General features: G+C 55.4%; 2 protein-coding genes across 3 annotated transcripts; one reads left to right on the top strand and one right to left on the bottom strand.

Annotated features, from left to right (window-relative positions):
- Positions 1-10,566: 10,566 nt before the first annotated feature.
- MAFF (MAF bZIP transcription factor F) lies at positions 10,567-19,643 on the top strand (the record flags this gene model as incomplete). Its single annotated transcript, XM_080705770.1, has 3 exons — positions 10,567-10,584; positions 18,784-18,849; positions 19,197-19,643. 3 exons carry the CDS (start codon positions 10,567-10,569, stop codon positions 19,641-19,643), a joined length of 531 nt encoding a protein of 176 aa, XP_080561896.1.
- Positions 19,644-24,150: 4,507 nt separating this feature from the next.
- Positions 24,151-46,120, bottom strand: TMEM184B (transmembrane protein 184B; the record flags this gene model as incomplete). Of its 2 annotated transcripts, XM_080705293.1 has the most annotated exons (9): positions 24,151-24,392; positions 24,862-24,882; positions 27,099-27,293; positions 27,707-27,876; positions 27,980-28,071; positions 30,404-30,479; positions 30,951-31,041; positions 44,502-44,667; positions 45,906-46,120. In XM_080705293.1, the coding sequence occupies 9 exons, from the start codon at positions 46,095-46,097 to the stop codon at positions 24,151-24,153; spliced, it is 1,245 nt and encodes a 414-aa protein (XP_080561419.1). The 2 variants fall into 2 exon arrangements, with proteins under 2 accessions (XP_080561419.1, XP_080561418.1); XM_080705292.1 differs by lacking the exon at positions 24,862-24,882 and having other exon boundaries at positions 45,906-46,097.
- Positions 46,121-70,082: the final 23,962 nt, after the last annotated feature.

Raw genomic sequence — 70,082 nt, 5'->3', positions numbered from 1 at the left:
TCTTTTCATGACTTAATACAAACTCACCTCGAGCACACAGATACGTGTTACTGGGAAGCGCAGCCGAATGCGAGGCACGGTGGCTTTCCGTAGCGTGGCGCGTGCGGAATCTCCACCCTGGTGCTCATCACACCCCTGCCAAGGAACAGCCAAGCGCAGCCAAGTGCCAGCAGTGATGCTGGGACAAAGATCACAGTCGTGCCCGCGGTGAGATGTTAGCCAGCCCTGAGAGGGACGGCCTCTGTCATCTGGGCCACGAATGGAACTGGAGGACGTGGCGTTCAGGGAAATCAGCCAGTCGCAGAAAGACAGACACTGCGGGACCGCACGCGTGTGGAATCACGCGTGCTAGGATCCGGACGTCTGCGGCCCCCTCAAGTCCACAGCTGAAATCTAATCGGCCGGGTGACTGTCAGGCGGTGGGGCATTTGGGGCTGAATAGGTCATGAGTTTTGCCCTTGTGAATGGGGTTGGTACCCTAGTAAAAGAGGCTTGAGGCCGGGCGTGCTGGTGCACACTTGTAATCCCAGGAGTTGGGAGGCTAAGACAGGAGGATCGTGGGTGTAAGGACAGCCTCAGCAACTTAGGCCCTCTGCAACCTAGTGAGACTCTGTTTCAAGATAAAATAAAATAGGGCTGGCAGTGTAGCTCAGAGGTTTAATACCCCTGGGCTCAATCCCAGTGGTGGAACACACCTGTAATCCTAGGACTCGGGAGGCTGAGATAGGAGGATTGCACGTTTGAGACTGGCCTCAGCAATCCAGTGAGACCCTCCACAACTAGCAAGACTCTTTCAAAATCTATTAAAGGTGTAGCTTGGAGGTAGAATGCCCCTGGATTCAATCCCTCCACACACACATACTCACGCGCACAAAATAAGAAGACAGTCACAAAAACACGGGAGGGATATCCAGCAGGTTTTCTACCGTGGGCACAGACATTTGGGTCAGCAGGGACACCCCGCTGGGGCCTGAAGGACAAACCAGACTGGGGGTGCTCCGGAGGGAGGACCTGCAGGTGGGGAGCACAGACGTGGGAGAGAGCAAGGCAGGCAGGAGGACAGAGGACGGGAGGCGAGAGTGGGAACGGGAGCGGCCCAGGCCGGCTCCAGGCCCGTGGGAAGGACCTGTGCTTCATCCTGAAGGCAACAGGAGCCATGGACGGTCCTGGTAAGAGGGGCCAAGGCGCGTCTCGGGGTTAGAAAGCTCTCTCCTCTGCTTGGAGGCTGGGAGACGCCAGGACTTGAAGGAGGCCATGGCCAAGGGAAGACGAGAGGAGGAGAGACGAGATGGCTGAAACTGGTGACTAAGCCGTGGGAGGCAGGAGGCGGGCGGGGGAGCGCGGCCGGGATCGCGCAGGGCGGCTGGGGAAGCTGGCGTCACCGACCTGCCAGCAACGTGAGAAGACTGCAGGCAGGGTGGGTGACAGGAGTGCCACGCCACGGTGACAACGGTGAGTGGTGCCGGGAAGGGCAGAGGAAAAGGATCTGGCCCAGAGACACACCTGTGAGCAGGAGGTAGGCACTGGGAGTCATCAGCCCCACCTGGCACCCGACAGCACCAGGGGGCATCGGATGCCCCAGGGGCAGAGAAGAGGGCAAAGGCCACGGCTCTGGGCCTCCCTGCTAATTAGGAGGTCAAGAGGAAAGAGAGCTAGGAAAGTGGGAGGGAATCCGAGCGCGTTAGAAGCCAAGGAAAAGAGCATTTCGGAAAAAGAGAATGAAGCCAGGCGTGGTGGTGCGGTGCACACTTGTAACCCCAGGACTTGGGAGGCTGAGACAGGGGGATCGCGGGTTTGAGGCTAGCCTCGGCAACTGGGGAGATCCTGTTTCAAAATAAAAAGCAAGCCGGGTATAGTGGCAGTGCACGCTTGTAATCCCAGTACTTGGGAGGCTGAGACGGGGATCGCAGGTTTGCGACCAGCCTCAGCCACTTGGTGAGGCTCTCCACAACTTTGTGAGACCCTGTTTCAAAATAAAGAATAAAAAACAGGGCTGGTGGTGTAGCACAGAGGTAAAATGTCCCTGGGTTTTATCCCCAGTACCACACACACACACACACACACACACACACACACACAAAGGGAAGTCAGGCATGGTGGCACACACTTGTAATCCCAGTACTTGGGAGGCTGAGACAGGAGATTCACAGGTTCACAACCAGACTCAGCAACTTAGTGAGGGCCTTTCAAACTCAGATCCTACTTAAAAAATAAAAAAAAAAAACAAGTGCAGGGGGTGGGGGTAGGCCGGAGGTGGAATGCCCTTGGGTTCCGTCCCGGTACCCCTCCACACGCACACAAGAAGAGCTGGGAATGGGGCAGGGAGGGTGAGAGGCGGGGCTCGGTGGTGGTTACAGATGGCAGCCACAGGGAAGACTCCAGAGCCGAGGGACCCGGAAGGAGCAGCCCGGGCAGCCTCTGAAGGGCGGAGGAGGCAGCGGGCGCTGGGGCCATGGGCACGTCTTCTCTTCGTTTTCGAGAGCTGCTTCGCTGCTTTCTCAGGTCAGAGGCCCCAGCAGAGGCCGCCCGGGCCGGGAAGGTCTGAGGACTTGGCGGCAGCTGGTGGCACCTGTCCTGCGGGGACCAGACTCAGACCAGGCGAGGCAGCTTCCCAAGGACAGAGTGAGCGCCTCTAATCTGCAAATCTGAAACGCTCCGCTGGGATCTGAAACTTTGAGCACTGACATAATGAAGCGGACAGTGGAAAATTCCACACCTGACCTCACGTGCCGGTCACGGTTACAAAGCAGGCACACTAGAAAGACCGCCCCAAACTGCCTCGGGCTGTGTGTATAAAGGGCATAGGAAATACATTTATTTTATTTTGCTTTTGTATTTATTTTTTATTTTTCATATTTTGCGGGTCTGGGGATGGAACCCAGACTTCGAGCTACACTCCCTGCCCTATTTTTTATTCTTTTTTTTTTTTTTTTTTTTTTTTGGTGGTACTGGGGTTCCTGGAAGCCCTTCTATCTCCAGGCTACACTCCCAGACCTATTTTATACTTTTTTATTTTTAGAAACAGGGTCTCTTAAGCCAGCGTGGCTGGCTTCGAACCTGCGCGATCCTCCTGTCTCCGCCTCCCAAGCGCGGGGCTTACAAGCGTGCGCCACCACGCCCGGCCTATTTTTTATTCTTTATTTTGAGACAGGGTCTCACTAAGTTGTAAAGGGCCTCACTAAGTAGCTGAGGCTGTCCATGAACCACGATCCTCTGGTCTCAGCCTCCCGAATGCTGGGTTTACAAGCGTGTGCCACTATGCCCGGCTTATTTTTTTATTTTAATTAAAAAAGGTTTTTTGTTTTGTGGTACTGGAGGTTGAACCCAGGGGCTATATATATATATATATATATATATATATATATATATAATCTGAACTATACCTTCAGCCCTACTTTTTATTCTTTCATTTGAAATAGGGTCTCTCTAAGTTGCAAAAGAGCGTTACTAAGTAGCTAAGGCTGCCCACAAACCTGCCATCTTCCTGTCTCAGCCTCCCAAGTACTGAGATTACAAGCATGCGCCACCATGCCGAGCTCTCATTTTATTTTTTTGTACCACAGATTGAACCCAGGGGCATTCTTCCTCTAAGCTACCCCCCCACACACACACACACACAGCCCTTTTTATTTTTATGTTTGGAAACAGGGTCTGTAGTTGCTGAGGCTGGCCTTGAACCTGTGATCCTCTTGTCTCAGCCTCCTATATACTGAGATTACCAGCGTGGGCCACCAGAAGTAAATTTTAAGTTTAGACTTGGGTCCTATCCTGAAGAGATCTCATTACGTACATACGAATATTCCAAAATCAGAAATCGGAAACACTCTGGTTCCAGGAGTTTCAGAGAAGGGACGATCACTCGTAAATTGAAGCTCCAGAGGGAAGGGGGTCTTTTTTTTTTTTTTTTTTTTTTTTTGGTGGTACTGGGGATGGAACCCTTCTACCTCCGGCCTACAATCCCAGACCTATTTATATATATATTATTTGGAAACGGGGTCTCTTAACGCCAGCGCGGCTGGCTTCGAACCTGCTCGATCCTCCTGTCTCCGCCTCCCAAGCGCGGGGATTACAAGTGTGCGCCACCACGCTGGGTGGAAGGGGGTCTTATGTATGTATGTACGTATGTATGTATGTATTGTGGTACTCTGGGGATTGAACCCAGGGGTGTTTTACCTCCAAGCTAACCCTCCCCCTGGCCCTATTTTGATTTTGGTCCTCACTAAGTAGCTAGGCTGGCCTCAAACCTGTGATCTTTGCGTTTCAGCTTCTCAAGACTGGGATTACAAGTATGCGCCACCATGCCTGGCTTGGGGAAAAGATTTTAGAGCGAAAAAGTGATGGAGAAGTAGGAGAAAACAGGAAAATGTGCAGTGCGTCAGGGCCCCTTAACCACGGTGTGACTCTCCAGGGCTCCAGTTACCCGTGGTCAACCGTACTCCAAAAACACTAATGCTTAGACCACCTTCACACTGTGTGTGTGTGTGTGTGTGTGTGTGTGTGTGTGTGTGTGTGTGTGTGTTACTCGACTCGAACCCTGTACCCTGAACTGTACCCCGGCCCTACTTTTTATTGAAACAGGGTCTCACTAAGTTGCTGAGGCTGGCCTTGAACCTGCGGTCCTCCTGTGTCAGCCTCCCAAGTACTGGGATTGCGGGCGCGCAGCACCGCACCCGCCACACAGCTCGTGTTATTCCACATGGTGATCATGGCTGTGTTTTATTATTAGCTATTATTATTCATCTCTTGCTGTGCCTAATTTACAAATTAGACTTTATCATAGGTGTGTTTGTATGGGAAGAAACACAGATTCTGCAGAGATGGGTGGGGAGCTTCTCCCAGGAGAGCCTGGCCAGCAATTGCTCGCAGGGGCCACAGGAGACAGGAATCGGCCCTGTGGTCCGGGAGGGCTTTGTGAGAGCGGAAAGCCCAGCATATATATTAATACCTTTTTCTTTGTGCTACTGAGGAGTGAACCTAGGGTGTTCTACCTCTGAGCTACATGCCCTGCCCTCTTTAGTTTTTATTTGGAAACAGAGTTTCACTAAGTTGCTGGGGGTTAGGGTTAGGGTTTGGGTTAGACTCAAACCTACCTTCTATCTGGGCCTCCTGAATTCTGGGATTACAGTTATAGGCCGCCATGCCTAGCTCTGATCTGAGTTTTGAGGTAACAATGTCCTTATTCAGAATTCTGGTTGCTGTTGTTGTTGTTGTTGTTGTTGTTGTTGTTGTTGTTAAGACAGGGTCTCACTAGATTGCTTAGACTCTCATGTTTCTGAGGCTGTCCTTGAACCTGCAGTCCTCCTGTCTCAGCCTCCCAAGTACTGGGATCATAGACGTGTGCCACCACACCCAGATGAACTTATAGATATTGAAATGTGGTAGGTGCACAGATTTTTTTTATGATAAGTTTTCTTGGGCAGTGAAAGAATGGGAATATATATATATATATATATATATATATATATATATATATATATATATATATATTGCAAACAGGTTGGTAGGTACCTTGCACGGTACCTGACACAAAGGAAGTGTCTCATTAACAGACTAATCATCAGTATTGTATTAATTATTATTAATTATCAGCGATTATGTGAAGCCTGGGTGGAAGTATTCTAGACAAGACAGGGTGCCCCAAAGGGATGCTGAGAAGGGTGTTTTGGGGGTTACCCCCGCCCAGCAGAGGGACCACGGAAACGTGGGACCTGGTGGGGTTCAGAGCACTCTGCCACTGAGCTATGCCTCCAGCTCCCCACCAGGGGCCTTAAAGCCGGCCCTGAGTCTCCTCCCCTGCTCCTCCCCCACTGGGGGAGGGGTATGAGGACCTTGATCTAAAGGGGTCTTGTGCCCGGGCGTGGTGGCGCACGCTTGTAATCCCCGCGCTTGGGAGGCAGAGACAGGAGGATCGCACAGGTTTGAAGCCAGCCGCGCGCGCTGGCTTAGGAGACCCTGTTTCCAAATAAAGATGTAAAAATAGGTCTGGGAGTGTAACCGGAAGGTAGAAGGGCTTCCAGGAACCCCAGTACCACCAAAAAAATAAATAAAATAAATAAATAAAATAAAGGGGTCTTGTGTCTCTTCAGATTGCTTGAAGGCCACTGACCTAGTCTCCTACCCTCAGTCCTCAGGGGCCAAGAGACCGAGGCCTGGGGCGAGGCACGGGACCAGTCAGGGCCGGGAAGCTGAGCTGTAGAGCCAGGGCGAGGGATAAGCCCATCACCCCGTCACTGAGTATCTCCCAAGGGCAAGGACCCCTGGGACGGGGCTGGGTGCTGTTTGGGGGTTTGTACCCCACCCCAGCAGGTGAACAGGGACCAGCCGGGTCTGTGGGGCTGCGGCAGAGGGCGGGTCCCTCTCTAGAAACTGGCAGCAAGGCCCTCCCTGCTGCTGCAAGGTGAGGTCACCGCCACTGAAGTCACTCAGATAAGCAGGTTTCTCCGAGGGAGTGTCCTAGGGGACTCTAGAGGACTCACCCCTGTCTAACCCGGTCTAATTGATCTTTTATTACACACCAAGCGTGGTGCCAATGACTTATAAGTGTGAATGCATTAAACTGTTTCACAGCCTGAGAAGCAGGCACCATTGGTAAGTAAGCTCCCCCCCACACTTATTATGATTCTAGATCTAAATAAATATTGCAGAGCCGGGCGTGGTGGGCACGCTTGTCGTCCCAGCATTCAGGAGTCTGAGACCGGAGGTTCACAGTCTGCGGACAGCCTCAGCTACTTAGTGAGGCCCTCTGCAACTCAGTGAGACTCGGTTTCAAAATGAAGAATAAAAAATAGGGCCGGGGGTGTAGCTTGGAGGTCGAATGCCCCTGGGTTCCACCCCAGACCCGCAAAAAAAAAAAAAAAAAAAAAATGCAAGCATAATAGAGGACGTCGGTGTGTTTGTCACCGAGATCCCCCAGTGTTAGTACTCACCGCAAGTCCTTTAACACCTGCTTCTGTGTGTCCTTGCTGGGGCCTCCACACCGACGCACACTCCACACCGACGCACACTCCACACACGACGCGCACTTCCACACACGGCGCACACTCCACACACGACGCACACCTCCACACAGCTCTGGGCCTGGCAGTCTGAGGTCAGGGTGTCAGCGGGCTGGCTCCCCCGGGGCCGCCTGCCGTCTGTCCTCTTGTGGGCACCTGGCATCGCTGTGGGTCCAAATTCCCTTCTTATAAGGACACCGGTCAGCCTGGGTTAGGGCCCACCCTGAAGACCTCACTTGAACCGATGCTTCTTTAAAATCTTACCTCCAGCCAGGCGCGGTGGCGCACGCTTGTAACCCCAGCATTCACAGTTCTCGGCCAGCCTCGGCTACTTAGAGAGGCCCTTTGCAACTCAGGGAGACCCTGTTTCAAAATGAAGAATAAAAAATAGGGCTGGGCGTATGGCTCAGAGGTAGAATGCCCCTGGGTTCCATCCCCAGTACCACACACACACACACACACACACACACACACACACACACTAAAAAATAAAAAATAAAAAATAAAATAAAAATAAAAAATACAATCTCACCTCCAAGCGTAGTCATATTCTAAGGTACTTGGGGTAGGACTTCCACCCGTAAATTTGGGGGGACACCATTTAGTCTATACACTAGCTATATATTTTTTTCTGAACCATTTCAGAATAAACTACAAACATGAGGTTCCTCTGCTCCTAAGTACTCTGGTGCGTCTTTCTTAAAGTGCAGGCCATTCTCCTACACTGCAGAGAACAACCGCTAAAACAAGAAAGTCAGCACAGTAGTCAACAAGCCACAGGTCCACTTGTCCCATCCTGCTGATACAAACTTTGATCACACGGAGACCATGACAGTCGGGTCTGCCAAATTTTTCCCCTGTAGAGTTCTTATTTTCCTTTCATAACTAATCATTGCCTCATGGGAAAATATCTTTAAGCTTTGTCAGTATCTCGCTTTGCGTTAAATATTCATCTCTGCAGATGATTCTTGTTGCAAGCCCCGGATGCCCACTTTCTACCTCCACCGCTCCTACCCGGGGAAGCTGCATTTCCCCCTTGCTTGTCTGTTTATATGAGTATGAATTCCTAGATTTTTTTCTTATCCAATAGGCTATAATCCATTTTGTGTGCGGAAGGGATATATGCTGGGCATTGAACCCAGAGGCATTCTATCTCCAACCCTTTTTTATCTTTTTGCTTGGAAACAGGGTCTTACTAAGTTGCTGAGAGCCTTGTTAAGTGGCAGAGGCTGGCCTTGAACCTGTGATCCTCTTGTCTCAGCCTGGGATTACAGGCATGTGCAACCAAGCCTGGCCTATAATTTATTATCACCTCTGCTAATTTGATGCTCAAATTCTCTCAGATTCGGCCAGTGGGAGCTCCTTCAAGCCAGAGACCCCACCCCCGCGCTTAAATACGGCCTTGCACCATATCCCTTGATCTTGACCAGAAAAGGGGCAGTCCCTTCCCACACCTGAGGGAAGCAGACCTTGCAGGGTGGATGGTGGAGCACTGACCTCTTGTCCCACCAGGCTGAGCACAGACGCGAGGGATCTAGGGCACATGCTGTCCCGGATATCGAGCTGGTACTCTGGACTAACTCATTCACTAGGCAAGTGCCTACCATGTGCCGGGCACGGCCTCAGCTCTTAGGAAGCTCATAAAAATGGGGCTGGAGATGGACTACTCACAGATGTGTATTTTTTAAAATTCATTATATAATTAATTAATTTTGTGGCACTGGGGGTTGAACTCAGGGGAATTCTACCTCTCAGCTACATCCCTAGCCCTGTTTTTTTATTCTTTCTTTTCTTTCTTTCTCTCTCTCTCTCTCTCTCTCTCTCTCTCTCTCTCTCTCTTTTAGATACTGGGGTTGGAACCCATGGGCCTTCTATCTCCAAACAACATCCCCAGTCATTCATTTATTTATTTAGAAACAGGATCTCATTGAGTTGCAAAGGGCCTCACTAAGTAGCTGAGGCCGTCTGTAAACTGCATCTCAGACTCCCAAATGCTGGGATTACGAGTGTACGCCATCATGCTGGCTTTTACTATTTTCTTTTCTTTTTGTGGTACTGGGGATGGATTTACCTCTGAGCTACGCCTCTAGCCCTATTTTTTATTCTTAATTTTTTGGTGCGCCACCATGCCCAGCTTTTATTCTTTCTTTTGAAACAGGGTTTCACTAAGTTGCGGAGGGCCTCACGAAGCTGCCGAGGGTGCCGAAACCTGCTATCCTCCAGTCTCAACCTCCCAACTACTGGGATTGCAAGCGTGCGCCACCACCCCCGGCCGGTTGTGTAGTGTTTAAAGTGGGAAATTAAGTACTCTCTTGGCCATGCAAGCAGAGGGCCGTGAGCTGCTGGTTTGGGAAAGCTGGTTCAACATCTGCTCACTCGGGAAGCCAGTGCACCAGCGCTCTGGGAGGTAAAGGACAGAGATCACAGTGCCAGGTGGGCCAAGGCCCCGAGGCAGCAAAGCCCAACCAGGACTCCAAAGTCAACCTGAGCTGCTCGGAGGGAAGGAGCCTCAAGGTTCTCTGGACACTACACCGCGCTGTGGGGTCGGCTTCACGGCAAGGCTGTGAGAAGGGTGTGGGCCCAGAGGGAGCTGCAAGCCTCTCCCCTCCATTTTGCCTCCAAAGCCATCTCTGTGGGGCAGGGCAGCCACTGCGCATCCCGGAAACCGACACTGCCCTCCTCCGCTGATTCGGTACACCCCCAAACATCTGGACCAGAAATCAGTCAGACCTGGATTCAGATTCCAGTTCTTGTTCTCCCCTGCCGAGCAACTTCGGACGCCACCAAGCGGACCTACTGTCCAAAGCCTCAGCTTCCACGCATTAATCCTTTCAGCATGCTTTTATGGCGGCCCTACGAAGTGCCGGCACTATCCCAGGCACTGCGCGCGCTGTGCTGACAAGATAGTCGAGGTCTACTTTGGTAAAAATTTCTAATCGCCAAGGTGCGGTGGGGCACGTCTGTAATCCCAGGACTTGGGAGGCTGTGACGGCCGAATCGCACGTTTAAGGCTGGCCCCAGCAACCGAGGGAGACCCTGTTTCCAAATAAAAAATAAAATAAGGCTGGCGCCATGGGAGCCACTGGGGAGCGGAGGAAGTTTGAGGGTCAGGAGCTGGGTTTTGGCCACGCCGGGTTTGCAGTCCCCATCTGACACCACGCGGGGGCGCGGGGCGGGCAGCTGGCTCCAAGTCTGGAGCGCCAAGGTGTCCCTCTGGAAGACGAACCGAGTTCTCCAGCACAGCGATGGCACTGACAGTCACGGGGCCGATGAGATCCTCCAGGCGGAGGGAGTGAGTGGAAAGAGGCGGCCCAGGAGCGTGGACCGTAAAACCGAGCCAGTGACACCTTCGCCCGCCCGCACCCACGTGGCTCCAGGCGGCGTCACGTGAACGCCTGCAGCCCGGGTGGGAGGCGGCCTGGGAACCCGCGGGGGGGCGGGGCCTGAGTGGGAGGGCGGGGCCTTAGTTTGCGGGGCGGGGCCTTGGCGGGGGCGGGGCCGAGGCTCGCGGCGTCCGCTCAGGGGCCCAGGGGGCGGCCAGGCGGTGACGTCACCGCATGACTGGGTTTTTATGAATGAAAGGAATCCTGTGAGTGAGTAATTCCGGGAAGCTCGCCTTACAACTCGGCGCGGCCGCGGCCCCCTGCGCCGTCCGCTCCACAACAAAACGGGGGCCCGGCTCCCGTGACGGCGGCTGGCGCGGGGGAGACGGGCCGGGACGCGGCCGGGACCGCGGCGAGCCGCGCGCGAGGGGCGCCAGTCCTAGGGGTAAGGGGCGCGGGCCGGGCGGGGGCGGCGCGCGGGACCCCGGGGGCGGCGTTTCGGCGCCCGGGTCGCGCCCGGGGGGAGCGCCGGCCCGCCCCGTCGGTGGCCCGGGGATCGGGCGGCGGGACGGCTGGCGTGGGGGCCGGGGGCGCGGAGGCCGGGGGTCCCAGCCGGGCCGCGGGTGGCCTCGGACCCCGGCCGGGGGCGCGGAGCGGGGAGGGGCGGCGCGGCTGGCGGCGGCGGCGGCGTCCGCCCTGCGGGGCGGGGGCGGCGGCTCGGACGTGACTCGGCGAGGACAGCGCTGGACGGCCGCCCGCCGCCGTGTGCGCGGTTTGTTTACGTGCGAGGGCGGCGGGCGTGCGTGTGTTCCTTGGCGGGCGTCCTGGCCCTCCTGCCCCGTGCGCGCGCGCGCGTGTGTGCGCGTGTGTGTGTGTGTGCGCGTGTGTGTGTGCGCGCGTGTGTGTGCGCGTGTGTGTGTGCGCGTGTGTGTGTGCGCGCTCCCAAGGAGCCGGGGACTAGTGCGCACCTCGCAGAGGGTGTGCCCCGGGGCGACCCCAGGGGTGGCCGCGAAAGGGGGAAGGAAGCGGCCCCGTGGGTGGTCACAGGCTCTGGGATTGCTCCCCAGGCCGCCCCTTCCTACCAGCCCGGACCGCCCGGTCCCTGCTCTCCCCGGAGTTTCCCAGGCTGTCGCCATGTGACTCCAGTGTTTTGTCCCCCGCCGGAGCTGGCGCCTGCAGCCACAGGGTGGGGCGGAGGTATCAAACACCCCACCCAGCCGAGCTGCGACTGACCTTTCCTCTGGCCCTCTGCAGGCTCTGGAAGCAAAACGGGCTGGTGCCCCAGGTCCTTGTCCCCAGGTTTTCAGACTCCCTGGGGAGGACAGACAGACCCCTGAAACTTGTTCCGCCTAGGGCTGTCCATCCCCTCAGTCTCTGGAGAAACAGGAAGCGCTGGCAAACCCAAGGGTAAAGGTGGAGGCAGGCAAAGATTTTCCTCCCTGGTGGCTGCCCTGGCTAGCGTGGGATTCTGGAAGCTGTACCTACTGGGGGTCAGGGAGGATGTGGTGCAGTTTGCCCGCCCTCCTGGGCGTGGCAGTTCACAGGTGGGACTATTAGACTGCACCCCTACAAGGACTGACAGTAAGGACCTGAGCCAGGCCTGGTGAAGGGCCCTGGGGAGAGGGTTTCTTCCGGCAGGAAGGGTTAACTGTGAGGGGTGGGGCTCGGCTAGCCCCGCCCCATCAGCCCTGCAGAAAGCTCCTTTAGTCCAGCAGCCTGCAGACTTGGGTGAGGGAACCCCTGGTACAAATCCCCCTTCCTGGCCGCCTCCCCACAGGGCTGTGGGCTCACAGGAGAGGGTGGTTGAGCTTGCTGGGGCGAGGAACCAATGTTCTTCTAACTTGGAGTCAGCTTTGCTACCATAGCTGGGAGTGCGCGTGCTCCAGGCCCCTATCTATGGCAGGAACCAGGCAACCTCCCAGGTGCAGGATGGCAGGTGGAACTGGGTGGGGGATCTCTGGCAGCTGCTACACACAGCTTATTCTGCAAGGCACACGTGCAGGAGAAAGCGCAGCCACACCCCGGCCGAGCTGGGGTGCCTGGGAGCATGTGGACGCTGGGCAGGAAACACCCCGGAGCGGGTCAGGGGTGAGGGCAGGAGGGAAGCAGCTGGTCGACCCAAGTCACGGGTGGAGAGTTGGTGTTAAAAAGTTTACCTTTGCTGGGCATGGTGGACGCTGCGTGCCTGCAATTCCAATACTTGGGAGGGTAAGGTAGGAAGATGGCAGGTTTGAGGGCAGGGTCAGCCACTTAGCAAAGACTCTCAACAGCCTAGTGAGGTCCTGTTTCCAAACAAAAAATAAAAGAGGCTGAGGTACAGCTTAGAGGTAGAATGCCCCGGGTTCAATCCACAATAACACACACACACACACACACACACACACACACACACACACAGATTTACCTTCCCCTTGAATCACCCCATGGGGTCCACCATGGCCCAGGAGCTGGTGGGATTCCTCCCCTCCAAGTAGAGGAGGCGTCATGGGTCATGGAAGACGGAGCCACAGAGCTGCACACACAGGCACAGCTGAGATGTTGATGCTGAGAAGTCACTCTGGTTTGAAAGCGCCCAACTGACCTCTGAGGCCCTGAGTTCAGCCAGGCAGGCTTCCCTGTGAGCGGAGCCCAGGGGGTGGTGAGCCACTGTGAGGCCCTGGAGAGCAGGGGCTGCGATTCCTCTGTGGGCCTTCGGGGCCAGCATGGAGTCTGGCACACAGTAGGTGCTTCTTGGATGTTTGCTGATTGAATACATGAGCTCTAGGTTCATGTCCTCGAAGAGCTTCATGACATATGGAGAAAAATGCCCGAGCACCCCAGGGAAGCAGGAAAGCAGGGCACAGCCTGTGGGAGTCTTGACGCTGGGGTGGTTTCCTCTTACACATTCACACACGCACCCACACACACGCACAGCCCCTAGTCCCTTTTGGAAAACAGACTGGGAAGTCTGCTGTCTGTCCATTCATCTGCTTGAGCCTGAGCTCCTAGGAGAGCGCAGAGCACGGCGGAGGCCCGCGGAGAGGCTGGCATGCAGAGTTCTGGAATGTGCCGAGCAGGGTCGGGTTTGCAGGTGTGTGTCAGAAACGCTCCTCTGACAGCTCCTGGGCTGCAGGCAAAGACAGGCCAGAGCAGAGGCCAGGAGGAGGCAGGCAGCTGGGGCCCTCCCTGGTCAGGCTGAAGGAGGAAGTGACCGGGCCGCGCAGGTGGAGGAGGGGCCGGAAGCCCAGGCCAGGTGCTTATGTCCTGCCCCTGCCTCCAAGGAGCCTTCCCTGACTTCCTCCCCCTTCCCCCAGAGCCTCCACTCTGTGGTCTTCGACCGACCTCCATCCTAGCCAGACCCTGACACTCTGAACTCAGAGCTGGACACTGCTCGGAGGTCCCTGAGCTGGGGAGGTTTGGCATGTTGGGGAACCGAGGCCCAGAGACAGAGCGGTGTACCTGGAGGCACGCGGCGACTGGGTGGGTGGCAGAGGAGGGGTGAGGCCGGCTGGCCGAGGCTCCCCGTCCTGCACCACTCCTCCAGCAGTGAGGAGGCTGCCAGTGCTAGTTGCCAAGACCCGGGAAAACACATTTTTTCCCTCTGTCCTCACAAAGCAAGGAACAAGGCCCCGCGGCCAGGGAGGAACGGGCGCCAGTGGGTGGGCCTGTCTACAGGGTGTCTCTGGAGTGGGCTGAGGGGCCAGGACGGGGACGCGGGAGGCCTTGTGGCCACTGACCGGTCAGGCGTCAGCCCCCCAGGCGTCAGCACACTCTCTGGGCCTGTAAAGAGATTAGGAAGCTCAGTCCTGGAGGTCCGCCCCGCCGGCTTGCAGGGAGGAGGCAGGAGGCTCCTCCAGCCCGTGGGGCTCCGCACCAGGCTCGCAGCAGGACCAGGCGCGGGGCTGGCGGGATCGCAGAGTTCCCCCTTCTCTTGACTTTCCCTCTGCAACTGCCTAACTTTGCTGAACTAAGACATTCCTGGGCAAGCGTGGGCGCCTCCGCTGACAGCCTGGATGCGGTTGGTGGGTCAAGGGGCTGGAGGGAAAGGAGGGAGGGGCTGGCTCGCAGCCTGCTCAGAGGCACAGCCCCACCTCTCAGGCCTCCTCTGGGGGCCTGTGTTGAGAAGGATCCTGAGGTGGGGTTCAAGCTCAGTGGAAAGCAGTACTGTGCTGCGCCTCACCTCCCGGGGAGGACTGATGTGATCGGCTGGTGGTGGGTTGGTGGTGTCTGTGCCAAGAGTGGAGAGAGGGTGATGTGGGAGGGGCCGCCTGCCGGCAAGTCCTGATCCCCGCTCAGCCCATTGTATGGCAGATCACACCAATGCCATCGTGATCTTCCTCTTTCCAAGGAGGAGACCAGGGCGCAGACCTGTCTCCTCACTAACCTGTGGGAGCAGCCAGGCTCTGCTGCCCAGGTTCTGTATTGAGCACAGCACCCAGTACTCGGCATTCAGCACCCAACAGGCTCTCAGTTAACCTGTGCAGGAAGAGGCCTTCCCTCTCCCCTTAGGTCTCTCAGTGTACCCAGATTGCCTTGGCATCTCTTAGCACCCCAGCTCCCCACGCAGCTGGCGAGAGGGAGCTGGATACCTGGGTCTCGCTTGTGGATCTTATCCAGAGCGGGTCTCACACATCAGCGCTGAGCTGGCCTTGAAGACTAGCCAGTCCAGCTTCCTCTGCACAGGGGAGAAGAAACAGGGCCACACTGCGAGCAGGCCCGCGGCTTAGTGGGGCTCTGTCCGGTCCTGGCTGTGTGAACTGGGCTACTTCATTAACCCCTGGGGCATTGCTGCAGCGGTATTGGGAAGATGGGGATGAGGTGTGAGAGGGATCTAGATTCACTTTAGAATTCCTCTCTCTCTGCCAAGGGCCTGCCACTCCCCTGCGGTGTGACTCCGGGCCAGTGTGCCCCTCCTCTTGCGTAAAATAAGGAGGTGGGGCCATATGTCTGTGAGGGCCGTCCCTGCAGTTCCCCAGCGCTCACTGCAGCCCGACCCCTCCTGGGCCCACTCAGCAACTGTAGTAACTTCCCAGGTGCTCACCCACATCTACAGTCCACACCACCTGCTTCCACAGAAACCCCACGACACAGGTATTTCCCAGATCCCACGGACGGAGAAGTGGGGATCCAGAGAGGTACAGAGGCTCTCTGTAGGTCACGCGGCCTGGGGAAAACAGGGGCGGTCCTCACCCCAGCCTGGCCACCCAAGCAGTGCCCGTCTCCCATGCCCTCCTCGGGCCTGGAGTCTCACGGATGGGATCCCTTCTCCCTTCCTGGCCTCCTGGCACCTGCCACCTCTCTGGAAGGAGGACTGGGGTGTGTGTGGTCAGGTGTTTCTCTCAGACTGCATTGCACCAGGCTTGGGCTTAGGGCTGGGGACCAGACACTGACCAGCTGTACTCTGTGCTGAGCCCTGGGGCTGGCTCAGGTCCTCTGGTGGAGGGACAAGAAATAGACCATTCGGACTGGGGGACAGGGCTGAGGGAGGGGCTGCCTACCAGGACCTGGGGTCTGGAGGACTTCCTGGAGATGTCTTTAGCCAGGGCAGAAGGCTGAGCAGGAGTCCACCCGACTGAGTGGGGAGGAGGGAAAGGAGAAGTGTCACGGGGCAGGGGTGGGAGGAAGTGGGAGAGATTCCTGTGGTTGGAATGCAGAACAGAGCGGCGGGCGGTGGGCTGGGCTGGACGCACAGGCCCGAGTGCTGCGGGGGTGGCGGTGGCGTGGGACTCCGGCCTTGGGACAGCAGGGAGTGGGGGCAGGCTTCAGCTGGGTGGTGGTATCACCTAGTGGGAGGCTCCTACAGGGGCAGTGGGGAGGGTGAGGGGGCCAGCAGGGAGGCGTGTGGGCCTCCCCAGGCATGAGGTAGGGGCAGGTGACCTTTCACGAGGCCATGTTGGGGTGGGATTGGTGAAGGTAGCCTCTGGACATCTATAGGTCATATATGTATAAAGTCAGACAGAGCCAGGCTGTGGTGAGCACTCTGTCATCCCAGTACTTGGGAGGCTGAGACAGAAGGATCGCAGGTTTGAGGCCAGCCTCAGCAACAGGGAGAAACCCAGCAACTTAGTGAGACACTGCTTTAAAATTTTTAAAAATAAAAAGGGCCGAGGGTGTAGCTCAGGGATACAATGCCCCCGAATTCAATCCCTAGCAGCACACAAAACAGAGCCCTGGCAGACAGCAGGTTCCGTAAGATTTGCCCAGCGGATGGTGGGGCGGGGCACAGAGGCCCCAGGAAGAGCTGGATGGGCAGCGAGGCCCTGAGCCCCATGCAGCTGGAGGGCTAGGCGGCGAAACTGAGGCCAGAGCCCAGGCCGTGCTGCATGTGCGGTGCGGGGCCTGCCGCGCGGGGGCCGCCCTATGAAGCGGGCACAGGAAGCCCACGGCGGCCTGAATCACAAGGGGCTGCGGCCTCACCTGGTCTCCGCTACACCACAAGAAGCCAGCCCCGGGGCCACAGTGGCTGCCACTGCTGGGAGAGTGTGTTTTACGTGCCATCTTCTTTCCTGCCCTACCCCTTCCTTCCCGCTGCCCCCACTGTGGGCCAGAAGGGGGTGGGGTTCCCAAGAAGCTCGGACAGCCCCCACCTCGGCCTGAGTCACATGGAGAAGTCAACGACTAGCTCTCGGGCATAGGCCTGGGGAAGCGGAGGATGAGACGAGACCACTGCCCTCTGGGAGCCGGCATCCTCCCGGGGGAGGACACTGAACAAATGTGTAAAATGTACACGAGTAGTGTTATATACAGTGAAGGTTGCTATAGAAACAGCATCCCCAGGAAACACACGGGCCTTGCCAGGAGGAATGGCTTCCCACAGGATGGTGCCTCTGGGGCCACGAAACACCTTTCCTTCTTCGTTCTCCTGTGCTCCTTACCACTGTCCCCTTACCAGAGGGACTCTCCAGTGGGGAAACTCAGGCCCACACCAGAGCAGGGGGATCAGCTGTGAGGACACAGAAGGTCGCTGCTTCCAAGGGCCACAGTCTCCTTTAGGAGATGGTCCCCTTCTCCAGCCCAGAGCAAGGACCACTGGCCCCTACCTAGAATGTCCCCTTTCTCCTCCATGAGGTTTTTTTTTTTCTTTTTCTTTTTCAATGGGTCGGGGGATGGAATCCAGGGTCATTCTACCTCCGAGCTACACCCCCAGCCCTATTTTCTATTCTTTATTTTGAAACAGGGTCTCACTAAGTTGCGAGGGCCTCATGAAGTAGCTGAGGCTGTCCGCGAACTGCGATCCTCCCGTCTCAGCCTCCGGAATGCTGGGGTTACAAGCGTGCGCCACCACGCCCGGCGCCTCCATGAGTTTTGATTCACCTGTCTCCCCAGCGCCAAGCACAGGGCTGGCAAACAGCAGCTGTTCAATACATGGTGGTTGTGGGGACGGACAGCAGGCATTCGGGCCCATGGGGAGAGCCTGGGGGACCGTTGGCCCTCACTAGTCTAGGGTGGGTATCCCATCGGCCTGGGGCCCTGTGGAATTTGCTGGGCGGCCCCCAGCAGTATGGGAAATTCCCAAGACATGGGCCTAGTGAGGGTGGTGTGGGGAAGGGGCTGGGATGTGTGTCTCATAGGGTGATGGCTGTACTTTGGGGAAGATCACTGACCTGGACACATATTTTTAAGCACTTTTTTTTTTTTGGTAGTGCGGGGGATGGAACCCAGGGCCCTGAGCAGGCAAAGCAAGCGCTCCACCACCGAGCTACACTCCCAGCTCCAACTTTTGTGCACTTGTCCTTATGTGGGTTATATTTAGTGAAAAGTTAAAAAAAAAACATCAAATTGAATATGCACACCTTGGCCCCAAGTGGAAGAATGGCCAGGCAAAGCAAGCGCTCCACCACCGAGCTACACTCCCAGCTCCAACTTTTGTGCACTTGTCCTTATGTGGGTTATATTTAGTGAAAAGTTAAAAAAAAAACATCAAATTGAATATGCACACCTTGGCCCCAAGTGGAAGAATGGCCAGTGGGAGGGACAGCCACTCGCTGGGTGTGTATTTCTGGGGCACACAGGATGTGCCAGGCACTGGCTTAGGCACAGGGGAGCAGTGGTAAGACAGGCAGTGCTGCCGCCCTCGAAGGCTCACGTTTTGGTGGAGGAGGGGTGGGAGAGACGACCCATAAACAAGGATTGCAAGCTGCTAATTGCTGATCGTTGACAGCTGGGGTCAGTGATGTGACTCAAGGTGGCGGTTTAGCCAGGATGGTCAGGAAAGACCTTTCTGAAAGCCACTGGGCACAGATCTAGATGTAGCAGTCAGTCATGGGGCCCTGTGGAATTTGCCGGTCAGTCTTTAGTGTTGGAGACCCAAGAGTAAAGAAAAGAGCAAGTACCGAGGGAGGCGGGGTCATTTAAGGAGGTGTGATCAGAGGGAGGTGGCAGGGTCGAGTTCTAAGACTGCCGGGGCCTTGACTGCCAAGTCCTGAGGCTGGGTTCTACACCAAGTGGGGGAGCAAACAAGTGACCTTGCCTCCTGTCTCCACCAGGTGTCCAGCCCAGAGGGGCCTCCTGCAGCCATGTCGGTGGATCCGCTGTCCAGCAAAGCCTTGAAGGTGAGGAGGCCGCTCCCTGTGCTCAGGCGGAGCCCCCACATCCTAAGTCCCGTCCTTCCTGGCGCCCCGAGGTGCCTCGGCAGGCGGAGGGTGCGCGCGGAGGGAGGCGCCTCCCACTCCGGGCCTGCTTCCCCACTCGCAGGTGCTTCCCGGCTGGGCGTCTCTGGCTTGTCCGGGGCTGGACGCTTGGCTCGGGCCCGGCGCGGCCTCCTTTTGTGTGCCAGCCGGGTCCGGCCTGGTTTCCCCTTTCCGGATTCCTGGCCCGGGTCCGGCCGCGGCCGAGGCGGTGGCGTGGGGGCCGGGCTGCCATCCCCGGCGCAGCCGCCTCAGGGTCCCCGCGCCCGCAGGTGAAGCGCGAGCTGAGCGAGAACACGCCGCACCTGTCGGACGAGGCGCTCATGGGGCTGTCGGTGCGCGAGCTGAACCGGAACCTGCGCGGGCTCTCGGCCGAGGAGGTGACGCGGCTCAAGCAGCGGCGCCGCACGCTCAAGAACCGGGGCTACGCCGCCAGCTGCCGCGTGAAGCGCGTGTGCCAGAAGGAGGAGCTGCAGAAGCAGAAGTCGGAGCTGGAGCGCGAGGTGGACAAGCTGGCGCGCGAGAACGCCGCCATGCGCCTGGAGCTCGACGCGCTGCGCGGCAAGTGCGAGGCGCTGCAGGGCTTCGCGCGCTCCGTGGCCGCCGCCCGCGGGCCCGCCGCGCTCGTGGCGCCAGCCAGCGTCATCACCATCGTCAAGTCCGCCCCCGGCCCCGCCCCGGCGCCCGGCCCCGCCCCCGGCCCGGCGGCCTGCTCCTAGGGCCCCGCCCAGGCCCGCCCCCGGCTCCTAGGGCCCCGCCCCGGCCCGGCGGCCTGCTCCTAGGGCCCCGCCCCCGGCTCCTAGGGCCCCGCCCCGGCGGCCTGCTCCTAGGGCCCCGCCCAGGCCCCGCCCCCGGCTCCTAGGGCCCCGCCCCGCCCTGGCCCCGTCCCCCGGCCGCGCGTCCGCTCTGCCGCCAGCCCCCGTGGTGCACACATTCCCTTCCCAGGCTCTGCCTTTCTCTTGCCGCCACCAAACTGGGACCCTAATGGCCCTGGCGAGGAGCAATTTTGCTAAGTTAGGGGGCATCCGGGACCAGGGTCTTTCTTGGCTGAAAGTTCCGCTTTCTTAGATTGGTGGAAAATTTAAGGACGACTTGGAGAAGAGCTGTCGAGGGGAGAGGAAGGAGGACAGCCTCATTTTGGCAACTGGTCAGATTGTGCCATTAGGACTAGGCTTGACCTTGCGGGTAACGTGTAAGGCTCTTTCTGCTGGGAAGCTGCACCGAAGATGTATCCCCCCCACCTCTGCTTTGGGCCTGGGGATGCCCGCTTTCCAAAGCTAGGGAGGGTCTTGTAACCGCTAGTAAAGCTCTGCCGACTCGTGGGGACCTGTCCAGCAGACAGGGCAGTGCCAGGACCACACATCATGTGGTTGCGCTGGAACTCAAAGCTGGGCCTCCTCGCTGCGGCTCCAAGATTCCAGCCATGACTTTCTGGGGCACAGTGGGCAGGGACTGGGAAAGGTGATGTGAGGGCCTCCCTGGCCTGGGAAGGGCTCTCTTCAAGAGAGGGGAAGAAGCAGAGGGAGAGAGAAGGTGATGCAGATGGGAGAGAGGGAAGGAGCTGGCCAGACTCGGCCCTGGACACTCTCTGCAGCCAGGGTACCCAGGAGCCAGCCAAAGAGGAAGGGACAAGTAGGGGCCACTGTGGCAGTCAGGAGTCAGAGACCATCCTGTCCCCAAGCCTGAAGCTGGGGTCCTCCACGGTAAGGACCTCACTGCAACTGTGGGGTGGGGGCTGGCACTGCCAGAGCGCTGTCCTGGGAAGCCCCGCCCCCCCCTGTATTCAGCTGCCCCTCCCTGCTATATTTATTGCACGAAATCTAAGTTATTCTCCCCAGCCGGAGCCCAGCTCCTGCTCCTGCTCCCTGGGAAAAGTGGCATGTGGCCCTGAGCTGGACTTTATATTTTATATCTGCAAACAAATCACATTTTATCTTATATTTTAGGGAAAGCCGGATAGCAATAAAAAAAAAAAAATGCCCGGCCTCCAGAACTTATTTATTTTCTGACTTACAGTGAGCGAGGTATCCGCCTTCTGTATTTTGTAAACTTTCTGAATAAAGTTCTCTTTATCCACAGAGAGGTGTGCTCCTGGGCTGTTTTATGTGTTCTAGACGGGCAGCATGGGGGCGGGGTCAGGTCTGGAGGGGAGCCCCATCCCTAGCTCCAGCTCCCGGGACAGGAAAGGAGCCTCCTGGGGTAAGTGGCAAATCTCTGGGCACCCCTTCAGGAAATACACACTCCCACCCAGAGAAGAAAGTTCCTGGACTTGAGTTACCTTTCAGCACTTTCATACTGAAATTTGATTTTCTACAGTCAAGTCAGAAATATCATCCCCGTGTCCTAGAAGGTACAAGGAGGTAGCTCTTCACCCTGGGTCTTCCTCATATCAGCCCAATCCACAGGGTCTCCCAGGGACCCCGAGAAGGGCTGGAACGGCCTTTGGGCTGGGGAAGCAGGTTTGCGCTCGGGTACGCTGCCCTCTCGCTTCCAGCCCCTTGGTCCTCAGTTTACCCATCTGTAGAGTGAAGGCGTCACAGGGCGCAGGTGGGAGGCAGCAGCCTTGAGTCCTGGTGCACAGGACCGGGTGAGGGCCACGTGGCTGCGCAGGGAAAGGCGGTGGCTGGAGAGAGGCGCAGGGTTTGGGTGTGGGAAACAGCCAAACCGCACGGCTGGGCCAAGTCCACAGGACTCTCTCTTTGGGTTGGCGCTCTGCCAGGTCCTCAGTCCTGAAATGCTGAGCGCAGGCCTGGGGCACAGGCGGCAGGAAGCTCTGGGAGGGGCGGCTGGCCCTTTACCTGGAGGTTCTGCTGGCTGGGAACTTCCCCACCCACAGTGCATTCCTCGGGGCTCTGTCAGCAGGAGGCTGACTGGCGGCAGGGTGGAGGGAAGGGGCGGGCCCAGGACCCCTGCCCGGGGTGGAGGGTGGGCTCAGGGAGGCAGGAGAGTCTGGAGTTCCAGAGCCTCCCTGGGCCTCTTCGGCCACCCAGGAGATGCCTGCAGAGGGAGGGGCTTGTGCCCCCCACCTGGCTGACAGGCCAGGGAACCAGGCAGCGAGCCCTACCCACCAGCCCTCAGGGGTTGGGAGGGGGAGCCTCTTGGGACCAGCCAGCTAGAGAGGGGGGACCTTGTCCACTGGGGGCCAGGATGCTGATCTTGTCCAGCACTGTGAACCCCGCTCCTTCACCTAGGTCACACACGGAGGAATAGGGTGGACACCCCGCCCGCCACCCCCACACCCCAGAGCAAGGAGACAGGAAATAAAGCTCACCTGCAGGCAGAGATTTCAATACAATCTATATTATCTCATATATATATATATATATATATTTCTTCCTCACTTTATCTGCTCACTTCTGTCACGCGTTTAAAATGTCACAGAGACCAAAATAGAGTGGCTTTCTGGTGGAACTCATGGCAGTCATACGACAAAATACAAAACTAGGGGACTCTGTCTTCTCATACATCATACAGTTAATTTTCAAGTATTTTTATATACAAAGAGCTACTCTATTTGGGAAAAAAAAGACAAGGTAGGTTATACATCCTAGGCAGGAGGAGGGGGTGGGGCCGGGTGGGAACCTCCGTCCCCGGGTCCCTAGGGACCACTAGTTCCCTGCCACTGGGCTCCCTAGCCCGCCCACCGTGCTACCCAGCAAGTGCGCCGGGGTGGGCAAAGACCCTGGGAGCAGGAACCAGGAACATACTTTGGCCTGGAAGGAAAACATCAGAGAAACAGATTCAGGAAAGCAAAGGTGGGAGGGCGCCAGGGCTGCTCCCTGAACACCCACACCTGCCAGCCGCCTTCCCGCCCGGGCAGGTGCCCAGCTGGCCTCTGACCCACATGCAGGCCTCTGGGCCGGGAAGGTCGCTGGGGTGCAACAGCCCCACCCAGACCGTCCTCAGAAGCCCCAGGGGGAGCCCAGAGGTTCTCATGCGAGCGCAGGACGCCCTTCTCCCTCGCTGGACTGCAGCCCTCACCCAGGTACTTCCCAGGTGTCAAACGCCAGGCCACTCTGCCTGCAGACCCAATGCATCACATCACAAGGCTCTTCCCACGGGGCTGGCATAAGCCAGGCCTGCTTGGGGGTTCCAGCCCTGGGTACAGGGTCTGGAGGGGCCGAGGGAGGGACTGGTGGTCTCGGCCACTCCTGAGGCCTGTCCAAGAGTGCTTGGCCAGCCCTGTGGGATCCTGAGTGCCAGCAGCTTTACAAGGAGTCCCAGGGGCAGCTGGGACAGACTAGATGCTGGGCAGGGGCTTTCGCATGTGACTAAGGCACAGAGATGGGCTGGGCGACGCAGACACAGGCCCTGTGTGGGCAGAGGGCCCTGGGAGGGGTCTGGGACGGCGCCTCCCAGCTCCTGGCTCCCCACCGCATGGCTGGCCCTCCTGGCCTCCCCTGGAAGCTGGTCTGAACTGTGCAGACTCAGACCTTTCCCCTGAAGTGGAAGGGAGAAGCCCGGGGAAGAGACCAGGCTCAGAGGAGGTCTGAGCTGCTGGGGAGGAGGGCTGGAAGCCCTGACTTCTGGAGCAGCTGGGGCGGGGGCTCTGCCCCGTATCAAGAGCAGAACCAGGTGGGAGGGCAGTGCTGGCTGCCGGCCGTCCTTGAAGGCCAGGAGGAAGAGGCAGAGGACGGCCATGGCATGGACACCCAGGGACCAGAGCCCCACTTCACCAGGTGACGAGCCCCGAGGGCCCCGAGCCTCCGCCTGGCGGGCCGTGGCTCCTGGCGTGTGGCTCCGATGCTTGCAGCATGCCGGGCAGGCTGAGCCAGGAGGAGGTCCAGCGTCCCTGTCCCCCTCCTGCCCAGGGTGAGGCGAATCTAGCATGGCGGGCAGGGGAGGCAGCGGAGAGCCCAGGCAGGGTACTGCCCATGCGTGGGGCGTGAGGGGCCGGCTCCTGGAGCCGGGGCTCAGAGGCCGCAGCCACTGGTCCACACACAAGCCACCGGGCTGGGCGCAGCTGGTCCCGGGGCCCTCACAGGATGGTCAGCAGGGGCGGGAGCTCGCCCGTGTCCTCTGCCCGGCCCAGCCGTGCTGACTGTGTATAAATATTCCTGAAGGCTCCTGGTGAGCCTGGCTGTCCCCCAGACAGCATGTGGCGTTCCTCTGGAAGCGATATGTGAATGTTTCTGGTCCAATAAATAAAGGTGGCCGCCGAAGCTGTGCGAGCCTCCTGCCTGGTGAGGCGGGAGGGCAGCGCGGCCCCGACCCAGGTGCCCGCACCTAGAACTCGTCATCAGAGCTGAGTAGGAGCGTCTTCTCGTTGTCGCGGGCGCCGCCGAGGCTGTGGGAGCGTGCCAGGCCGTGAGCGCCACCGCGCCAGGCGGGCCCAGGCTCCAGGGTGGACTGCTGCGTGTACTGCTGGTAGGCGGGCGAGAAGTTGTGGATGGCGTCCTGCACGATGTCGTGCGGGTTCATGGTCTCTTTGAGGCTGCTGGAAATGCTCTTCATGGGGGCGCAGCGGCCTGCGGGGGGAGACCGCGGGCAGGTGAGCGGCTGGGCCCCTGCCCCTAATCCTGCAACGGACCCCAGCCTGAGGGTGCCTGTCACTCAGCCACCCCTCCTGAGGCTGGGGACCGGTTACAGAGCCCGGCCCCACCTGGGGGTGCTGCCCTCTTGAGAGACGTGCCTTCTCCTAATTCCCTCTCTGCGGAGTCCCATGGCCCAGGCAAAGTGAAGGGCCAAACCAAACAGACCCAGGGCTTCTGGCCCAGCTGTGTCCCTCCACCCACGGAGTTCTCTGCCACAAACGGCTCTGAATGCCCTGCCATCCCATTAACGGGCACCGCGCCCAGGACGAGCAGGGCTTATCCCAGAACAAGAGACCAGGACAGAAGCAGACAAGAAAGGTGGCCCTCGGCAGGCAGGTGTTCCGGGCGCTCCCACCCTGGGGTGACGTGCAGGACAGACGTGCAGACAGAGAGCGGGACCTACCGTAAGGGCCGTATGTCGGCACTGCCCGCGGCCAAGCCCAGCAGATGCAAGGCAAGGGGGCAGGGAGAGAAGCCGGAGAGACAGAGAAGACAAGATACAGCTGAGTGAGCGACGCGTGCCTGCCTTCCCAGCCCCCAGGCTGCCCAAGCCCTGAGGGACTCCTCCCAAGGTGCTCACACCAACGGGAGCGTTCTGAGGGCTCGGGGGTTCCAGCTCCACCTGCAGGCCAGGGCACCCACTCCCAGTCCTCCCAGGCTTGGCTGGAGCGCACCTGCACAGAGCGGCAAGGCTCTGCCAGAGAGCCGAGGCCTCAAGGCCGGGAGAGCTGCTGCCTGGCTGGAGGCTGAGCTAGGGCCCGACCAGGGAGGCGCAGGCACGGGCCGCAGCTTGCCCTGGCCAGGCTGCGTGGAGGGCCAAGTTGTTTCTTGCTCGGGCGGGTGTGTCTGGGACAGTGTGTGGAAAGATGGTCCAGCTAACGGCAGGAAGCCTCAGCTAGGCCCCGGAGGTCAGAAATGGCCACTGCCACAGCCCTGCCTGCTCCCCGGTGGTCCCAGGCTCCAGGCTCCAGGGTCACACTATCACCAGAGGTTCGGCTAGGCCAGGTCCAAGGAACACGGACCTCAACTCTGGCTGGTGTTTGTCAGACCCTTCCCATGGCACCTGGCGGGAGGTGGGTGGGGCAGCCACTGGCAAGCCTCCACCGGAAGAGAGCAGGCAGGACAGAGCAGGTGTGCGGTCCAGGACGGACAGTCACCCAGAGCAGGTGTGTGGGAGAACAAAGCCCAGCAGAGAGGCACATTAAGAACCCTCCCTAACCAGAGTGGAAACAAAAGGGCGGTCCAGGAGTCCTGTGGCTGCAGGTCCCTGCCACCCTCCACGCCACTCCCACGGGCCCGGTGGGCATTAGGGCCTAGAGGGAGAGAGCTGGCATCAGCCAGACACCTGGGTGGACGCACTGGAGGGGAGGCTTCCCTCTGCCCTGGCCTCCCATCCTCTCTTGGGCTAGGTCAGAGTTGGGAACTCCCAGCCTCCTCTTCCTCCTGGAACAAGCCCTCCCTGCCCACCTCTCAACCAGGTGAGTGGCACCTTCCAAATACCCAATCACCAGGGAGCTTTTAAGGCACATGCTGCTGGCCCAGACCAATGAGAGCAGGGTGGGGGCCCCAGGCAGGCTTAAAGCCCCCCCGGGCATCATCATGTACAGCTGGTGCTGCTAACCACAGTTCCACCGGGATGATTGGCAGGCGTAAAAAACAAACCGTTAACAGCAATTACCTTCTGACCATTTTTGACAAATATGCAGGGTAATTTTTGTGTGTGTCTGGTACTGGGGTGGAACCCAGGGCCTTTCTACCTCCGGCTATACTCCCAGACCTATTTTATATTTTATTTGGAAACAGGGTCTCACTAAGTTGCCGAGAGCCTCACTAAGTAGCTGAGGCTGGCTTTGAACCTGTGCGATCCTCCTGTCTCAGCCTCCCGAGTGCTGGGATTACAAGCGTGCGCCACCACGCCCGGCTTAGCAGGGTAATTTTTTTTAAAGAACTTTAGAGAGGGTGTGATTATAGAACAAAACAAAATTGCAGCCAGGTGTGGTGGTACACGCCTGTAATCCCAGTACTTGGGAGGCTGAGACAGGAGGATTGCAGGTTTGAGGCCCTCAGCAACTTAGTGAAATCTTATTTTATTTTAAGTACTAGGGATTGAACCCAAAGGCATTCTGCCTTCAAGCTACACCTCCAGACCTATTTTATTTCTTGTATGGAAACAGGGTCTCACTAGCTTGATGAGGGTCTCACTACTTGCTGAGGTGTCCTCGAACCCACAATCTTACTGTCTCAACTTCTCAAGTACTGGGATCACAGGCATGCGCTACTAGGCCTGGCTCAACCCATTTTTAGAACCAAAAATAAAATAGGGCTGGGGGTATATAGCCCAGAGGTAGAATGCCTCTGGGTTCCATCCTAGTAGAACTGCACAGTGCAAGGTGTCGGAGCCCTTAGGAAATGTCTATTTCTTCCGACCTTCCATGTTCACACTTGGACCTCCTGCCAGAGGCAGGTGGGCTTAGCTTCCAGACCACGCTGGTATTGCTGGCAGCGGGGTGTGGTCTCTCCTGGCTCTGACACTCCCTCAGCCCTGCCCACTGAGGGCCACCCCGCAGGGTGCTGGGAGGTGGGGGTGCCTGGAACTCTGCCCCACCCTCTGGGGCGGCTCCCCAGGCCCCTGGCTCATACCTTGTGCGTCCAGCCTCTTATCAGCATAGACCTTGTAGGTGAAGGCATGCCGCAGGGCCAGGGCGGCAAAGAACATCTCCACGCAGATGATGAAGTCCTGGTAGCCGGCGGCCACGGTGCCCTCGCCCACGGACACGCGGGCGGAGTGGATCTTGGGGATGGCCCCGCACTTCTCCAGGATGGCCAGCAGCATGCCTGGAAGGGAGGCACTGTCTGGCTCCAGAATGGACCATTTCCCAGGTCCTCTTCCTTACACAGCCCCCCATGCCCACATGCCCACTGAGGTCAGAAGGGGGTACAGTTGCTCCTACAGGACAGGGGTGGTGGCACAAAGCCAGGGCATCCAGAACCCCCTCCCCTGCCAGCTGCCAAAACCACAACAGCACCAATGATCATCCCCAGGGCCCCCCATCCATGGAGTGGCTCCAGACCCGAATTTCCCTGAGGCTTCTACAGAAGCACTCGGATTTCACCCCTAGCAAGTGGCCAGTGGGCAGAGGCCCCTGAGGCCCAAGGTGGGGTCACTCAGCACAACCCGAGGGCCACGCACAGGAGGGCAGGCGCGGGGCTTAGAGCTCAGGGCCTTTCCAGGCTGGAAGGCAGCTGACCTTGCCAGAAGGAGAGAAAGATGACGGACTTGACCATGAAGAACTTGAGGACAGGGCTGTAGGGGCTGAGCAGCTCCCGGGTGGCGAAGTAGAAGAGGAAGAGGGCGTAGAGGGCCAGGCTGACGGAGATGTTGTAGATGATGGTCACGTAGAGGTAGCCGCTGGTCACACTGCGGGACGGGTACCAGGCTGGGACCAGCCCTGCGGAGGCGGCGGCCTCCCTCCTCTGCCAACGCTCCCACACTCCCACAAGCCAGGGGGACCCACGCTTACTCGAAGTCCCCATCCCGGTACTTGCCAAAGGCCTGGAGGATCACCGTGCTGACGGCCATCAGCGGCTTGACCACGCAGAACTGCAGGGTGGCCTGGTGGGAAGAGAAGGGCAGGCTGAGAATGAGCATGTAAAAAGCACCTCCGCTGGTGGCTGCAAGGCCCGGGTCCTGCCCCAAGTGTCCAGGAGAGGCAGAACACACGGGACATGGGCCACGCTACGAGGCTGTGTGACAGCGGGTTTGGGGAGGAAGGGCCAGCACAGAGTACCTGGGGCAGGAGGCAGAGACCCCATGAGAGGAGCCTCGCAAGAGGGAGAGGCCATTAGGAGGCGGGAGAGGTGAGTTGTTGGAGAGCAGCTCCCGTCAGGGACGGTCTGCACAGGGCCCAGAGTCAGAGCGTGGAAAAGTACAGGCGCACCGCGGGCGAGGCAGCGGGCCAGGCCCGCAGAGGAGCCGGCCACCCAGGTGGGCTGGCAGGGCCCTTCCCTTTCCTCATGCATCACCTGCTCCTGCCCCACACCGGGGCTTCTGTGGAGCTGGGGTGCAGGAAGACGGAAGCAGCAGCCCCACGTGAGTCGGAATGAGGCCGCAGGAGCTCAAGCCTTGCTTGGGCTCTGAGTGGCTGCTGTCCCAGGAGAAGGGGTGTAGGTGGTCATTGTGTGGAGCTGGGAGAGCCAGAGAGCAGTGTTTTCTAGGAGTTTCTCCCACCAAAGCACTCCAAACACTCCAGTGAGTGTGCAGAAGGCTCCTGAGATGTTCTCAGCCAGGCTCCTGCAACTCCCTGAGGAGGTCCCATAAATTCAAGTGTCCACTGCACCCTTAGATCATGGGAATCACCTCTCCTCAAAGTGAACCCCACTAAGCCATTGAGGTCTGGCAGAACCCTGCCTTCTGCTCTGAGAGCAGGCCAGGCCTGCAGGAAGCCGGGGCAGCTGGTGCTGCGGGGCTGTCACAGGAGAGGAGTGTGTGAGCAGCAGGGCTGCAGAACTGCTGCAGAAGCCCTGGAGAACTCCCCCGGCCCCGAAACCCAGCCCAGAGGAAGTGGGACCCGCATCCTCCAGGGAAAAGGGAAGAGTGGAGGGGGTGTGGGGGAGTGGCTTGGGGGGGCTTCCTGTCATCTCCGTGGTAGATTAGGACACAGAGCACAGAGGTGGCCCAGGAGCCTGAGCTGCAGGCCCAGCGCCATCACCTGGCCACACCCGGGTCAGCCTGTGGCTCCCAGGCCGGGCTGGTTGTCTGGACCACCCAGGAGCCTCCACAGTCTGGTCCACGCCTCCCCATCAGGCGGTGGCTGGCCTAGACACTGGCTCTGCCAGAGCCCTCCTGGCTCCTCGGTGGCAGTGGGCGAGGCTCGGGCACTCTCACCATGGGGGATGGACGAGAGGCCTCACCACCTCTCCCTGCCACCTCCAGGTCAACAGCGGAGCATCCGGACCCACAGGGTGCTGATGACGCCAGCTGGAGATCATGAGATCCAAACTCGGTGCACAATGTAATCATCAAACAGACTGTGAGTCACAGCTGGGCCCGGGACCTGTGGCTGACCCAACCATAAACAATGGCTCCACACGCCCCACCCGAACCCAGGGCAGGTTAACTCCTTCCCTGCAGCTGAGTTCACAAACACCCTGGGAAGGAAGGTCTGGAGGTGGCTGTGGCCCGGCTCGTCTGGGCAGGGGCCTGTGGGTATGCCCGCACTGGGCCCTGGACCCCTCAAAGAGAGAGCAGTGACTTGCAGTGGCCTTCGCTTCCCCGTGTCTACTTGGTGCAGCTGTGGGGCAGACAGAGGCCCCAAGAGACCCAGGCCCAGCCGTGGAGATAGATGGGCACGCCACCCTCAGGCTCTACCTGCCTGAATGAGCCAGCCTATGTAAAGTTCTACATCCATTACCTCATCTGCTTCTTACAATCCCTCTTGAGACAAGAATCACACATTCTACAGAAGGACCTAAGCACAGAGAGGGTAAGTGTCTGAGGTCACACAGTCAGAGAAGCTGGAAGTCATCGCGGATGGCCAGACACCCAGGCAGGCCTAACTACGTAATACCACCACACCACCTCCTGCCCAGGCCAGCCTGGACCACAGGGAGGCTGGGAGGAAACAGGAGCCGCTGGGCGCCACCTGCAATGCAGGAAGGGAGCAGAGACGCCTGGCGGGGCCGCCACGTGTCCTTAATGCTGAGTCCCCTGCCGGCCACAGCCCACAGTGGAGGAGTTCTCAAACTGAGCTCCCAGAAGCCCACGCGCCTCCTCTCATTCTCACACACACCAAAACTTGGTCAAGATGGCAAGAGTCTGGGACCAGCTCCTCCCCACCAGACACCTCCAGGATGCAGGAAACTGGGTCCCGCCCAAGCAGCCTGGGGGAGCTGGGGGCCCCCTGCAGCAGGACCCGCCCCGGGTCCCCAGCCTGCTGGGCACATACCTGCTTGCAGAACCGCAGGAAGCCGATGGAGTAGGTCTTTCCCCAGAGGCAGCACGTGCCGTACATACAGCTGGACCTGGGGAGACAAGAAGAGGGGCTGGTGAGCTGAGAGCCAGGGGGCCCAGGAGTCAGGAAAGCTGGGGCTGGGGAAGGCCGTCCTCCCTCACAGTGGGCAAGCAGGGGCACGCGCTGGGGTGTCCTCTGAGCCCAAGGCCAAGTCCACGCAGAGGCAGGACGCCCCGGTGGCATGCGCAGCAGGTGTAGGCAGCAGGGATGCCTGGCCCTCGGATAGCGAACAGGCTCAGATACCACTGAGTGTAACACCGCAAGAGAGAAACGGAAAAACAGGAAAGGACATGGGGACAGGAAGAAAGGAGAACAAGCCAGAGACCCTCCCAAGAGTCCAAATGCATGGCGTCACTCAGGAAGTGTGGAGAGGCGCCAAAGGGCAAGGTCACGGGCAGAACAGTCTGAGTGCCCAGCTGATGCCAGGATGGCTCCAGAATGTCAGGCCCCGGCGCAGGGCCCAGGGAGACGCCATACTCACTCGATGGGCTTCCCGCGGATCTCTGCCATAATGGAGCTTTCTCCCCCGAGGTACTCGTAGCACAGGCTCAGGAAATTATAGATGACCAAGGCTGTGAACGTATGCAGAGAAAACCACTCAGAGCAGCAGAACGGGCAGACAGCTGGTGAGCTTAAACAGCGACCAAAAGGGACCAGCCACAGACACACGTGGCCACAGGAGAGCCTCGGGACACTCCAGCCAGGCTCAGGTGAGTCGCCGCGGCCGGGCAGGCACACCCGACACCCAACATGAAGCGCGGAGCCGTGGCCACGATGCAGGGCGGTGTGGGCAGCTGACAGCAGCGGGCGCCGAGGTTGGGATGGCTGCCAGTGTTTCTGCTCTGGGCTAAAATGGCACGGGACTGCTACGTATTTATAAGTTTCATTCACCAGGCTAGATGTGCATCATGGATCGCAATTTTACAAGACAACACAGCTGGGATCCCAGGAGAAATGCCAAGTGGGAATGAGAGCAGAACCTTCGTCCACCCACAACCACAGCGGTATGTGGGGTGCGCCCGGCACCGCAAGCCCTGACCGCCACGAGGGGCAGAGGGCGTCTCAAGTGCCTTGGGGAGCTCAGTCAGCACAATCTGAAGGGAGGCGCAGCTCAGCGTCACCACAGAATCCCTCACTGGCAACAGCGAGCGGCGGCGTAGTAGAAGGGTGCTGGAAACGTTGGTGCTGTAACGCAGCACTATGCTCTTTGGAGTCTGCCAGGTGAGTTAAATGAGGGCTGCCGGCCACCAGTGCTCGAAGCGAACAGACGGGCAGCATCAAGAAAGGAGGGTGAGCCGGGCATGGTGGCACAAGCTTGTAATCCCAGCATTTGGGAGGCTGAGACAGAAGACCGTGGTTTGAGGCCAGCCTCAGCTACATAGTAAAGACCTTTGCAACTCAGTGACACACTATTTCAAAATAGAGAATTAAAAAATAGGAGCCAGCTGGGCGTGGTGGTGCACGCTTGTCATCCCCGCACTTGGGAGGCGGAGACAGGAGGATCGCGCAGGTTCAAAGCCAGCCTCAGCTACTTAGTGAGGCTCTCAGCAACTTAGTGAGACCCTGTTTCCAAATAAAAGTATAAAATAGGTCTGGGAGTATAGCCTAGAGGTAGAAAAGCCCCTGGGTTCTATCCCCCACTACCACACACACACACACACACACACACACACACACACAGAAAGAAAGAAAAAAGAAAAGAAAGGAAAGCGCAGGCAGAGGAGCCACAGGGCACTGCGGAGGGAGGGAAGAGTGCTGGGGAAGAGCAAAGGCAGGAGCAGAAAGACGCGGGAGGCGTGGCCAGGGCCTCCTCCCTGCCAGTCCCCCCCCCCTCCGGAGTCCTTGGCACCCAGGCCCTGAGTGGGAGCTGGTCTTTGCCCAGCAACACTAATCGCTGCCCCATCCTCACTAATCGCTTCCCCTTCCCCCTGCACTCCTGGGGCTCGACCCCAGCTCAGGGGTCTCCGGTGACCATCACGGAGGCCCACGTTCTCCCACCCGTCACATGTAACTGGTAGACACTGTCCAGTTTCTCCCATCCTGGGGCATGACTACCCACGGGCCTAAGTCACCAGGGAGGCGTGTGGCGCCATGGACCCACAGCTCCATGCTGTGACTAAAGGTCACAGCTCAGAAGAGCTGTCGGGGCGGAGCTCAGTGGCACGGTGCGACCTGGCCTGCCTTGGGCCTGAGTTCTTCCCCAGAACTGAGAGAAGTGCTAAGTTTCCTGAGAAGACAGAAGGTTTAGCCACACAAAGCCATAACATAATCCATGGCTGGCAGTGTGTGAAAGTAAATGGACATCTCAAAGTACACAAACACACCAGCCTCACAGGCCCACAGCCCCTAACAGGGAGGGAGCCTGTCCTTGTGCTGAGCAGGTGCGGTGGTGGGACACGGCAGGCGTGGCACCAGTGCTAGACCCAGGAGACTTTCCTGTGGGTTTTAGTGGGCCCGCTCAGTCCTTTCCACCACTCCCAGCTGCTCTGATGTTAGGGTACCAGGCTCCTGGAGGTGCTCTGCAGAAACACAGCCAGGGCACTTCCCGGCTTTGCCGTGACCATCATTCACACATGCTGAGCAGGAGTGCAACATGGCTTCGTCTGGCCAGCTGTGTGGGTCCCCTGGGTTTCGGTTCCCTCATCTGCTAATAGGGACGAGAGGACCGCCTGCCTTGACAAGGGGCTGAGGTTTAAGTGCTTGCGCACAGGGCTGGCAGGGTGACGGGGTCAGCGGGGCTGGCGCTGGCCAGCAGGGCCACGGTTGATCTGCCTGCCTTCTGAGGCCCAGGTCTCCACAGGGTTGAGAACCACCACTGCTTGCAGAGACGAGATAACACTGTGTCCAGCGACAGCAGGAATCTCTGCTGATCCCAGATCCCTCTTCCCTGACACTGATGGGGGTGGGGTGGGGGGAGCATGGAGGAGGAGGGGGCATCAAGCCGATCCGTCATCTACCTTTGCCCAAACCCACGGGAGCCAAGTGGACGGACGTGGACGGCCCGGAGGGGTCATCCTACTGCTGTGACAGACGGTATTTTCAAAGGCGGCCACGCCTGGTGATGCTGACACGCCTCCACTGAGATTATTATTTATTTACTTACTTATTTTTATTTACTTATTTTTATTTACTTACTTGATTATTATTTATTTACTTACTTATTTTTCACTAGGGATTGAATTCAAGGGCATTCTATCTCTGAGCTACACCCCAAACCTATTTTACTTTCATTTGGAAAAAGGGTCTCACTAGGTTGATGAGATCTCACAGGTTGCTGAGGCTGTCCTCGAACCAGCAATCTTCCTGTCACAGCCTCCCAAGTACAGGTGTTACAGGCGTGCACACCACACCTGGCTTCCTATTCCTCTAGGCCAAAAACTCCTTGCAGGTAGGAACTGAATCCCATCCCCAGGGCGACCAAGGGCCACCTATACACCCCATCAGCACCGAGAGAGTGAGAGGCAGACAGGAGCCTAGAAGGTGGAGGCTGAGGTACAGCTCAGCCCGCCAGCAGGCTGGGGAACACACCTTTTCCAAGGCAGACCCTTCAGAAAGGCCACAGGGGCCCGAGGGTCCCCAGCCCCTCCCAGGCAGGGCTGTCTCTGCAGCACTGACCCCTGAGCTGCCGACCTTCCCCGTCACGGCACGCATGCACACTCCCGAGGCCTGTGGAGCAGCTCTGTCTGTAGCCAGCTCTGTACACACTAGCTGGTCAGAATCATTGCATTTCATCCGTCTCCTAGATCTAGATTCTTGACCTCATAAAGGTGCGCTGGGGCCAGCCTGTCTGTAAAACTCCAATTTGCTGGCAGTTTCCTCTAAAGAATCGCTGGCGAGTCAATAGTGAGCTCAATGGTCCTCGGAGAGAGGAGACAGCAGCCTCTCCTCCGACATGACTCAACCAGCCCCGCCAGGCCCCACGGGCCACGTCCAGCCCCTTGCTAGCAACAGAACTGCTCAGAACACCACCCCGGACCTCCCAGCAATGGGGCTTAAAATGGAAACCTCCACACACATTTCAGAAACAACACAAAGACACGGTGGCTCCAGAAACATGAAGAGCAGAGACTCAACCCGGCACGGAGTGGAGTGCCAGGCGGCATGATGGGCTCCTACCACCCCTAACCACGGTTCCAGTTCTGGCCCCCGGAGGCCCACAAGACAAAATGGCCCTCTGCCTCCCTGAAACCCCACCACTGCCTGTGCGCCAGGCTCCACGCAGGCCTGGGGAAAGAGGAAGCAGGCGGGCAGGCCTGCCGGTCCGTAGGGAAGGACCAGGCTCAGGTTCTCTTTTGTCCTAGGCAGTCGGGTGCTTGGAACACTCTGCTCCATTCTGGACACCAAATCTCAAGCCAGAGACAAATGCATGAGGTCAGGAGAAAAGGTCCAGATAAAGATGGAACGAGGACCCCTGGAGCCCTGGGTCTTGGAAAAGACTTGGGGTCACTGTCTTTGTATAGGTGGTAAGTACTTTGTCCACAGGATCAGACAGGCCCCATGCAGTCCCCGAGGCAGATCCCTAAAGGACCTCAGCTTAACGTGAGGAACCGTCCCTGAGGGCGAAGTCCTCAGAGTGGGAAGGAGTGAGCCCCCTGGCAGCAGGGGGCTGCACCCGAGATGGGAGCCCTCTGCAGACAGTGCACGGGGTCCCTCCCACCTTCCTTCCTTTCCTCAGGGCCAGCTTCTGAGACTGCCATCCTCCCAGCTCTCAGCTCGAGTCCAGATGAGTCAACAACAGTAACACGGCGCCTGGGCCCCAGGGCTCAGGAGCATCTGCCAGGACGCAAGCTCCAGAGGTTTCTGCCAGCAGCTCCCTGGGTAAGGAGGCAGGCGCTTCCATCGTCCAGTAAATATCCTCGGGCACCTACTACTGTGCGCCGCCACTGTGTGGAACCTCGGGGCAGGCCTTCCTCCTCCGCACCCCATCAGCACTTAGAGCTGGCCCCACAGCGACCTGGGAAGACGGGCATTCAGGCTCCAGGTCACTGGAGGGTGAGCTGCTAATCTGAATTTTGGCTGCTGTGGGCAGAAGCCTCTGCTGAGCACTCAGGGCCTCAGAACACCCCTCCACCCTTCCAGTGGCAGGTGTGATCAAGGCAGCAGCAGCTGCCTGTGGGCAGGAGCACCCCGATGCAAACGCTTCACCTCCAAGCTGCTCTGGCTTGGCACTCTCCCTCCCGCCTCTCTGTGCGTCCTGATCCTGTCTGCCCTGCTCTTATCACCCAGGCCGTGCTGACCTCTCTTCCAAAGTTTCTGTTTTCTTTTTTGTGGTACTGTGAATTGAGCCCAGGGATATTCTACCTCCAAGCTACAACCCCAACCCTATTTCATTTTTTTTATTTGGAAACAGAGCCTCGCTGAGTTGCTGAGGCTGTCCTCACACCTGTCATCCTCCTGTCACAGCCTCCCAGGCAGGGATTGCAGGTGTGCAACACCACGCCCGGCCTCCAGGCTCTTCTGAATGTCTTCCTTTACTTGGATCCACTGAGCTCTGGACTTCTTGGTCTACCTGTGAGAGACACAGTCACCAGTACCACTACCAGAGACATAGTCACCAGCACCACTACCAGAGACATAGTCACCAGTACCATTACCAGAGACATAGTCACCAGCACCACTACCAGAGACATAGTCACCAGTACCACTAGCAGCCAGGGCATCCTGCTGGCAGCAAAACACCTTGGGCTCTTTGGTGGCCCGTGTCTGTGGCCTCACTGTGCTCTCTACTGGGAAGATGCCAGGGGCCAGGCGAGTGAGCGCCACATTGTACTTGTCCCCCTCAAGCCTCTCCAGTCCCTCCTTCCCTGGGGATGAAGCTGGGCCTGTCCCTCCTTCACCAAGCCTGGGGGAGCGGCTCCCAGGATCAGGGCCCCCCGGAGGTGAGTCTGGCCCCCTGCCATTACTATCTGGGTCATCCTGGGCAAGTTTTACAGCCTACTTGAAGTTTTGTTTTCACACTGGTATAATGGGGTTGATAATATATACTCCCCGGGGTAATTGGAGGTGAGAATGAGCCAACAGTGATGAAAAATGTGTGGTGAACTGTGAGTGCCCCGTAAACACTCCTAGCAATATGGCCACAGCGAGCCGGAGCAGAACCCCTGGAGCCTCGCCAGCCGCGCCCAGTCGCAAGCACAGCAAGGGCATGGCTGCTCCCCTCCCCCTGTGGCCTTCCCCTGGTGCCTCCGCTGTGCAGAGGCCAGACGGGTGAGCGTGGAAGCCACCTTCCTTCTCATCCAAGTCTCAGCCCTCTCCGGAGAATGGGAACTCTATCATGGGCTAAATACTCTCCTCTCTCCACTCCCCCCCCCTTTCCCTGAAATGAGAACAAAGGGGAGAAACCTTCAAGGACAAGGGGAGGGCAACAGGGCCCTGGGTCAGGGCGTCCTGACGACTGAGGAGCCAACCAGACCCAGCGGTGGCTCAGCATGGAGCTGATGCGGACTTCCTGGAGGGGCTGACACAGGCGCTGGCCCAACCGGGAGACTTGCAGAAGGCAAGACCCCGTCTGGATGTGAAGGTGCAGGCACCTCGCAGGCCCTTTCTCTGCACCCATAGCTGAGCCTGTGTCCTCTTCCAAGCAGGAGATGAGAATGGTTTCTTCTGGGGGAACCAGGCCCAGAGTCAAAAAGCCTTCACGTGGTACCTGCCCCGCTGCCACATGAAAATGGTGGCCTCACCCCCTGGGAGGCCCAGAAACTAGAAGCCCCATTCTTAAATATACAAAATTGGTATTTGGAAAGCGTTTCTAACAGAAAGGCCAAAGCAAACAAACAGATTAAAAGAACTCAAGAGCAGGGAACAGAAGAAAGTTAAACTCCCAAGAGAAGAGGGACGCTCCGCCTCATTCTGGGAAGAACAAGGCTCTAGGAAAGAACAGAGTCACTGATATTTTTCAACATGATAAAGGAAATAAAAATTCAGTAGAAGCTGAACGTGGTGACACATGTCTGTGATCCCATCACTTGGGAGGCTGAGACAGGAGGATCACAGGTTCAAAGTCAGCCTCAGCTACTTAATGAGGCTTGTAACAACTCAGCAAGACCCTGTTTCCAAACAAAAAATAAAATAGGACGGGGAATATAGCCCGGAGACAGAAAGCCCCTGGGTTGGTTAGCCAGGCTTGGTGGCCCATGCTTGTAATCCCAGTACTTAGGAGGTTGAGACAGAAGGACCAGCTAGAGAGGCCCTCTGCTACTTAGTAAGACCCTGTTTCAAAATAAAGAATAAAACAGGGCTGGGAGTAGCTTGGAGGTAAAATGCCTTTGGGTCAATCCCCAGTACTGAAAGAAAAACCCACACAAATAAATATTCCTGGAAAGCAGAAAAAGGTGAGCTAGAAAACTGTAAAGAGTGCCGGGCGTGGTGGCGCACGCTTGTAATCCCCGCGCTTGGGAGACTGAGACAGGAGGATTGCGCAGGTTCGAAGCCAGCCTCAGCTGCTCAGTGAGGCTCTCAGCCACTCAGTGAGACCCTGTTTCCAAATAAAGTATAAAATAGGTCTGGGAGTATAGCCCGGAGGTAGAAAGCCTCTGGGTTCCACCACTAGTACCACCAAAAAAAAAAAAAAAAAAAAAAAGAAAGAAAGAAAACTGCAAAGAAAAATTGAGTCTAGATTTAGAAGTGTAACATCCTACCAACAGAATAGGAGTTTCAGAAAAGGGACAAAAGTTGAGGGGAAGAAATTATAGGTTTGTGGGGGGGGTACTAAGTGTGGAACCCAGGGGCTCTCTACCTCCGGGCCACACTCCCAGACCTATTTTATACCTTGTTTGGAAACAGGGCCTCACTCAGTAGCTGAGGCTGGGTTCAAACCTGCGCGATCCTCCCGTCACCGCCTCCCAAGCGCGGGGATTACAAGCGTGCGCCACCACGCCCGGCTGAGGGGATGAAATTATGAAAGAACATGGGCCCGGTGGCCCACACTTGGAATCCCCAGTACTTGAGAAGCTGAGACAGCAGGTTCAAGGCCAGCTTTAGCAACTTGTGAGGCCCTACATAACTTAGTGAGACCCTGTTTTAAATAAACTGGGAGTGGTGGTGCATGCTTGTAATCCCTGTGCTTGGGAGGTGAGGCAGGAGGATCACAGGTTCAAAGCCAGCCTCGCTGGCTTAAGAGACCCTGTTTCCAAATTTAAAAAGTACAAAATAGGTCTGGGAGTATAGCCCAGAGGTAGAAGGGTTTCCAGGAACCCCTGTACCACCAAATAAATAAATTATTTAATTTATTTAAAAAATTGGGCTGGGGGTATAGCTTGGAGGTAGAATGCCCTTGGTTCAGTCCCCAGTAACACAAACACACACACACACACGCACGCACGCACACAAGAAACACACAGGAAGTTTTCCAGAACCTCAGGATAGGAGTTTCAACCTACCAGGTTTCCCAGCATAGTAACTATTACCTCCCATGAGATCTGAGAACACTGGGGATAAAACAAGATGCTAAAAGCTGGGAGAGGGGGAGGCAGGCCACACAGAAACACATGGAGGACTGAATACAGCGGACACCCCAAAACAGCAACGCTGAAAGACAGTGAAAACATGCCTTCAAACCCACAGCACGATTTCCAGCTTAGAGCTGTGTTCCTCTCCTACAGAGTACATAGAACAAGATGATAAAATACTTTCAGTCAGGTGATGTGGTTCACGCCTGTAATTTTCTACTTGGGAGGCTTAGACAGGAGGGTCATAGGTTCAAGGCCAGCCTCAGCAATTTAGACAGACCCTGTTTTGAAATTAAAACAATTTGCCAGGTGTGGTGGTGCACGCTTGTAATCCCAGCGCTTGGAAGGCTGAGACAGGAGGATTGAGCAGGTTCAAAGCCAGCCTCAGCTGCTGAATGAGCCTCTCAGCAATTTAGTGAGACCCTGTTTCTAAAGTATAAAAAGGGTCTGGGAAGGAGGAGGAGGAGGAGGAGGAGGAGGAGGAGGAGGAGGAGGAGGAGGAGGAGATGATGATGATGGTGGTGGTGGTGGTGGTGGTGGTGATGGGCTCCATCCAGGGAGCACAAACCACTAACAAGGGACCCCAGCATCCACGGGCAGGTGACACAGCACAGGGGAGACAAGCAGGTGTCCGGACGACAGGGACGAGGGCCGGGGCGGCTAGCAGTGCTGATGGGGAGCGGCAGGCCGAGCAGGAGAAGGGCGCCAGAGAAACAGCCAGGAAAAGCCGGCACTGGCGGCTGCACACGCCCATCTGTCTGACTCAAAGTGGGGCTGGCCTTTAAATTTTAATCAAAGCCTTTGGGAATCAATGAGTGAGAGGCACACAGAGAACTGAGCAAACTGAAGAGCAAGGTAAGTAGCACCCGTAACAAAAACTAAAACATATAAAAGGAAACCCAAAGGATCTCGGCACACTGGAAGGCTCCACTTTGAACAATATTTATAGATATGGAAAGACAGAAACATGGAATGCAGGCTTGGAAAAAATTATGATAGTCACATTGAAAAGGTGAGGGAAAGAAAAGTGTCTGTGTACATGTATGTACAGACCAGGACTAAGATTCCCAAATCAAAACCTTCGAAAGCTGGGCATGGTGGCACACACTTGTAATCCCTGTGCTTGGGAGGCTGAGACAGGAGGATCGCGCAGGTTCGAAGCCAGCCTCAGCTACTGAGTGAGGCTCTCAGCAACTTAGTGAGACCCTGTTTCCAAGTAAAGTATAAAATAGGTCTGGGAGTATAGCCCAGAGGTAGAAAAGCCCCTGAGTTCCACCCCCAACACCACAAAACAAACAAACAAAAAACCAAAGGAAAAAAACCTTTTAGAGTTAGACATGGTGGTGTGTGCCTGTAATCTCTGTACTTGGGAGGCTGAGACAGGAGGATGATCACAGATTCACAGCCAGCCTCAGCTAATTAGTGAGGCCCTGGGCAACTTAGTGAGATCCCATTTCAAAAATAAAGAATAAAATATAGGGTTGGGGGTTTAGCTCAGTAGAATGCCCCTGGGTTCAATACCCAGTACTGAAAAAAGAGAAAGAAAGAAAAAAAGAAAGAAAGAAAAAAAGGGCTGGGTTGTGGCTCAGACGTAGAACACTCCTGGATTCAATTCTCAGTACCACACACAAAACAAACAAAATCTACAGTAGGAAGTTGCCATATAATACCATATGAAATTGAAAAATCAAGAGATATCAATATATTTCTAGACTAGTCTAGAAGAGCTGAAAGCGCTGTGAACGTGAATGGGAGTGAGGAGGAGTCGGCAACTCTGTTTCAACCACATGTATGTATTCCTTTAATTTTTTTTTTTTTTGCAGTACTGGGGATGGAACCTAGGGACATTCTACCTCTGAGTGACAGTCCCAGCCCTATTTTTTATTCTTTAATTTGAAACAGGATCTCACCGAGTTGCAAAGGGCCTCACTAAGTCGCTGAGGCTGGCCGCGAACCATAATCCGCCTGACTCAGCCTCCCAAATGCTGGGATTACAAGCGTGCGCCACCACGCCCAGCTAACAAAAACAAATTTTTAGTGTTTCTTTTTTAAAGCAAAATTTTGTTAAAGAAAGGAAGGAACGAACAAACGAACGAACGAAGGCAGGCAGGCAGGCAGGCAGGCAGGCAAATATTTGTGATGCCCTGAGCCAGCTGTCATCAGGCTGGCTGGATCTAAAATGAAAGAATTCGCCGGGCGTGGTGGGCACGCTTGTAATCCCTGCGCTTGGGAGGCAGAGACAGGAGGATCGTGAAGGTTCGAAGCCAGCCGCGCGCGCTGGCTTAGGAGACCCTGTTTCCAAATAAAAATGTAAAAATAGGTCTGGGAGTGTAGCCTGAAGGTAGAAGGGCTTCCAGGAACCCCAGTACCACAAAATAATAATAATAAAAATAAAATAAAATAAAATGAAAGAATTCCCTGGCCCAGGCTACCCCACTCCTCCCTGGCTCCTTCTCAGGTTCCTGGGCACTGAGGAGGAGGGTGGGGAGGAAGAAGGATGAGTGGGAGACACCTCTTGAGTTTGTTGTTTTGAGGCTTTTTGGGTACTGGGGATTGAACACAGAGATTGCACTACCTCTGGGCTACACCCCAGCGCTATTTTATTTTTTATTTTGAAATAGGGTCTTGCTAAGTGACTGCATGCTGGCTTCAAACCTGCGGCCCTTCTGTCTCAGCCTCCCAAGTACTGGGATTTCAGGTGAGCACTGCACTGCCCAGCTGCTCTGGCGTTTTAAGGGCCAGCTGCAGAGACAGAAGGATGGGGCCGAGACCAGACAGAGTCCGAAAGGGCAGGGAGGCCGGGCCTGCTGACTCAGAACTGAGGCGCTCAACTCAGGCAGCTGCAGTGCTGCTTGTAAACACCCTGGGAGAGGCCGGTGGGATGACGGCGTTGCTAGGAGATACTTTCACAGGGACACTTCCTGCCAGGACCTTCCTTGGGCTGGGAGGCAGGGCAGGGCAGGCGGGCAGAACAAAGAGGCTGCTGGCGTGTGGTGCACGCTGGCCATCTGCTGCTGTTTCACCAACGAGAGCCGAGGAGGCCCCTGCCTATGCCCCCACCTCCTGCTATGCACCATCTTTGGGGCCCAACTGAGGGGGCCCCACACGTGTCGCCCTGGGCAGAGAACTGCTCTGGCCACCCATGAGGCTGACACCTAAAGGAAAAGGACCTCAGCCTGCCCCAGTCCTGGAGGTTTCCTGGGACTCAGTTGCTTCCAGGGGCCTCAGGCACTAGAGCCCCTGTCAAGCCAGGACAGGCCCCCCGCCTGGAGGAGAATGCTGGGAAACAGTGCAGCCTCACTGGGGAATGCAGGTATCACAGGTGCTCACAAGGAGCTTCTTTGTTGAAAAATTATACAGCTAGAGCCGGGTGTGGTGCCACATGCTTGTAACCCCAGCATTTGGGAGATTGAGACTGGAGAATCTCGGTTCACGGACAGCCTCGGCTACTAAGTGAGGCCCTTTGCAACTCAGTGAGACCCTGTTTCAAAATAAAGAATAAAAAATAGGGTTGGGGGTGTCGCTCAGAGGTAGAATGCCCCTGGGTTCCATCCCTAGTACCACACACACAAAAAAAAAGAGCTGACAGGGGTGTGGCTCAGAGTGTGTGCTTAGCATGTTCAAGGGCCTGGGTTTGACTCCAAGCACCAAAGCAATAATAATAATAGTTATGGCATCCATACCTCTTATGGGCCAGCTCTAACCAGGCCCAGAACACAGCGGCAGACAGTGAATGAGGCTCTGCAGCCCGCGTGTGGCCAAGGAGGGCAGTCGGGACACAGGCAGGGAGGCCTCTCCAAGGAGGAGACACGAGGAGACAGATAAGGCTGAGGAGGGCAGGCACACACAGGGCCGGGCAGAGCCTCCAGGCACTGCGAACTGGCTCATGCCAAGCCCCAAGGCCGGAAAGGAGGCCAATGCGGCTGTGACAGAGGGCGAAGGGACTGCAGCCAGGAGGGGCGCCTGCGCTTCCTCGCCAAATCCAAAGGCATTTCCTGCGCCCCGTGAGTCCTTGGGACGCTGAAGCTCAATGTGGGACAGTTTCTTGGGGCGTGCTGCACCCCGATGGCCAGAGCCCAGGGCCAAGGCAAAGCCTTCCAGGGTCAGCGAGGTAGCCGACTCTGGGGTAGCCAGAGCGCCCGGCCTGAGCACAAAGAAAACCACATCCAGACGCCTTAGCCACCAGAGTGCAGGTGCGGCGCGAGAGGACACCGGGAGCCTTGCGCACACCCCTGGGAGGTGGCGGTGGGGGTCACTGCAGTCTTGAATCTTGGGGCCCTCCTCTCCCTCCTGCTGGGCCTGGGCATCACTGGCCTGTGGCCTGCCTAGAGGCCTCTGGCCTTCCCTTACTCGCTCTCCACATGCAGATTTTTCTAACTTGCAATCTCCAGTGCCATCATATTTTTGCACATCAATGACAAAACAACAACCAAAAAATCCAAACTTCTTTGCATGACCTGCAAGTGTGTGTGTCCCTGCCTTATCTCCCAGTACAATCCCCACTGCAGCTGCGGACTGCTCCCCTGGCCAAGGCGGTCCTGCACGTGCCCTCCACAGCTTCCACACCTCCTGTGGTGACCGCCAGAGGTGAGGGCGGGCCGCATGCGAGGAAGAAGCCAGTCCCCAGGACAGGCCGGATCCCTCCAAATGAAGACGCCCGGGACACTGCCCAGCCCTGCCACCCACTTGCCACAGACCACCAGACAGATGTCTTCCCATTCCTACCTGGAGTCACCTGGGGTTGCTTTCTTCCTCTTCCTTTCCTCCCTCCTCCCTCCCCTTTTCTTTTCTTTCTTCTTCTTCTTCTTCTTCTTTTTTTTTTTTTTTTTTTTTTGCATTACTGGGGATTGGAACCAGGTGCATCCCACCACTGAGCTATAGCCCTTTTTATTTTGTAGCAGGGTCTCCCTAATTGACCACATACTAGCCTTGAACCTGCGATCTGCTGTCTCAGCCTCCAAGGACTGGGATCACAGGTGTGTGCCACTATGCCCAGCTCCCTGGGGTTTATCTTTTCTTTTTTTTTTTTTTCCCAGTACTAGGGATGGAACCCAGGGGCATTCTGCCTCTGAGCTATACCCTCAAGCCCTATATTTTATATTTTATTCTTTATTTTTGAAACAGGGTCTCACTGAGTTGCGGAGGGCCTAAGTAGCTGAGGCTGGCTGAGAACCCGCGATCCTCCCGTCTCAGCCTCCCAAGGCCTGGGATCAGAAGTGTGCACCACCAAACCCGGTGCTCCTGGGAGTTTCTATCCAATAATGGACCATTTATGTGCTGCTCACCCCCGCCTGGAGATTCCAGAACTGAGACATGAGATGCAGGTGGGTCCCTGCCTCCAGGCACCTGTGGAGGCCTGGGGCCCACAACAAAGTGTGCCAGTGAAGGGAGTCTTGGCTAAGGCTATGTGGCCGCTGCTCCCTGTCAGTCCCACGGTGAGACCCTGAAGTGGTAAGGACGCGAGGGCTGGAGGCCCCTCAGCAAGACTGTAGCAGAGGGGCCCGGGCCCGGGCCCAGGCAGGAGGTGGAGCGTGCGCTTCTCAGCTCCCGGCAGTCCTTCAGGCCCACCCCACACCCGTCCTCACCCTCGTAGCAGTCCCGGACGGTGCCGAAGTACACGTAGTACTGGTCGTTGGTGAAGAAGAGCAGGCTGAGCCAGGAGTCGAAGGCGTAGATGGGTACAATGAAGAGGATCCGGACGATGTAGCGCTGCTCGTTGGGGCGGCTGTAGCAGCGCAGGTGCGTGTAGATCTGGGGCAGAGGGCAGCGTCAGCAGGGAGCCACTCACCGCGTCACACCCCACCCACCCTCCTCCTCCCGCTCCACAGGAGGAGGCGCCTGGCGGGGGGACTGCTACCTGCCCCGGGTTCTCAGCGTCCTCCTGTGTGAAGTGTGATATAACACTTCCATGACAGGACAATGCTGGTAGGAGCCATGCAGACGGCCCACAGACGGCCTTGCAGGGAGGGGACCGTGACACCACAGCGTTGTCAGGACCAGGGGCCCTGGCCTGGTAAGCCCCTGGGCCCTCTGTGAGGCAAGTTCCCGCCCCCCTGTTTCCCCAAGCCTAGTGTCTGAGGCCGTCTGACTGTGGCCTACCCCACCGTGCCCCTCAGCTGAAGGTGGGGAGGGGGACCTCCGGCAGCCTCACTTGTACGAGAGGCGGACACGCCTCCTGGCCGGGCAGCCGCTGCAGGAGCCCACGTGGCGCCTCGTTCCCACCTGTTATCAGAGGCGGCATTGCCAGCCTCTCCGGGAAGTTAGAAGGATGAAAAACAACTTCGAGAAAGCAAGTCCAAGCTCCACGCTACTGCCGAGACTTGCTCTGGGCCTAACCACAGTCCAGCAGCTCCCGGGCGTCTCGTCTAAGCCTTATGACATCACTTTTGGCCCCGCCAAGCCCTGGCTGGGGAGGAAAAGAACACAATATTCCCCTCTGCGGAGCCAGTGGCCTTGGATGCTATGGTTAGGAGACGGAGAGACCACAGCTGCCGGGGGCCGGAGCAGCCTCACGCTGCTCTGCAGCCCAGGCAGCCAGCAGACCTCCTCGGCCCCACACCGCGCCAACCCACACTGGCTGCCTCTGGGGCTGTGTGTACAGGAGGTGGACACCAGACCTCTCTCCCCGCTCCGCCATTAACTTAGATGTGGCCGGCAGGCTCCTCTCCCTCCTCCGCCGCCAGCTGGATGCAAAGCCACTTCTGGCCAATGGCAGGCGGACAGAAGTGACAAGAGTCATTCCTGGATGAAAGTGGTCAATGTCCTGGCTCCCTACCCCACACTCCATCCCCTCTGGCCATCAGATGGACGCTGGAGCCACAGGATGGGACCTGACATGCTCTGCTGAGCTGGGATGCGCTCTGCCAGCCCAGGCCTCTGAGAACTTAGGTCACCAGGCTCCGCCGCCCAGCCTGGCCTAGCTAAGTCCTCTCGGTTGCAGTGGAAGCCACACAGAGCCCTTCTCGAGAGCCCCCAGCAAGCCTGCATACCTGGTGGCAGGTGATGAGCAGGGCCGTCCACACAAAAAAGCCGGAGATGGCCTGGGCAGCGGTGGTCATCAGGAACACGGGCTGCTCCATGGCTGTGGGGCTGCCCTCCGGGGTCACGGAGACGCTGGGCGAGGCTGCTGCGGTGGTGGGTGCCGCTGGACCCGGGGCCAGCGCAGCCCCGCTCACTGTCATGGTGCCCGCAGCAGGAGGATCCCTGAGAGGCCCGTGGAGCTCACGAGGGGCTGGACAAGCAAGAGGAACTCTGGTGAGGGGCAGCGTTGCAAAGGCTCTCCCAGGTCTGTGCACCCACCTTCCAACCACAGACCGCCCAGCCCCGCCGCACGGCCTCCTGAGGCTTGAGACGGGGCCCTCCTCGGTGAGCGCCCTGGGCTCAATCCCAAATACTCAAAGGAAATAAAGTAAAAGTGGTCCGAGAGAAGACACCCGCCCTTCCCACCATGTGGGGACACGGGAAGAGTGCTGCCCACGAACTAGAAGTGGGCCCTCACCAGACACGAAGTCTGCTGAGGCTTTGGTCTTGGACCCCGCCCGCCTCTAGAAGAGCGAGAAGCAGGCCGGCTGATGAGATTTTGTTACAGCAGCGTGTTGTGAAGTCACCAAGCCAGGAGGACCGGCTGCTCCCTCTCCCCAGGACAGCAGAGCCCGGCTGTGGCCCATCAGTGCTGCCACCAGTTGACAGGCTGGTCAAGGCATCTGACCAGTCACCCAGAGGCCCTCCCATGACCTCTGCCAAAGACCACAGGCTACCAAGGAGAAAGAGCCTGCGGGGGCTCGAGCCCCTGCCCGCCACCAGCGCAGCTTCAGTGCACCACAGAGCCTCTGGGGCCCTGCCCAGGCCACGCCCAACCCAAACCAATCAGCCTTTGTTTCTGGTACTAGGGACTGAATCCAGGGAAACTCTACCACTGAGCTACAACCGTGGCCCTTTTTATTTTTTTTTTTTTATTTTGAAACAGGCTCTTGCTAAGTTATCACACTCTGGCCTCCAGTCTGTGACCCTCCGGTCTCAGACTCCCAAGTACTGGGATTAGAGGCACATGTCACCCCGCCCAGCATTAAACTTGATCATCTTGACCTGGATGCCAGTCCAGATGACCAACCTCTCCGGGTCCTTCCAAGTCCACACACTGATACCCACGCCAGAGTGTGTGGCGGGCAGCAGGGGGCTTCCTGGGGTGCCTGACCCCGTGACCAGAGGCTCCCCTGCCCGTTGGCCACCTGCTCCTGCCTGGGCCCTGGCTCTCTCCAGCAGCCCCAGCCTCTATCAACACCACCAGCTCCTGGAAGCTGGTCCCCAACGAGAACCCTCTACATTTCTATTTTCCTACATATAAATGCCCCTAACACACCGACCAAGATATGGATCCAGATTAAAAACTCAGAACGGGAGAAGGATCTATATTAAGAAACTCAAAATTGCAGAAGGTGTCTATATAAAGCCTGGTGGCAAGCTCTGGGGAAAAAAAAAAGACACAGTGACGAGTCTAATAATAGGTCTTGTGAGAACGGTTGCAAAGTTGAAAACCAGTGCCAAAAATGTTTCTTTAAAAAGAAGATTTAGGTTGTAAACCATCATTTTTGTCTATCATTCTAAATTAAATGAATAAACACGGAAAATGGGAGGGGCAGGGGAAGTGTAATACTGCTAAGTCTTCACTCCTGTCCTCTATTAGGTCACGTTTTATTTTATCTTTTATTCTGGGGGTTGAATACAGGAGCATTCTACCTCCGAGCACCTTTCATTTTGAAATAGGCTCTTGCCAAGTTGCTGAGGTTGGCCTCAAACCTGTGCTCCTCCTGAGCACTAGGATTACGGGCTGCAGCAAACCCAGATTCAAGCTCACGCTCTGGTCAACAAATGGGATTCCCACCAGACTCTGCAATGTGCACAAGTGCCTTCCAGCAAAACTTCAGCCTTTCAACTACAATATTTCAGGGTGACTACATATTAACAGGGGAAAGTTCTAGTGTACAAAAGTCTCATCAAGCCTGGTGTGGTGTCACATGCCTATAATCCGAGTACGTGGGAGGCTCAGACAGGAGAATCACAGGTTCCAAGCCAGCCGTACCAACTTAGTGAGGCCTCAGCAACTTGGTGAGACCCTGTTTCAAATTAAATAATAAGAGCCGGGTGTGGTGGCGCACACTTGTAATCCCAGCATTCAGGAGGCTGAGACTGGAGGATCGCGGATCGCGGATAGCCTCAGCTACTAGTGAGGCCCTCTGCAACTCAGTGAGACCCGGTTTCAAAATAAAGAATAAAAAATTGGTAAGGGGTTGTAGCTCAGAGGTCAAATGCCTCTGGGTTCCATCCCCAGACCCACACACACACACACAAAAAAAAATTTAAATAATAAAGTGGGAGCTAGGTGTGGTGGTGAATGCCTGTAGTCCCAGTACTTGGGAGTTTGAAACATAATTTTAGGTTTGAGAATGGCCTCAACAAATAATGAGAGTGAAACCCTGTTTCAAAATAAAATAAGATAGGGCCTGGGGGGGGGGGTGTAGCTCAGAGAATGCCCCTGGGCTTAATCCCTAGTAACAAAATAAAACAGGGTTAGGGCTATATTTGAAGGTAGAATATCCCTGGTTCAATCCCCAGTCCATGTCTGTCTTTCTGTCTGTCTGTGCCCAACCCCCTCATATGCACACTCCTATTAACACATGGAGACATAATAACAGACTAAAAAGTGACCACTCCAAGCATAAAGAAATCAAATAACAAATGCTGGCGAGGATGTGGGGAAAGAGGAACTCTTTTACACTGTTGGTGGGAGTGCAAACTAGTTCAGCTGCTATGGAGATCAGTGTGGAGATTCCTTAGAAAACTGGGAATAGATCCATCATTTGATCCGGCTATACCACTCCCGGGTATTTGGCCAAAGGGGTTGAAATCAGAGAACTACAGTAACTTACTCGTAATTGCCTAAATACGGAACCAACCTAGGTCTCCATCAACAGATGAATGGATTGTAAAATTATGGGAAAATACACACAATGGAATTCTACTCAGCTATAAAGAAGAACAAAATCATAGTATTCACAAGAAGATGGAAAGATCTAGAGAACATTATATTAAGTGAGATCAGCCAAGCACAGAAAGAGAAGGGGCATATGTTTTCTCTAATATGCCCAAGCTAGGGAGTAGCAGGAAATCCAGAGGGACTCCAGATGATGGAGGGGAAACCTCAGCAAAGCTAGAAGGATAGGAGAGGGAGAAGGCTGAGGTTAATGGAGGAGATACATCCAAATATGTGTAAAAGTATGAATACAGCCTGGTTACCCCGGACACTCATTATTGGAAGGGGGGAAGGGGAGAGGGGGGAGAGGGCACCAAGCACAGTCTAAATGTATGCCATTTTCAATATGTTCCACATATAAATAAAATATGAAAAAACACAAAAAATAAAAGAAACATTGAAAAAAAAAAGTGACCACTCGACAACTCCTGATATAAATAATGCAGATATGATCAAACCAGCACCCACACTCACTCAACATGAGCTCGGCTACAACGCGGCAGCCGCGTAGCCCGGCCTCCCAGCTGGGATGCACGGTGCGCACGCAGCCCCACCTGGGAAGGACCCTTGGCCAAGGCTGGACTGGAATCTAACCAAACCTATGAAGCAACCGCCAGTATCCAGGGACAGAGGGCAGAGGAACAGAATGTACTACGGCATGAAGCAGCAGCGGCCAGACTGGACAGTGGGGCAGTCTATGGGAAGACGGGGACTGCAGGTTTGAGGACAGCCTTAGCAAGTAATGAGACCCTCATTAACCTAGTGAGATCCTGTTTCAAAATAAAAATAAAATAGGGCTGGGGGCGTAGCTCAGAGTTAGAATGCCACTGGGTTTAATCCCCAGTACCAAAAAATAAAATTAGACTGGCATGGTGGCACACGCTTGTAATCCCAGCACTTGGGAGGCTGAGATAGCAGGATTGCATAGGTTCGAAGCCAGCCTAAGCTACTGAGTGAAGCTCTCAGTAATTTAGTGAGACCCTGTTTCCAAATAAAGTATAAAATAGGTCTGGGAGTATAGCTCGGAGAGAGAAAAGCCCCTGGGTTCCACCCCCAGTACCACACAAAAATAATTTAAATTTAAATTTAAAAAGTTAAAAAAAAAAAACAGGGCTGGACATTGTAATCCCAGTATTTGGGAGGCTGAGATGGGAGGATCGCAGATTGAGGACAGCCTCAGCAAGTAGTTGAGACCTCTCATCAATGTATAAAGACCCTGTTTCAAAGTAAAAATAATAAAATAGGACTTGGGGGTGCTCGGAGATAGAATGCCCCTGGGTTCAATCCCCAATACCACCGAGAGAGAGAGGGTGGGGGGAGGAGTGACAGACAACCATCCCAGTACAGCCACCCCGGAAAAAGTTGGACAGTTTCTTAGAAAACTCACTTGCACCTCCTATACATAACCAGTATCACTTTCAGACATTTCTGCTAGAGAAATGAAGACATATTGAAACCTGTATATAAGTGTCCACAGCAGCTCTACTTATAGTCACAAAGACCTGGAAACAGTCTGGCTGCCTTTCAACAGGGGAAGAGTAAGCGGAAGCACCCAGCTCACAGACACTACTGAGCTGCAGCGACAACCAGGAGGTCCTGACGCTGCAGCAATCCGCAGGCACGCACGGGGACTCAGGAGGCCAGCCCATCTCAAAAGGTCACGTGGTGTGCAATTCCACGTGCAGAACATGCCCAGAGCTCCCAGCCATGAAGACGGAGCGCAGGCAGGGCAGCAGAGGACGGCGACAAGGGGCGTCTGCAGGGGGTCCTGTGTCTTGAGAGCGGTGTGGTTCCATGAGTCCACACTGCAAACAGCGAGGCCAGCCGGTGCGGCGCCCAGTGCTCAGCACTGTCCCTGGCAGTGCCTTTGATGGCACGGCATCGCCACTGGAGGCGTCTGGGAGAGGCATGTGGGGACCTTAGGCAATATGTAACTTCCTGTGAGGCCTCAACTATTTTTTTCTTTTCTTTTCTTTCTTTCTTTTTTTTTTTTTTTTTTTTTGGTGGTATTGGGGTTCTTAGAATCCCTTCTACCTCGGGGCTACACTCCCAGACCTATTTTTTTAAATATACTTTTTATTTGGAAACAGGGTCTCCTAAGCCAGCGCGGCTGGCTTCGAACCTGTGCGATCCTCCTGTCTCTGCCTCCCAAGCGCGGGGATTACAAGCGTGCACCACCACGCCCGGCATGGCCTCGACTCTTTCAAAAGAGAAAATTTTTGAAGCCCTTGTCACATAGAGACGAGTACTGACATATTTAAGAGTGAAAAGTAACACAGCATCTGGAATTTTTTTTTTTTTTTTTTTTTTTTACGATACTGGGATGGAACCCAGGGACATCCTACCTCTGAGCTCCATCCCAGCCCTATTTTTTTTTTTTTATTCTTTTCTTTTCTTTTTTGGTGGTACTAGGGTTCCTGGAAATCCTTCTACCTCCAGGATACACTCCCAGACCTATTTTATATTTTTATTTGGAAACAGGGTCCCTTAAGCCAGCGAGGCTGGCTTCGGACCTGCGCCATCCTCCTGTCTCCGCCTCCCAAGCGTGGGGATTAGAAGCGTGGGCCACCACACCCGGCTTTATTTATTTACTTACTTATTGCGGGTCTGGGGTGGAACTCAGGGGCATTCGACCTCTGAGCTACACCCCCTACCCTATTTTTTATTCTTTATTTTGAACCCGGGTCTCACTGAGTTGCAGAGGGCCTCACTAAGTAGCTGAGGCTGTCCGCAAACCGCGATCCTTCTGAATGCTGGAATTACAAGCGTGCGCCACCACGGCCGGTTTATTATTATGAAAGAGGGTCAGCTGGGCGTGGTGGCGCACGCTTGTAATCCCCGCGCTTGGGAGGCTGAGACAGGAGGATTGCGCAGGTTCGCAGCCAGCCTCAGCTACTTAGTGAGGCTCTCAGCAACTTAGTGAGACCCTGTTTCCAAATAAAATATAAGATAGGTCTGGGAGTATATCCCGGAAGTACAAAGCCTCTAGGTTCTACCCCCAGTACCACCATAAAAAAAAAAAAAGAAAGAGGGTCTCACTGAGTTGCAAAGGGCCTCACTAAGTAACTGAGGCTGGCTGCGAACCACAATCCTCCTGTCTCAGTCTCCCAAATGCTGGGATTACAAGCATGCGCCACCACAAGCAGCTCCCTGTCCTTTATTTTTATATTCATTTATTATTTTATTTGATTTGGTGCTGGGGAGCTATACCCCAGCACAGCTTTTTTTTTGGGGGGGTGGTACTGGGGGTGGAACCCAGGGGCTATTTTTACCTCCGGGCTATACTCCCAGACCTACTTTATACTTTATTTGGAAACAGGGTCTAAGTTGCAGAAAGCCTCAATAAGTAGCTGAGGCTGGCTTTGAACCTGTGCGATCCTCCTGTCTCTGTCTCCCAAGCGCGGGGATTACAAGCGTGCGCCACCACGCCTGGCCCCAGCACTATTTTATATTTTATATCCTCTCTCAGCCTCCCAATTACTGGGATTGCGAGGGCGCACCGCCCTGCCCGGCTTCTGCTGAGCGGCACAGGCTGGCCTTGCGCTCCTGAGGAGCTGGTCCACACCATCGGGCCCAGCCTGGGATTTTCTGTTGAAAGGGGAAGGAGAAGATGGCATAAGGTTGCACCACATGGTAACTGCTGAGGCTCAGTGCAGGCAGGGAGAAAGCCATCCCCTGGCAGCAGCAGCCTCTACAAAATCTGTACTCAGATGGAGAGCAACCAGGGGAACTGGCTGCATCGGAGACGGAGACGGACTGGTCCTTCTGTGGAAGAACCAGAGTGGTCAAAACTAGCAACTGTGAGGGGTATGGCTCAAGGGTGGCTCACCCAAGATCCTGGGTAGATCTGTGACCCCCAAGAATGGAAAAACAACGAACATGACATGATAACACAGTTACAGTTTTCTTTTTCTGTTTTTGTGCTGGGGATTGGACTCAGGGGTATTCTACTTCCAGGCTATAGCCCGGCTCTTTTAGTCTTCTATTTTGAAACAGGGTCTCACTAAATTGCTGAGGCTGGCCTCAAACCTGCAATCCCGTCTCCGCCTCCCAAGTCAGATTACGGGTGTGTGCCATCAAGCCCAGCTGTTAACATTTTTCTTTGACCAAAAAAGAAAAAAAGGTCTCTGCATGTGGCGTGCGCGCGCACGTGTGTGTGTGTGTGTGTGTGTGTGTGTGTGTGTGTGTGTGGTTAGCACTGGGGGTGGAACCCAGGGGCTTTTCTCCCTCCAGGCTATACTCCTAGACCTATTTTATTTGGAAACAGGGTCTCAGTAAGTTGCTGAGAGCCTCACTAAGTAGCTGAGGCTGGCTTCGAACCTGTGCGATCCTCCTGTTTCCCCCTCCCAAGCGCAGGGATTACAAGTGTGCGCCACTGCACCTGTCTGGCCTTTTATTTTTTCTCTAGAACTGGCTGTCAGAGGTATGATTTCTAGCAGTGTTTTCAAAATGTCTTTAAGCATGTTTAAAATGTCCCTTCACAGAAGAGGCATGTTGTCACAATGAATAAAAAAGCTGCTCTTTGAGACCCAGGCAGGGCCAGAGCATCATGAAACACACGTTTGGAATGTTTCAACCATTGCAGGATTTTGTTATCCAAAACAATACATCTCACACTGATTTTTATTTGTGGGGGGTATTGAGAATTAAACCGAGGGGCATTCTATCTCTGAGCTACATTCCCAGCCCCATTTTATTATTTTGGGTTTGGGGTGTTTTTTTTGGGGGGGGGCGTCTGGGGATGGAACCCAGGGGCATTTGACCTCCGAGCTACACCCTCTGCCCTATTTTTTGATTTTGATTTTGAAACCGGGTTTTGGTTGTGGAGAGCCTAAGTAGCTGAGGCTGTCACTACTGCGACCCTCTGGTCTCAGCTCCCAAGTGTTGGAGTTACAAGCGTGCGCCAGCATGCCCGGCTCTATTATTTTTATTTTTTCTTTTTGGGGTACTGGAGATGGAACCCAGGGGCACTGTACCTTCAAGCTACACCCTCAGCCCTCTTTTTCAGGGTTTATTTTTTGAAATGGAGTCTCACTGAGTTGCGAAGGGCCTTGGTAAGTAGCTGAGGCTGTCTGTGAACTGCGATCTTCCAGTCTCAGCCTCCCAAATGCTGGGACTACAAGCGTGCGTCACCAGCCCGGCTTCCTGTTTTGTTTTTTCATTTGAAACATAGTCTCACTAGGTTGCTGAGGGTCTTGCTAAATTGCTGAACTTGTGATTTTCCTGTCTCAGCCTCCATGCACCACTGGGCCTGGCTTATCTAATGTTGAATTTGTGTACGTGGTACCTATGTTTGAACACAGAGGTATTCTACCTCTGGTCTATACCCTCAATGTGATTTTATTTTCTATATTTAAACAGGGTCTTGCTAAACTGCAGAGGCTAGTCTTGAAGCTGTGATCCTCCTGTCTCAGTCTCCAAAGTACTGAGATTACAAGCATGCACCACCACGCACAATTCTCATCCTGATTTACACACACACACACACACACACACACACACACACACACACTCATATCTGGATTCCTAAAACACAACATAACACGATTTGCTGGTCTGTTAAAAACTTTCCAAAGCATTTCAGTGAGTTTTGGATTCGTGTGTTAAGAACTTTAAATACCTTCCATTTGGTTTACGAAAACATCTGACTGGCAGCAAGGAGGGTGGAAATGTACTAGCCAAATTTCAACAAATCCTCTGCAGACCCAGTGGATGGGATGGAAACATGAGTAACCCGATTTGGAGAGCCAATGAGTGTCTCCTCCACGTGCGGCTCCTGCCCAGCACAGGGATCTGTTTCAGAGAAGGCAGCCATTAAAGCCCGGGATGGAAGGGAACTGAGCGCAGATGCAGACCTTCCAAACCCTCCCCAGAGCACTAGCGCATCCAAAGCAGCCGTGCAGAGGCAGCCAGGGACCTCTGCACCATCAGCAAAGGAGCTGGGGGACTGGGGTGCAACCCAGGGGCTCTCTACCTCCGGGCTATACTCCCAGACCTATTTTATACTTTATTTGGAAACAGGGTCTCACTAAGTTGCTGAGAGCCTCACTAAGTAGCTGAGGCTGGCTTCGAACCTGTGCGATCCTCCTGTCTCAGCCTCCCAAGCGCGGGGATTACAAGCGTCCGCCACCCCACCTGGCCTAACAAAGTAACTTTCAAGAGAATTATTACATCTTTAGCTTGTTCTCTGGCTCCTATTCTTGGAGTAGGTTTTAATATGTATGTAGTATAACCGTAAGGTAATATAGCTGGGTGTGGTGGCAAAGGTCTATAAACCCAGTATTTTGAAGGCTGAGACAGGAGGATTGCAAGTTCTATGCCAGGCTCACCAATTTGGCAAGGCCCTTAACAACCTAGCAAGATCTTATTTCAAACTAAAAAATTAAAAGGGCTGGGGATGTAGCTCAGAGGTAGAACGCCCCTGGTTTCAATCCCCAGTACCACAAACATATGCACACACAAAAGATAATACGTACATACCTCTACATCAACACCCACATATTAGAAGTGCACACTCAAGTTTTTTGTTGTTACTGACAAAATGTATGAGCAAAGAAAGTTTGAAGCACAGTGTGGTAAGCAGCGGGCAAAGCCCGGGAGGGTGCTCCCAAACTGGGCCGCGGGGCCTCTCCCTCCTGACCGGCTCTTTGCCTCTCTGTCCGTATTCTTCCCTACACACCCTCTGCCCAGTTCCAGGCTGCAGATCAGATAGAAAGCAAAGTCAGGCACCTGCCAGCACCCCCAGATCCCGGAGGCTGGGCCACACAGTGGGCACTTTGTCCCAGGCCGGAGTCAGGAAGTCAAGCTGGAATCTGAGCTGCGACCGGCAGGTGACTGGACTCTGACTCTGTTCCTCGGGGAGACGGGCACAGGTGTGCACTGTGCCTCACCACAGCCTCTGAGCTCAGCGAGTTTGGAAACTCAGAATGTTCCAGACTTAGCAAGGATTAGGGTGCAGTACAAATGACAAGGCGTGACACTCCCAGGGGAGCCGGGCAGCCCCCAAATCAAATGCATATTATTCCCATAAGAAAAAGCATGGCCGATCACTCTAGGTAAGATATTTTTAAAGACTATAATTAGTCTCCCAACAATTCAGGTCAGATTTTTGCCATGAAATTAGTCTGCCGCAGACTTGGGAAGGCCTTTGAGATTTCTGAGCGTTCTGGATTCCAGAATGGTGGAGAAACATGGCCAGGACAGTCCTCCAGAGCTGCAGGGAGACTGGTGCGTGAAGAAGCGTGTCCAGGGCAGATGATCTCACACTAACTTTGCGTGCGTGCGTGTGTGTGTGTGTGTGTGGTGTTGGAGATTGAACCCAGGGGGGCATCCTACCTCTGAGTTTCACCCCCGGCCCTATTTTATTTTGAAACAGGGTCTTGCTTTGTTGCTGACAGCCTCGTTAGGTCGCTGAGGCTGGCTTCAAGGCTGCACTCCTGTTTAAGCTTCCCAAGTACTGGGTCACAGGCGTGCACCACCACATCCGGCCCTCACATGTACTTTCAGACGTGATGTACTCCCTCCGACCTGAAATCCACTCAGAACACGAGGGGCCACTCAGCCCTGGCTCCTTGGCAGGGAAACTAGCCCTTGGCCTCCTTGCCAGCCTCCCGTGTGAGCACTGGCAAGAGCCCTCCCTCCGTCCTAGTCACCGAGGCCCCTGACCCCTCCTCTCACGCCGTGGGAGCCCACTCCAGCCTCACTGTGCGGACTGAAAGCGCCGCTGCCAGGGCTCTGCGTCCCTCACTTCAGCCACCTCGTGGGCCCGGCGGCATGCGGCGATGCAGAGAGAATGGACAGCCACCCTGCACCCCAGGGGCTCTCGTCACCGACCCTCCCCACGGCCGAGGACCTGGGTGTTTGGGTGGAGTAGGCACATGGAGAGCAGGAAATGGAGGCTTCCGTGGGGAGAGGCCATGCCAGGGAAGGCAAGGTGCCTTTTGATACTTGGGACTCCACAGGACACAGGCAGACCCACCTGGTAAGGGGGCAACAGGTAGACAAGTCTGCCAAGGTACAGACACTGAACCGACTGGAAGGTTCTAGCAATGTGCTGGTTGCTTCTAGAATATGAAGGCTCCCACTCGAGCAAGACTAGAGGCTCCCTGGGGCAGGGACAGTACCCAAGGAACCTCGCAGGGTGGTTCCCTCACCCGCTTTCTCCCTGGCTAGCTAGCGGTAACCCTGTGGAGGTCAGAGGTCATGTCTTAAGGACACCTGTCTCAGGGCCTGGACACAGCTGGCCCCAACATGCTTTGGCAGGACAAGCGAACAGCCGAACAAGTTTCCCTCTGCGGTTCTGGGACCCCGCCCACCGCCACACCACGGCGGGGACTGGCGCTCTCTCCCAGATCTCCCTCCTTGCTGCCCTGACAACGCTCACCTCCTGGCAGGCTGGAGCACACCCCCTTTTCCAGGGGCTGTCCTCGTCTTTCCTTGCACTTAACACCTGTGGTTTTACTTGGCCACTTAACACTTGTCTTCCCAGTGACAGGCTCTGGGAGGACAGCCTGTATCCTCCTCAGCCCCCTGCATGGCTGGCAGGGGTGGGTGCTAGGAAAGCTCTGGCTGACCCCTCTCCCCCAAACACCGCCCTTATTCAGACACGCCAGCAGCCTGAGTTCCTCTAAATGCGTGGCCCTGCCTGGGGTTTAAGCATTTCAGAGAACACCCGCCACCTCACCAGGAACCTCTTCTTTTTTCTTTTTTCTTTTTCTTTTTTTTTTTTTTTTTTGCAGTACCAGGGATGAAACCCAGGGGCATTGTACCTCCGAGCTACAGCCCCACTCCTATTCTTTTTTCTAGTCTTTTTCTTTTTTTTTTTCAATATTAGGGGTGGAACCCAGGGGCATTCCACCTCCAAGTTACACCCCCAGCCCCCCCAGCCCTATTTTTTCTTTTTTATTTGGAAACGGTCTCACTGAGTTGCAAAGGGCCTCACTAAGTAGTAGCTGAGGCAGTCCTCGAACCAAGATCCTCCTTTCTCAGCCTCCAAATGCTGGGATTACAAGTGTGCGCCACCACACCCGTCTTAGTCTTTTTTTTTTTTTTTTTTTTGGTGGTACTGGGGTTCCTGGAAGCCCTTCTACCTCCGGGCTACACTCCCAGACCTATTTTTATATTTTCATTTTGGAAACAGGGTCTCCTAAGCCAGCGCGTGCGGCTGGCTTCGAACCTGCGCGATCCTCCTGTCTCCGCCAAGCGCAGGGATTACAAGCGTGCGCCACCACGCCCGGCCTTTGTCTTAGTCTTTTTATTTTTTTGGTGGTACTGGGGGTGGAAGCCAGGGCCTTTCTACCTCTGAGCTACACTCCCAGACCTATTTTGTTTTTTTATTTGGAAACAGGGTCTAAGTTGCCAAGAGCCTCACTAAGTAGCTGAGGCTGGCTTCGAACCTGTGCGATCCTCCTGTCTCAGCCTCCCAAGCGCGGGGATTACAAGCATGAGCCATCACGCCCAACTTCTTTTTATTTTTGAAACAGGGTCTCACTGAGTTATGAAGGGTCTTGCTAAGTAGCTGAGGCTGTCTACGCACCATGATCCTCTGGTCTCAGCCTCCCAAATGCTGAGATTACAAGCATGCGCCACCACGCCCGGCCATGAACCTCTTCTGAGCCATTTATCTTCATGTTTGAGGAGCTTCTTACTTCTGCCCCAAGTGAGTGGGCTGAATAAAAGCTTCCCAAAGGTGGCCCCCTCCGAACCCCAGAACGTGTGAACGTGAGGACCTGGAGATGGGGCCTCCTGGACTAGCTGGGGAGTGTGTGCAGGCAGCATAAGGCAGAGGAGAGAAGGGAAGATGCTTGGCTGCTGTCTTAGAGACAGAGAAGGGGCCACAAGCCAAAGAACGCGAGAAGCCTCCAGAAGCCAGAAAGGCTTTCTCTGAGCCTCCAGAGAGCACCGCCCCAGGACACCTTGACAGTATCCCGGTGAGATGCACTTTGGTCTTCTGACTCCAAACCTGTGACATAATAGTTTGTATTCTGAGTCACTGAGTGAGTGTTTGGCAATCTGTGCAGGGGCAAAGAGCCTGTAGGTGAGCTGGAGGCCTGGAGGCGGGGGCAGTTTCCCCCTCGCCCCGGCCCAGAGATCAACCCGACCTCGGAGGGCCGCAGCGCCCGCTCTGCCACTCAGCTGTCACTACTTAACCTCTGCTGGCTGGACCTGGCCACACGCAGCTTTTTGTGGCTTCCCCTGGTCAGGCTGGGAGTGCAGGTCCCCAGCATCTCCCGTGCTCTGTTCTCTTTAAACCTTCTGAGGTCAGATTTTCATTCATTAGCTTTGGATCCAAACGCTTTCTTTCAAGCTGCAGCCATGAAGCGCTCACAAGGCAGCCACCCACAGGCTGAGCTAAACCGGCAAGGCGTCCTCAGAACATGCTCATGCTCCCTGCGAAGGATTTTTGCTCTCGTCTTTTCTATCCGTGCAGGAACTGCCATCTTCACCTAACCCGCAGGTAGAATCTGACATGGGCGCTGCTAATCTGAACTGACCTCTGCTAGCCTGGGAGGAGGCGGGCCCTCCTGCCTTTGGCGGCTCTGCCAGGCGGCCTCTGGTGGAGGCCTTCCGGGAGGAGGGGGACCCACACTGGAGCAGGTCAGCAGCCCCCAGCCTGGCCCTCCTCCAGAGGGGATTAGAGGGAAAGGGCAGCCAGGGGTTGGCAGCTCTGCTGGCGGGCCTTCTGAAAAAGGGTCACATGCCTCCCGACAGGCAGGGTCCACATCTCGCTCCACTCCCTCCGAACAACTAGCCCCGGCTCCTTGGGCAGCTACTTACCTCCCCCCTTCTCCTGGGCTATGCTCCCACAAACCTCTAAGCTAGAAAAAAAAAATCCAATCATGTACAAATCTAAACTTGGGGGGTACAGAGACAAAGAAGGACAACAGGGGAATCCAAACCTTCAGGGGCAGGGGGCTGCTCAAGTCAACCTGGGAATTTTTTTTTTTTTTTTTTTGTGTGTGTGTGTGTGTGTGTGTGTGTGTGTGTGTGTGTGTGGTCCTGGGGATGGAACCCAGAGGCATTCTACCTCCAAGCTACAGCCTCAGCCCTATTTTTTATTCTTTATTTTTTTTTGAAACAGGGTCTTACTGAGTTGCAAAGGGCCTCACGAAGTAGCTGAGACTGGAACCATGATCCTCTTGTCTCAGCCTCCCAAATGCTGAAAGTACAGGCATGCACCACCACTCCCAGCTTGGGAATTTTTTTTTAAATATATAGCACTCCAAATCTTGACCATTTTTTCCCCAAATTGAGAAAAATGAACCAATGCTCACTCGCCAACCCGAACTTCATTCCTGCAAACGCCGGCTGGGTGAGGAAAGCCGGCTCTTCGCCCTCGGTCCACACCTAACAGTAACGAGCTCTCCCAAAGGCAGGAGCAGGACACCGCGGAAGAAGCTGACACGACCCAATGCCGGTCCACAAGAGAACCGGCGGGCAACTAGTGGACACCCTGCAGCCGTGGAAGAGCAGAGGGCTGTTCTACACCGGGATGGTCTCGCCGGCAAGGTGGCAGAGTGCTTCTCTCTGCACTGTGTTCAGGGGAGACACAGTGTGTCACCACACCAATTTATTAAGTCACTGAGGCTGACGGTGGACCTGCAATCCTCCTGTTTCAGCCTCCCAAATACTGGGATTACAGGTGTGAGCCACTGCACCCTGGACCCATACCTTTTTTTTTTTTTTTTTACGGTACTGGGGATGGAACCCAAGGGCTTTCTACTTCCGAGCTATATACATCCCCACCCGTTTTTTATTCCTTATTTTGAAACAGGGTCTCACTGAGTTGCAGAGGGCCTCACTAAGTAGCTGAGACTGTCCGCAAACTGCGATCCTCCTGTCTCAGCCTCCCGAGTGCTGGCATTATAAATTTGCACCACCACGCTGGACTTCTTAGACCCATACACTTAGGCAGAGGTGGCTTCTAGATACAGTATCCTCTACCTGCTTCTCTGGCAATCTACCTTGGTGATGGTTACAGATCAATACAAAGAACCTCTTAGTTTTTTATAGATGTGCAGGATTCCTCAGTTTGGATGGGTCTTAATTTGTGGTTCCCTGTGAATAGACATATAGTCTTCGTCCAATCTTTGCTATACCAAATAAGGCAGCAATGACTAACCTTGCAAATAAGTTGTTTTGCACGTGTTAATACATCCGTAGGATAAGTTCTTAGAAGTACAGCTGCTAGGTGTTAGAAAATGTAATTCTGATGCCGGGCGTGGTGGCGCACGCTTGTAATCCCAGCATTCGGGAGGCTGAGACCGGGAGGATCACGGTTCGCGGACGGCCTCAGCTACTTAGTGAGGCCCTCTGCAACTCAGTGAGACCCAGTTTCAAAATAAAGAATAAAAAATAGGGCAGGGGGTGTAGCGCAGAGGTCAAATGCCCCTGGGTTCCATCCCCAGACCCGCAAAAAAAAAAAAGAAAATGTAATTCTGAGAAATGTCACTAGAGAAACAGAGTGCACCTAAACAGTTCATTCAGAAAATGAACCTCAGCCTGGTGTGGCGGCACACACCTTTAATCCCAGTACTTGGGAGGCTGAGACAGGAGGAATGCGGGTTCAAGGTCAGTTTTAGCAATTTAGCAAGACTCTGAGCAACTTAGCAAGACCCTGTTCCAAAATAAAATAAAAAGGGCAGGATATAACTCAGAGGTAGAATGCCCCCTATGTTAAAAAAAAAAAAAGAAAGAAAAGAACCTCAACTGAGTGTGGTAGTGCACACATGTAATCCTGGTACTTGGAGGGCTGAGAACAGGAGGACCGCAGGTTCAAGGCTAGCCTCAGCAACTTAGCAAGACCCTTAGCAACCTAGTGAGACCCTGCTTCAAAACAAAACATAAAAAAGAAGATCTGGTGTGTGTGTGTGGGGGGTATCTCAAAGGTAGAATTTGCCTGGTTTCAATCCCCAGAACCACAAAAAAAAAAAAAAAAAGGAAAAGGAAAAGGAAAGAGAAAGCAGGCAAGCAAGCTCAATGCTGGGAACAATACTGACAATGTGTAGTTCTAAGACAGCCAGGGGAAGAAACAATAGAGAAAAGCTCAGTTTCAGTTTCAGCAGAGTCTGGGATCCGGAGACGGCGCTAAACCCAGAGCAGCCTCAGCTCGCCAACTGCTCCACTCCATGAACCTGCTTTCCGCAATTGCAAGCAAAGGCTAGACCTGGCGCTGAGGGTGTGTGTCGCTCAGTGGTCATCCCCAGCACAGCAGAAAAAACCAAGACTAGACCCTCTCTCTCCCTCCAGTAGCAGCTCTGCTGGGCTGGCCCCAGGGCAGGGGAAGGTGGACGGAGACACCAGACTCTCAGCTGTAATTGGTCTCCTGGGTGAAGCCACCAGTGCACAGGAGAGGGCAGGCCTGGCAGGGAGGGTGGCGTAGAGAGCCCAAGGGTCCAGCGCCTCCAGTCTCAGCACCCAGGGGAGAGAAAGGCACCTCTAGCTGCATTCGCTGCACAAGTCCTCGGGACATCATAGCCACGCAGGATGCTCACACTCCACTCCACGACCCGCTGCTGCCAGGCTCTGCTTCATCGTGAACCCGTTACAGCGAATCTGTTACGTAACACGTGCGTCCGACAGCCATGGCCACTCAAGCATCCCTCAGGTGACCTGGGCGGATGCAGGCAGCTCTCCCAGACTGTGAGGACAGCTGAGGTCTGCAGTGAGGGGGCTTCCTCTACCTCCCCTGCGGTGCCCGCCGGGTGGGAGACACCAAGCACCCTCTCCGGCCTCCCCGCCTCCATACCCCAGCTAGCTCCCAATCCCAGGGATCGTACTGAATTGCCAGCGCCACTGCTATTAAGTTTTCTTCCTTCCTTCCTTCTTTTTTTTTTTTTTTCTTTTTCTTTTTGGTAATGGGGATTGAGGCCAGGGGCATTCTACTTCCAAGCTACACCTCCAGCCCTTTTTTTTTAAAGTTATTTTTTATCTTGAAATAGGGCCTTGCTAGGCTGCTTAGGGCCTTGCTAAACTGCGGAGAGTGGCCTCAGACCTGCAATTCTTCTGTCTCAGCCCCCAGTACTGGGGTAACAGGCATAAGCCACCACACCCGGATCTGCTGTTAAATTTTTCTAGCCAATGCACAGTGCAACAACTGTTCTTCATAAAACAAATAGGCATTGTTTCGGCAAATCCAGATTTTCACGTCCTATTTATTTAAACCTCATTGAGAAACTCATGTACAGATGTGCCTCCTTCTGGAGGGGAAGCCAGGACCCCAAATGCGCCAGGAGGGCTCACTCGACCTCAGCCTGAGTCGTCTGCCTGTCTCAGGCCCCTGTGTGCTCTCCAGGGAGTCCCAACACCTGCGAAGCCCGCTCTACTCTGTGCACAGAGCAGCCTGCCGCCTTCTGGACCCCTAATTAGTGCACTTTCCAGGTCTAGGCAGCAATCCAATATTCTTGGTTTTCCAGAGGGCTGCAAGCTCTCTATGGGCAGGGCAGTGCTGGGGGGCCACTAGGACAGGAGGAGCCAAAAAGCAGGGTGCTTCCCTCCCCATGATCCTAAGCAAGTCACCCTTCTGAATTTCAGTCTATCTACAAAATAATAATAGTGATAATATGATAATTCCAAGGTTCCTTAGCCTCTGGTAGGATTAACTGAAACAATATATGTGAAATACAATTTGCAAACCCCTACACAAATTCCAGTGAGGACACGAATCAATATAACAAGTTGTAAACTGACACTGATATTCTCACACACCCTTTGCCACCCTGTCACTGGGCTCCGCAGGCATCCAAACTGCCTGTGGATGGGGTCGCAGAGACCGTGGCTGCAGGAGGAGGGAGCCAGGAGGCTCTGCCATGGCTGCGGCCGTGCCGTGGGGTTAGCTGCTCTTCTCTCGGACTTTCCTGTAAACGATGACCCAGTGGGCTTTGGGGAACGGCTCCACCCAGCAGAGTGGAGGCTCCCACCCACCTGCCACGGGACAGGGCTTCCCTCGGTGCAGGCTGTCCACGGGGCTGTCAAAGGGACCATGTGTCCCTTGGGGTGAGGAGGCTGTCTGACCTGAAAATCCTTTTCTGCTGGACAGATGCAGTAACTTCCAGAGGTCTCCCTCTACCCCCTTTGTGTGGGGAGAGGTACAGTCATCCTGGGACCAGCATGACACCCAGGGTCCACAGATGTGGCTTTCTACAAAGGCGACCGGGGTCTGCAGGAGGTTCACAGACAGCTTTCAGGCTGAGACAGAGCAACACATGCACATGTGTACACACGCCCTCCTCCTTGCTTCTTCAGTCACATAACCTCACCCACCAAGCTGGGCCCCTCGCCCTGGGCCCAAGGTTTTCTGATGGTAAAGCCAGGGCCTCAGGCATGCCAGGCAAGCACTCTACCACTGACTCTAACCTGAGAACTCACCCAAGCCTGTGGCACTGGGAGGAGGGCAGAGGGCGGCACACCAAACTCCCACCGGGCAGTGATGCCCAGAAAGGGGAACTGACTCTCCCAAGATCACCACCCGGGATTCTGACACTCAGCCCAGTGTCCTGCCACCACTCAGGATAAAGGTTGAGGACCGCGTCCTTCCCACAGAAAACATAAAACAAAGCACCAGGGTCCTGGTCAGGAGCTTGCTGACTTTTCTATCTAGAGCTAACTCTACATATGTGAACTATGAGGTAACACAAGTTCCTGCTTAGAAAAGAGCACTGACCCAAATCTCAATAGCAACTGTCTCTTGATCATGAAATCGGGGTGATTCTGTCTTATCCCTACCTTTTCTGTGTCCCGAGTTTACTATAATCATACTGTCTAATATCAGAGCGGCCTATTGTTTCTGTAACACCGAGACTGATGCAGTAAACCTTCAAGTCAATATTCACTTGGTTGTCTGTGACTTTTTAAGACGGGCTAGAGCTGGAAGTGACGCAGGTCAGGCACAAAGGTTTTCTGGGTGGGATCTTCCCCCTCTGGCTTCCTCCCCAGGGCAGAAGGAAAAGGAGGTGTCTGCTGGGCTTCCTGCCTCCCTCCTCAGGCCTGAGAGCTCCATCCCTCCAGGCGCCTGCCCTTGGGAAACCCAAGTTGGTTTAATGGGCACCGCTGGCTCCTGATGATACAACCTCAGCTCTAATAAACAATCCTGTTCTGATCGCCTTTAATATCCACTGCTTCTAGAGAATAATTCCAGCTTTATCCTGAGTGGTACAGCAATTAATCTATCCAATTGATCATTTCTTCAATCAAAAACTATCTTAGCACTGACTTTGTCCAAGGCTTTGTGCCAGACACCGAGCCATCTTCAACTGAAGACTGGAAGAGTCACCCGCCAGAAGCAGCGCGCCACCTCCTGTGCTGAGCCCAAGCACGGGGCTTTGGCCACTCGCACAGAGCAGACAGGCCCGTGAACAAAGGCTGCCTGGAGCGACAGCCTGATCCAGCTTCCCGACTCCCTCTGCACACAGTTTTCTCTTTTCTCACCCTGGAGAAAAGCATTTTGAGAAACAGCAGCTTTTTAGAAGGCCAGTAAAATGCCAGGTGATGTGCACCGTGTTAAGACACCTGTTTCACATCCCGTTCAGCAGAGGTGGAGGCGATGGGGAAAAAAGAGAAAACCCCAAACGTGGGTGGCAATCCTGTTCTCCGCAGGCGCCTCCACTCCTCCCCTGCTGGTCTCCCAAGGCTGAGACCACATTTGGTGAGCACTTATTTGGAGCCTACTGGGTCCATACAGTCCTGCAGACGGGACTCAGACCTTTGCTTGGCACATGCTGATGCTTAGGCCTGGAGCCAACCTCTCCACCTCTTCACAGGGTGACAGCCTCACACCGGAAACCCACACTGGAAAGGTACCTGAACAGGCAAGAGTGATCTAACGCTTCCTCCAAGCACCCATAACTCATGGAAGTGTCGTGTTTGATGCCCGTCTCCCCGGCTGGACCCAGATCCCAGGAGCAGCTCCCCACACACTGCCCGGCACCCAGGACTCGGCAGGTGATCTACACCAGGCGCCTTGCTGAGCTCCGTGCAGACGATGGCTGCACAATTCGTCTTTACAGATGCTCAAAATTGCATCACACACCCCACCAATGTGTGTGTGTGTCGGGGATTAAACCCAGGGGCTTTCTACCTCTCGGCTACACCCCCAGCCCTATTTTATTTTTATCTTGAAACAGGATCTCCCTAGGTTGAGTGAGTCTCACTACTTGCTGAGGCTGTGTGATCCTCCTGTCTCAGCCTTAAGCACTGGGATTCCAAGAGCGTGCCATCACATCAAGCTAACACCGCACACGTGTGCGTGCATGCATGTGTACGTGCATGCATGCGTGCGTGTGTGTGCGTGCATGTGCGTGTGTTACTGGGGATTGAATCCAGGGGCAATCAACTCCAAGCTACATCCTCAGCCCTGTTTTTTATTCTTTATTTTGAAACAGGGTCTCATTAAATTGCAGAGGCCTAAGTAGCTGAGGCTGGTCGCAAACCTGTGATCCTCCTGTCTCAGCCTCCAAGTGCTAGGTGAAAATGTACCACCATGAGCAGCTTCACCACTACCTGGGAAGCGACCTGCATGAGGACACGAGGACACGAGGACACGGGGCTAATAAAATCAAGGATTTGAGCTGCATCTTTTTTTTTTTTTTTTTTTTGGTGGTACTGGGGTTCCTGGAAACCCTTCTACCTCTGGGCTACAGACCCAGACCTATTTTATATTTTTTATTTGGAAACAGAGTCTCTTAAAGCCAGCGAGGCTGGCTTCCAACCTGCGCAATCTCCTGTCTCTGCCTCCCAAGCGCGGGGATGACAAGCCTGGCCACCACGCCCGGCCTGAAGTGCATCTCCTAACTCCTCAGGTCACCAGAACCGCTCAGCTGGCTACCTCCCTCTCCCCGTGCTCCTACGCTCCCAGTGACCCCATCTGAATTTTCCACCTCCTCTCCCAGGGCATCCAATGTAGAAGTCTCCCTGGCTCCAGCGCTCCCATCCCACATCCATCAGCTCCCACACCCCTCCCTTGCCTGTGTCCCAGCAGTACTCTGAAAAGACCCCAACTGAAGCCTGTCTGACCCCACAGCTTTCAGCCCGACAGGGAAGGCTGAAGTCTAATCCATCAATAGCATGTCCTTGCACTAAATGTGAGCCGTCTAGCTGGGCGTGATGGTATCCTGCTTGTAAACCCAGTGCTTGGGAGGCTGAGATAGGAGGATTGCAGGTTCAAAGCCAACCTCAGCAACTTATTGGGCCCTCCACAACTTAGTGAGACTCTCTTTCCAAATAAGAAAATCAGGCTGGGGGTATAACTTGGAGGTTGAATCCCTCTGGGTTCAATCCCCAGTACCCAAAAAGAAAGAAAAAAACAGCAGGCAGTCTACCCACCCAGCAGAGTGGTTGAGAGAGCAGCTCCTCAATGGCTCAAGAGTGAGACCTGGCAGGCACTTAAACCCAGCTTTCTGGCTCCACTTCCAGCCAGTCCCCCTCTCCCCAGGCCATTTTTAGAGCTGATGGCTAGGGGTGTCGATGAGAGACCACAGCTCCCACAGGCACTCCAGATCCATGGCATGAGAAGTCAGTGAGGACCCATGAGACATGGGAGGGACCAGAACCTCAGACCTTAGTAAAAACAAGTTCCAGCCCGGTGCGGCAGCGCATGCTTGGAATCCCAGTACTTGGGAGGCTGAGACAGGAAGATCACAGGTTCAAGGCCAGCCTCAGCTACTTAGTGAGGCCTTCTGCATCTTAGTGAAACCCTGTTCCAAAATAAAGAACAAAAAATGGGGCTGGGGCTGTAGCTTGGGGGTAGAATGCCCCTGGGTTCCATCCTCAGTACTGAAAAAAAAAAAAAAGAAAAAAAAAAAAGTGCCATCTCAGTAGCTCAGTGGAACCAATTCACACGGGCAAAGAAGCCAGCTGCAGTGCAGATGCCCTGCGACGGTGGCTCCTGCACACCAGAGCTGCTAGGAGGAGAGAAAGGAGGGCAGCGGTGACTAAAAGGACACCAGGGACCAGAGGGAAAGCAAGGTGGGGGGTGGGCCTTCCCGGAGCTCAAGGAAGGAAGGAAGGAGGAAGGAAGGAAGGAAGGAAGGAAGGAAGGAAGGAAGGAAGGAATGACACTGCCTTGTAGAACATGGCTGCGCATGTCACTTCCTCCTTGAAACTTTCGAGGGCTTCTTGTCCACCACATAGGCATCAAGTTCAAACTCCTTAGTGGGGCCTTGAAAAGTCTTCATGACCTGGGCCCGCTGCGGTCACATCTGAGAAAAGAGCTGTCTCAGGCCTCCACATCTGCCCGGGGTCCCCTCTACCCTGAATGCCCTCCTCTTCCTCCATGGGTCCAGCCCCTTCAGGTCAGCAGGGGAAGAGCTAGGCTCTGAGGGCAGGTCTGCTCAGCTGCCAGGTAGAAGGTGGTGGCCACTGCCCTGGTGTGGGGAGGAAGAAACAGAAACGCGTGAAAGCTCTTTGAACTGTGCCTGGCCGCAGTAAGTGCTCAGTAAGCCAGCTGTTGTTTCTATTGTCCTCTGGGCCCCTTTTAGGGCCCTCTGTTTCTACTGCAGCGCAACACTGCCTTTCTGGTGCTGGTTACATGCTGGGCTCCCTCGGCCAGACTCGGGCCTTTCTTTCTGGAGAAGGCGCCCCAGCAGATGCAGGGCAGGTGTTCAGTAAGTGCTGCTGCCCACAAGAGCCTCTGGAAGGCCAGGGACAGACCCCACACAGAGCTCCAGGCCGGCTGCCCGCCTCCCAGAACTCACTCTAAATCCCCAGCCTCTGCTACTTCAAAACAATAAAGGGCTGAACCCTGCCTTGCCTAGGCCGTTTCTACTCCAGGGAACGTTTGGAGAGACAGGAGCACAGCAGGGACTAGAAATAGCACAGAGCCCTCTCAGGGAGAGGGCTGGGCAGGCAGGAGCAGAACCTCAAAAAGGAAAAGGTGGGGAAAACAACCTCCAGACAGGAGCCCACCGAGTGCACTGGGATGACTGCTGCCCTGTCTGAAGCTCTTCTTTGCCACCACTGGGAGGATGCAGCAGGGGCTCTGTACAAGCCACCACCATCATGGGAGCAACTTACAGCATATCCAGGCCCCCAAGACTCCAGAGGTACTCCATGTGGCCTATGGCTCTCTTGGGGGGACTTACCGTCCCCTCTCCACCCACAGGGGCCACCAGGGCCTCTGGTCTGGATTGGGGTCACTATCTATTCCATCTCCCCAGCAGACTGGGACGCCCCCGTGGGCAGGCATCAGGTCCCTCCATCTTCAGACCTCTGCTCAGAGCCTGGCCCATAGTAAATACTCAATAAATCACGGCGACAAGATCTGGCAGCAAGAGAGGGGCTGGCTCAAAGACGACTCCATTCAGGCCTGCCTGCGTCGTGGGCAAGCAAGTCATGAGGTTCCGCCGAGCCTGTTTTCCTCAACCATAAAGAGGGATAATGACAGTTCTTCACTCGTACAACCGCTGTGAGAATTAATTGGGAAAATACACATGGAAATCGCAACAGCCCCAGAGGAACATCAGCCATCCTTCCAGCTTCAGCTCAACTGTCCCTCTGCTCAAGTCCTTTCTGCTGGCCGCCTCCCCCAGCACCAAACCCACCTCTGCTATTCTTTTTCTGTGCTTGTGACTATTTGTTCCCAAGTCTGATACCCTCACCCACCCTGAAAGCGTCTTAGTGCCTGGGGCATCACGAGTTTGCGTCCAACCAGGCATACAGGCCTGGCTGCCAAGGCTCTCCTGCCCTACAGCCCCCAAATCTGCCACACACGGCACTCTCAACCAGACATTCAGATGTGCAGGGCCCAAGGGCCCACCAAGCACGTTGGCAAGCAGCGCTACAAACATAACCTATCAAGAAGTCATACCTGAGACCTTCACCTCCTCTGCAGGTGCAGGCGAGCTTGCTCACCTGGCTGCCTCTGCAGCTCAGCAGCCTCCAGGGCACAGATTGCTGCTTCTTCCCTTACATAAAGCATCCAGCAGTCAGATAAATAATACATGGCCTTCATCTCACACAAAGGTATCAGGCATGCAAACACCTGCTCTGCCCCAGGATGCCCTGGAGGGAGGGAGGGGTAAAATGACTGGCCTCAGACAACCCCGCCTCCAGAGAAGATAAGAACTGGGAGTCTGTGCCCACTCCCCAGCCTCACTGCCTTGCCATGGTCCCGAGCCAAGCATCCATGCAAGTAGATGCAAGC

This window comes from Muscardinus avellanarius, assembly GCF_963383645.1.
Source record: "Muscardinus avellanarius genome assembly, chromosome: 11".
NCBI lineage: Eukaryota > Metazoa > Chordata > Mammalia > Rodentia > Gliridae > Muscardinus > Muscardinus avellanarius.
Note: the sequence above shows the minus strand (reverse complement) of the source record. Positions and strands in the feature narration are given on the sequence as shown.